The 72,089-nt window shown below is 39.7% G+C and overlaps 4 protein-coding genes and 1 pseudogene across 4 annotated transcripts; 4 read left to right on the plus strand and 1 right to left on the minus strand.

Annotated features, from left to right (window-relative positions):
* On the plus strand, window positions 11,903–12,808 carry LOC102171132 (olfactory receptor 10G9-like). Its single transcript, XM_013975819.2, has one exon. It carries the CDS (start codon window positions 11,903–11,905, stop codon window positions 12,806–12,808), a length of 906 nt encoding a protein of 301 aa, XP_013831273.2.
* On the plus strand, window positions 24,362–25,670 carry LOC106503724 (annotated as a pseudogene).
* On the minus strand, window positions 35,936–36,868 carry LOC102171408 (olfactory receptor 10G9-like). Its single transcript, XM_005699552.2, has one exon. It carries the CDS (start codon window positions 36,866–36,868, stop codon window positions 35,936–35,938), a length of 933 nt encoding a protein of 310 aa, XP_005699609.2.
* LOC102171690 (olfactory receptor 10G9-like) lies at window positions 57,923–58,858 on the plus strand. The gene has a single exon (XM_005699553.2). The coding sequence runs from the start codon at window positions 57,923–57,925 to the stop codon at window positions 58,856–58,858; it is 936 nt and encodes a 311-aa protein (XP_005699610.2).
* On the plus strand, window positions 70,831–71,787 carry LOC102171954 (olfactory receptor 10G4-like). Its single transcript, XM_005699554.2, has one exon. It carries the CDS (start codon window positions 70,831–70,833, stop codon window positions 71,785–71,787), a length of 957 nt encoding a protein of 318 aa, XP_005699611.2.

The following is a 72,089-nucleotide window of genomic DNA, read 5'->3' on the forward strand; positions in this document are numbered from 1 at the left end:
CTTTTTGCCATTAAAGTGGTGTCAGTCATGTGCATATCTGAGCTTGTTGATATTTCTCCTGGCAATCTTGATTCCAGCTTGTGATTCATACAGCCCAGCATTTCACATGATGTACTCTACATATAAGTTAAATAAGCAGAGTGAGACAATATACAATCTTGTCCTACTCCTTTCCCAATTTTGAATCAGTCTGTTGTTTCATGTCTGGTTCTAACTGTTGCTTCTTGACCTGCATACAGGTTGTACGTACTATACATGGTGGTATGTATATGTTAATCTCTCAATCTGCCCCACCCTCCCCACTGTGTCCACAAGTCTGTTTTATACATTTGCATCTCTATTCCTGTCTTGCAAATGGATTCTTCTGTACCATTTTTCTAGATTCCACATATGAGTTAATATACAATAATTGTTTCTCTCTTTCTGACATCACTCAATATGACAGATTTTAGGTCCATCCACATCTCTACAATGACAAAAGAGGCAAGATTACACAATGTAGAAAATACAGTCTTTTCAATAGGTGTCTGATTCTTTTGCGGCTCCATGGACTATAACCTACCAGTCTCCTCTTGTCCATGGGATTTCCCAGGAAGGAATACTGGAGTAGCTTGCCATTTCCTGCTCCACTGGATCTCCCTGACCCAGGAATCAAACCCACATCTCCTTCATTAGCAAATAAACTCAAAATGAAATGGCAAGGGTAACAGAATTTTGAAAGTGCTAACAACATATCAGCCATGCTTTAGGAGGTGGGTTTGTGTTTGTAGTACTGGTGGGCCATCTGAGGAGCTGAGCTGCATGGAGACAGCCATGGACCCTCACCAGTTATTCCTTTGGCATTATTTTGCAAACATTCTGCCTGGCTTTCATGTTCCCTGTTTCTTTTATAAATTTGACTCTTTGGCTTTTTGAGTTTCTTTTTACCTGGGTTTGTGCATGTGGGGGTATGTTTTAACTGATAAATACTTTTTATAATTTGCTTTTTCCACTTAAAATATGTATTTTAATCATCCCTACATATCAATATCCAGTTATTTTATTTTCTGGTTTCTTTTTACATATATATGCATGTAATATTAATTAATTAGGTTATATTACCCATGTCATATTATTTTCATCCTTAAAATTAAATTTGCTTGTTTTTATCACTACTCTTCAGCCTATAATTAATAACCTGATTTTATCTTTTTACTCCTCTCTCTATGCTCCTATAATATACACATTGTCAGTTTGTTTTACAAAATTGCACAATGATAGCCACACCCCCCCATTACATAATATCATGAAAATCCCTCAAGGTTAATTGATGTGGTTATAAATAAGTCTTTTATTAGCTGCTACATATTTCATGACGTAGCAGTACCATGATTTATTCAACCATTCCTTTTAGGAATTTTCACTCTTTTTAGTTGTTTTGCAGATATAAGCTATCTATTAACACATATTTGAAAAAATACTTAGCACTGGTGCTTTTATTTTTATGATGTAGCTTCCTGGACCGGAATTACTGGATTAAATTATATACATATATAAATAAATTCAGTAACAATTACCAAATTGCTTTCTTATAACTATTTATATTTACAATATATAAGATAAAGCTTTTACATTCATCCAGGCCACGAACAGATGTTTTCACTATTTGTCCATCTAATGAGTATGAGTTAGTAACCTGTTCTGTTATTTGACATTTTACTGACTAGTAATGAGTTTACTCTATGAAAGAAAGTCAAAGTGAAGTCGCTCAGTCGTGTCCAACTCCTTGCAACCCCATGGACTGTAACCCACCAGGCTCCTCCGTCCCTGGGATTTTCCAGGCAAGAATACTGGAGTAGGTTGCCATTTCCTTCTCCAGGGGATATTCCCCACCCATGGATTGAAATGGGGTCTCGGTGGCTCAGAGGGTAAAGCATCTGCCTGCAATGCAGGAGACCCGGGTTTGATCCCTTGGTTGGGAAGATCCCCTGGAGAAGGAAATGGCAACCCACTCCAGTGTTCTTGCCTGGAGAATCCCATGGACAGAGGAGCCTGGTGGGCTACAGTCCATGGGCTTGCAAAGAGTCCGACATGACTGAGTGACTTCACTTTCACTTTCTTTTCAATGAGTTTACTCATCTTTCCAAGGTCATTTTAATCATCAACTGTGAATTGCTGATCTGTATTCTTTGCTCAGTTTTCCAATTTGAGAGGGGGCTCTCTATTTTTTTGTTGTTGATTTGCGAATACAATTTATTTTGGATCTAAGTTCTTTGTGGAAAATATGTATTACAATTACTATCTCCCACTCTGCAGTTTGCCTTTCACCCTCTTAATGTGACTTGGTAATAAAAGAAACAATAAATTTAAGAATGAAAGATAGTAGTGAAATTTCAAAAAGATAACATTCACAATATCATCCAAAAATCAAATAACTAAAAGATACTCAACTTCATTTTTCATCTGGAAGAGAAAAATTCTACCGCAATAAAATATCACTTCATACCCATTAGCTGCCGAAGTGGAGAAGACCAATGATGCCAAATGATGGTCATATGTGAAACAACTTGAAATTTCATGCACTGACACTTGGAGAATAAACTGGTAAAACTCTGGCAGAATCTACTAAAACAATGAGAAACATTCTCTGTGACTCAGCAATTCCATTCCTAGGTATATATCTGGTAGAAATACATGTGTGTGCTTATACAAATCTGAATGTGGCTCCAAAAGGAAGACTGTTTTTGTTTAGTCGCTCAGTCATGTCCAACTCTTTTGCAACCCCATGGACTGTAGCCCATCAGGCTCCTCTGGTCATGGGGTTTCCCAGGCAAGAATACTAGAGTGTGTTGTCATTTCCATCTCCATTGGATCTTCTTGACACATAAGGATCAAACCCATGTCTTCTGCATTGGCAGGCAGATTCTTTACTACTGAGCCACCAGGGAAGTCTCAAAAGGAAGACATATAACATATAACCTACAATGTATAACATATATAAGATTATATATGTTGCTGCTGCTGCTACTGCTGCTAAGTCGCTTCAGTCATGTCTGACTCTGTGCGACCCCACAGACGGCAGCCCACCAGGCTCCCCCATCCCTGGGATTCTCCAGGCAAGAATACTGGAGTGGGTTGCCATTTCCTTCTCCAATGCGTGAAAGTTATATATAATATATTTTATATAGATTTGCCAAAGAAAATTTCATATGTATCCTCTTGAGAAATCTGTATGCAGGCCAGGAAGCAACAGTTAGAACTAGACATGGAACAACAAACTGGTTCCAAATAGGAAAAGGATTACGTCAAGGCTGTATATTGTCACCCTGCTTATTTAACTTATATGCAGAGTACATCATGAGAAATGCTGGACTGGAAGAAACACAAACTGGAATCAAGATTGCCGGGAGAAATATCAGTAACCTCAGATATGCAGATGACACCACCCTTATGGCAGAAAGTGAAGAGGAACTAAAAAGCCTCTTGATGAAAGTGAAAGAGGAGAGTGAAAAAGTTGGCTTAAAGCTCAACATTCAGAAAATGAATATCATGGCATCCAGTCCCATTACTCCATGGGAAATAGATGGAGAAACAGTGGAAACAGTGTCAGACTTTATTTTTTTGGGCTCCAAAATCACTGCAGATAGTGATTGCAGCCATGAAATTAAAAGATGCTTACTCCTTGGAAGGAAAGTTATGACCAACCTAGATAGCATATTCAAAAGCAGAGGCATTACTTTGCTGACTAAGGTCCGTCTAGTCAAGGCTATGGTTTTTCCAGCAGTCATGTATGGATGTGAGAGTTGGACTGTGAAGAAGGCTGAGCACCGAATAATTGATGCTTTTGAACTGTGGTGTTGGAGAAGACTCTTGAGAGTCCCTTGGACTGCAAGGAAATCCAACAAGTCCATTCTGAAGGAGATCAACTCTGGGATTTCTTTGGAAGGAAAGATACTAAAGCTGAAACTCCAGTACTTTGGCCACCTCATGCGAAGAGTTGACTCATTGGAAAAGACTCTGATGGTGGGAGGGATTGGGGGCGGGAGGAAAAGGGGACTACTGAGGATGAGATGGCTGGATGGCATCATGGACTCGATGGCTGCGAGTCTGAGTGAACTCCAGGAGTTGGTGATGGACAGGGAGGCCTGGTGTGCTGCGATTCATGGGGTCGCAAAGAGTCGGACACGACTGAGCGACTGAACTGAACTGAACTGATACACATGAAACATATATTTTAATTTTTTGTAGCACTATTTTTAGCTAAATTGGAAGCTATTCAACAGCCTATGTACTGTTGAGTTAAAGATAAATTGTGGTAAAGCCACACATTGGATTATAGCAAAGAGAATCTGTGCTGTATAACACATGTGAAAATTGTTTATGCACTTATAATTTGTGCCCAGCTGTTTTGGTTCAAAATAAAAAGCAAATGTTTGTTAAATATCTAGATCAGTGGCTCTCAACTGTGATTTGAAAATGTCTGTAGAAGTTGTTGATTGTCTCAGAGGCTGGCATCTAGTGGCTAGAAATCATGGATGCTGCTGAACATCTTGTGATGCATGGGACAGACCCTCACAAGACTCGTCAGCTCCAAATGTCAATAGTGCTGAGGTTGAAAAAATCTTGATATGGATAAAAATATAAGTAATGATGTATAAGATCACAAGAATAGAAGCTTAAAAATGTTTTTTTGAGAGATATATAAAAGTTGCTGAAGAAATGATGGATCATAAATTGCTCATGGCTTGAAAGACAAGATTTTAAAGATTCTTATTCTCCTCAAATTGCTTACAGATTCAATGAAATTATAGATATAATCTCATCACTTTATTCTGTAGATATGTGGACCCTATAATGTGTTTTCAAATGGAGAGGGACTCACAAAATGGCATAGATAATCTAGAGAAGGAAAAGCTTTAAGATTTGAAAGACCAGATATCAAAATTCATTATGAAGGTTTTCCCTAGATTTTCTGGTTTTGTTTATATATTGTCTTGATGCTTTGTTTTTTCCTTCTTTATTTAAATCTTTACTTCATCTGGAATTAATTTCATTTTAGATATGGCATACTGTCAGTATTTTCTGCAAAATAAGGAGCTATAATTGTAATTATCTTATTAACTAAAGTGCTGTTTAGAAAACTGGTTTAAGTTCTCAACTCTTTTCTCAACCTGTAGTATGGTTATTAAGCTCTAGCTGTATTGCATAAGATAAAAGAAAATTAGCTGCATAATTTTTATTTTATTTTTTAATTTGTTTTGTTTTTAAATAATTCTTCAAAGATTCATTTACTTACATCACAAGTGTTCTTTCTTATTAAAATATATTTGACGTATAACACTGTGTAAACTTAAGGCTTACAGCATGTTGACCTGATATACTTATATACTATAATTGCCATTGTATCAATAGTTAGCACCTCTATCATGTCACATCTAAATTTGTACTCTAAAATGAAATCACCCCCCCACACAGTGTTCTTGAGCTTGATATATTTTTTTCTCATTAAAGTTTCAAAACCAAATAAAGTGCAATCAATATAGTTCAATGTATTTTTTATGGTCAGCCTTCTTTGTTTTCTTTAAAATATCTTTACCTAAACAACTATAATAAAAAATGCCATAGTTATGTATAAATTCAGCTTTTAAAAATGTTTAGAAATTCAGCAGTTTTAAATCACCTTAAAATAGGGTGCAAGAGACAGTGAGATATAAGATGGGAGTACAAAAGGAGATGATCACTTTCGGGTTCTGTGTGATTTTATGTTGAGAATAAACCATTGTGAGTTTATCTGCAACACTGATGAGGGAATAGGATAACTGAATCCTTCTTTCCTCTTAGGTAAAACTGCAAGCTCCAGAAATACATGAACTTTTCTCAGGATTGCGTGACTTTTAAAAACCTTTAATTAGTCCCTTTCAATTGTTTTTCTGATCATCCGGGAAACTCAAGAGTAATCCTATTCCCTAAGAAAGTAAATCAAGTTATGCTTCTGCCTGTCTAGCTGTGTGAGTTTCCATTCTCTGCCCTTCAACTAGTGGGGTCCTAGAACAGAAATGAGCCACTCCACAAACAACCACAGGTACACCAGCTCTTTGAGTATTAACTTGCAAACAAGTGCCTCGACATAGCATGTAGAAAGTTAAAAATTTTGGCAGGGTGAGGGATAAACACAAATGAGTTTTGTATTGAAAGGAGTCACATAGTGGTGGTGAGTTCTTAGAAAAGTAGATTTCTCTCATTTCTTCTTGCTCTTGCTTTCCTTCCTAAGCTTCCATTCAGAGATAAGATACTTGGGGATTGTTAGACTTCCTTCTAAACGTGGTTATCAAATCTTTGTCTCTCTTTCACTCTCTTTTTCTCTTTCTCTCACTCTCTCTCTCTCTATATATACACATACACACACAGACACACTCACTGCATACATATGTATGTATATGTTTATACACACAGATATACATATCTGTATATATACAGTTAGTAATGTGCTGTGCTGTGCTTAGTCGCTCAGTCATATCTGACTCTTTGCGACCCCGTGGACTGTAGCCTGTCAGGCTCTTCTGTCCATGAGATTCTCCAAGCAAGAATATTGGAGTGGGTTGCCATACTTCTCCTCCAGGGGATCTTCCCTAGTAATAAGGACCTACAAATAGCGACTAAGTTGCTATGGCATGAACATACAAGTTGAACATTGATACCTCTCACTGATACTCCTGCCTTAGGTTTCAGGGTGCCTTGCAATTCACCTACTGAAAAATTTCATACTTAATATAAATGTAATTTATCCTGATGATGGGACCCACTGGTGCAGTAGAAATTTAAGAGACATATTTGTTCTTTTTTTGAGTTCTGATATTCACATAGGTGATTAGCATAATTGTCTCTGTTATTTACTCTTTTATTTGGACAGTATACCTTTAATGTATATTTTTTAATATATTATATAATATATGCTGAGAAAGATTGAAGGCAGGAGGAGAAGGGAATGACAGAGGATGAGATGGTTGGATGGCATCACTGATGCGATGGACATGAGTTTGAGTAGCCTCTGGGAGTTGGTGATGGACAGGGAAGCCTGACGTGTTGCAGTCCATGGGGTCGCAGAGTCAGACACAACTGAGTGACTGAACTGAACTGACCTTTAATGTAGCTTAAGGCACTTTGTGTGATGATAGGATCCACTGTGTTTGAGTTTTGCTAAGAGCAGAGAAACTCATTTCTTTCATATTGGTGAGTCCTTTCTTGAAAAACAGTAACAATCTTGAAATCAACTATATTTTGGGTTAAATTAAGAACATCTACCTCACTTTTCACTGTACACAATTCCAACTTTTCTTGACATTCATGTGACATAGGTTCCTTTCTCTTATGTTGGTTCTGTATTTCTTGTCACAAGGAGTAGATTTTAAACAAGAATCAGATACTTAATGGAATTGTCTTCTCTTATGATGGCATCACTGTATTTTATGAGTATGAGAAGTGGAACATGGGGGAGGGATATCATCACTAACAAAGCCAATACTGGAAAATGCTTAGATATTTAAGATAGAAATATGCATCAAAATATTAGATGCCAGCCTGTACCCAGTGGATTGTGGTTGTGAGAACACATACGAAGTTTATGTTCTTAGAGCCTCCTAAAGGTTAGTCTTCAGGAAACAGTGAAGGACAGGGAAGCCTGGTGTGCTGCAGTCCATGGGGTCACAAAGAGACATGACTGAGTGACTGAACAACAACAACAGAGGTTAGTCTAGTCTAAAATTTTAAAGACAAGCATGCAGCCAGCAGTGTTATGAGGGCTGGCATTTTCTGGATCATATGGGAGGTTATAGGGATTCTCAGTGGAGTTTAGATTCTTAAACTGCACTGAGAGTATTTCCTACATAAGCAGGTGGTGTGTGTTAATGAAACAGCAGAACTAATCAATATTAGTGATGAAATTTTCCCTGAAGCTGTAGCTTTGAAACTGCAAAGTCTCTATAGCACAGGATAATTTGTTTATTTTGTCTCCCTCCTTCTCTCTCTTACAGTCTCTCTTATGGATCTCTACGAGATCCATATTATCTATACCTATATGGCTTTTTAAAGCAGGACAACAGTTTCACATAATTTGCTATCTATTATTGAGAACTTACAAAGCATTGGGTACTTTGCTAACTACTTTACATTATTTGTCTTACTTATCTATTGTGTATGGGTTTTACTAAGATCACCGAGGTAGGTGATCTTGTGCCCCATATGAGATTACAGATGAAGCTGACACATTGATTTTCAACTTTGTGATATCTGAGGCAGAGAACTCAGGTGACCTGACCCATAGAAAGAATCAAACAGAAAATTTGAATTGTTTTATGGTGCTAAGTAATATATATATTGGGTGTTAGTTCTAGAAGGTCTTGCAGGTCTTCATAGAACTATTCAACTTCAGCTTCTTCAGCATTACTGGTCAGGGCATATACTTGGATTACTGTGATATTGAATGGTTTGCCTTGGGAATGAACAGAGATCATTCTGTCATTTTTGAGATTGCATCCAAGTACTGCATTTTGGATTCTTCTGTTGACTAGGATGGCTACTTCATTTCTTCTAAGGGGTTCTTGCCCACAGTAGTAGATATAATGGTCATCTGAGTTAAATTCATCCACTCCAGTCCATTTTAGTTCACTGATTCTGAAAATGTCAATGTTCACTCTTACAATCTCCTGTTCGACCACTTCCAATTTGCCTTGATTCATGGACCTAACATTCCAGGTTCCTATGCAATATTGTTCTTTACAGCATCATACTTTACTTTCATCACCAGTCACATTTATAACTAGGTGTTGTTTTTGCTTTGGCTCCATCTCTTCATTCTTTCTGGGTTTATTTCTCCATTGTTCTCCAGTAGCATATTGGGCATCTACCAACATTTTCATTATAGGGAACTGGAATAAAAAGTAGGAGGTCAAGAAACACCTGGAGTAAGAGGAAAATTTGGCCTTGGAGTATAAAATAAAGGAGGGAAAAGGCTAACAGAGTTTCACCAAGAGAATGCATTGGTCATGGCAAACACCCTCTTCCAACAACACAAGAGAAGACTCTACACATGGACATCGCCAGAGGGTCAATACTGAAATCAGATTGATTATATTCTTTGCAGTCAAAGATTCTTTGCAGATCAAATTGCCAACATCCATTGGATCTACACAGTCAGCAAAAATAAGACTGGGAGCTGACTGTGGCTCAGATCATGAACTCCTTATTGCCAAATTCAGACTTAAATTGAAGAAAGTAGGGAAAACCACTAAACCATTCAGGTATGACCTAAATCAAATCCCTTCCCTTACAGTGGAAATAATCAAATCAGGGATTAGATCTGATAGACAGAGTGCCTGAAGAACTATGGATGGAAGTTCATGACATTATACAGGAGGCAGTAATCAAGACCATCCCCACGAAAAAGAAATGCAAAAAGTCAACATGGTTGCCTGAGGAGGCCTTACAAATAACTGAGAAAACAAGAGAAGCAAAAGGCAACAGAGAAAAGGAAAGATATACCTATTTAAATGAAGAGTTCCAAAGAATAGCATGAAGAGATACCCAATGCAAAGAATAGAGGAAAACAATAGAATGGGAAAGACTAGAGATATCTTCAAGAAAACTAGTGATACCAAGGGAAACTTTCATGCAAAGATGGGCACAATAAAGGACAGAAACGGTATGGACCTAACATAAGCAGAAGATATTAAGAAGAGGTGGTAAGAACAAACAGAAGAACTATACAAGAAAGATCTTCATGACCCAGATAACCACGATGGCATAATCACTCACCTAAAGTCAGACATCCTGGAATGTGAAGTCAAGTGGGCCTTAGGAAGCATCACTATGAACAAAGCTAGTGGAGGTGATGGAATTCCAGATGAGCTATTTCAAATCCTAAAAGATAATGCTGTCAAAGTTCTGCCCTCAATATGCCAGCGAATTTGGAAAACTCAGCAGGGGCCACAGGACTGGGAAAGGTCAGTTTTCATTCCAAACCCAAAGAAAGGCAATGTCAAAGAATGTTCAAACTACCACACAACTGCACTCAGCTCAGATGCTAGCAAACTGAAAGTCGCTCAGTTGTGTCTGACTCTTTGTAACCCCATGGACTGTATAGTCCATGGAATTCTCCAAGCCAGAATACTGTAATGGGTAGCCTTTCCCTTCTCCAGGGCAATTTTCCCAATCCAGTGATCAAACCCAGGTCTCCACATTGTAGGCAGATTCATTACCAGTTGAGCCAAAGGGAAGCCCGTTTGTAGCCTATTCCTTCTCCAGCGTATCTTCCCCACCCAGGAATCGAACCGGGGTCTCTTGAACTGTAGGTGGATTCTTTACCAACGGTAGCTAAGTAATGCTCAAAATTCTTCAAGTCAGGCTTCAACAGTATGTGAACTGTGAACTTCCAGATGTTCAAGATGGATTTAGAAAAGGCAGAAGAACCAGAGATCAAATTGCCAACATCCATTGGATCATAGAAAAAGCAAGAAAGTTCCAGAAAAACTTCTACTTCTTCCTTATTGACTATGCCAAAGCCTTTGACTGTGTGGATCACAAGAAATTGTGGAAAATACTTAAAGATATGGGAATACCAGACCATCTTACATGCCGCCTGAGATATCTGTGTGCAGGTCAAGAAGCAACAGTTAGAACTGAACACGGAACAACAGACTAGATCCAAATAGGGAAAGGAGTATGTCAAGGCTGCATATTGTCACCCTGCTTATTTAACTAACATGCAGAATACATCATGTGAAATGCCGGGCTGGATGAAGCATAAGCTGGAATCAAGTTTTCAGGGAGAAATATCAAAAACCTCAGATATGCAGATGACAGCACCCCTATGGCAGAAAGTGAAGAAGAACTAAAGAGCCTCTTGATGAAAGTGAAAGAGGAAAGTCAAAAAGTTAGCTTATAACTCAACATTTAGAATACTAAGATCATGGCATCTGGTCCCATCACTTCATGGTAAATAGATGGGTAAACAACGGAAACAGTGACAGACTTTTTTTTTTTTTTGGCTCCAAAATCACTGCAGATGGTGACTGCAGCCATGAAATTAAAAGACAGTTGCTCCTTGGAAGAAGAGCTATGACCAACCTAGACAGCATATTAAAAAGCAGAGACATTACTTTGCCAGCAAAGGTCCGTTTAGTTAAGGCTATGGTTTTTCCAGCAGTCATGTATGGATGTGAGTGTTGACTATAAAGCTGAGTCCTGAAGAATTGATGCTTTTGAACTGTGGTGTTGGAGAAGACTCTTGAGAGTCCCTTGGACTTCAAGGAGATCAAACCAGCCAATCCGAAAGGAAATCAGTCCTGAATATTCACTAGAAGGACTGATGCTGAAGCTGAAACTCCAATACTTTGGCCACCTGATGAAAAGAGCTAACTCATTGGAAAAGACCCTGATGCCAGGAAAGATTGCAGGCGGGAGGAGAAGGGGACTACAGAGGATGAGATGGTTGGATGGCATCACTGTCGTGAGGACATGAGTTTGAGCAAGTTTCAGGAGTTAGTGATGGACAGGGAAGCCTGGCGTGCTGCAGTCGATGGGGTCACAAAGATTCAGACATGACTGAGCAACTGAACTGAACTAGCAATATTTATGATACAACAGTGGGAATTTAAAATTGATTTCTCCTATTTTTTTTACATGTATCTGTGTGTGTTTCTGTCTCTATGTGTGAGAAAGAGTAAGAGAGATAAGAGAGGGAGAAGACAGAATCATTCTATCCTTTTTTTCAAAGGTGACTTGTTAGAAACAAAGTTGGTATGATCCTAGAACTATGTAGCATATATGATGCAATTTTTGTATAGAAAATGTGTTCTCAGTTCTTGATTAAATGCTGGGTGCTCTTGATATTCCCATAGGGAGAAAGAGAGATCAAAAGCCTGGAGAAATGACAAACATGAGCCTAGTAACAACGTTCATCCTCTTGGGCCTTCCCCGTGCACCAGAGCTGGACACGCTCCTCTTTGGAATCTTTCTGGTGATTTATGTCCTCACTGTGGTGGGGAACCTACTCATCCTGCTGGTGATTATAGTGAATCCCCATCTGCACTCCCCCATGTACTACTTCCTAACCAACCTGTCCTTCATTGACATGTGGTTCTCCACAGTCACTGTGCCCAAAATGCTGATGACCCCGGTGTCCCCAGAAGGCAGTCCTATCTCCTTTCCCAGCTGTGTGGCCCAGCTCTACTCCTTCCACTTCCTGGGCAGCACTGAGTGCTTCCTCTACACCGTCATGGCCTATGACCGCTTCCTGGCCATCAGTTACCCACTCAGGTATGCCAGCATGATGAATGAGAGGATGTGTGCCATCCTGGCCACAACCACGTGGCTCAGTGGCTCTCTGCACTCTGCTGCCCAGACCGCACTGACGTTCCATTTGCCCTTCTGCAGGCCCAACCAGATCCAGCATTACATCTGTGATGCACCAGCCATCCTCAAACTGGCCTGTGCAGACACGTCCACTGTGGAGATGGTGATCTTTGTCAGCATTGGGGTGGTGGCCTCAGGCTGCTTTCTTCTTATTGTGCTGTCCTACACGTCCATCGTCCATTCCATCCTGAAGATCTGCACGTCAGAGGGAAGATGGAGAGCCTTCCAGACCTGTGTCTCCCACTGCATTGTGGTCCTTTGCTTCTTTGGCCCTGGTGTTTTCATTTACCTGAGACCAGGCTCCAAGGAGGTTGTGGACAGAATTGTGGCTGTTTTCTACACTGTTATGACACCTTCTGAACCCTATGATCTACACCCTGCGGAACAAGGAAGTGGGGAAGAAAGCTCTGTTGAAGTTTAAAGACAAAGTAGTGTACTCACAAAGCAAATAAGCTATATTATGTAGATACACATATTTAAAAAACTTGGTAATATAATTTAATCATTAACAAGAAATGTATTATATTTATAGTTCTCATTATGAAATTTTATCTAAATCAGCTACTCAGGGATATTTGCTTGACTAATTTTTCTGAGGAATTTTAAAGGTGATATTAGGTTTTTTAAACATGAGATTTCAGTTTATTGGGCTTTCTTGGTGGCTCAGATGGCAAAGAGCCTGCCTACAATGCAGGAGACCGGGGTTTGATCCCTGGGTCAGGAAGAACCCCTGGAGAAGAGAATGACTACCCACTCCAGTATTCTTGCCTGGAGAATTCCTGGACAGAGGAGTCTGTCAGGCTACAGTCTATGAGATCAAAAAGAGTCAGACACAACAGACCAACTAACATGCTAACACACTTTCACACTTTCGGTTTATTAATTTAGTGAAACCAAGGCACATATCATATTATCTTAAACTGCATAGTTCCTTGCAATGAAATTTGGTTTGACCTTTTCTATTGAATATCATTTAAAAAATGTGTTGTAGTGTAGTTAATTTCTAATATGTTAATTTAAGGCATAGAGCATAGCGATTCAGTTATACATATACATATATTCACCCTTTTTCAGATTCTTTTCCTATGTAGGTTATTACAGGATACTGAGTGGAGTTCCTTATGCTGTATCATAGGTCCTTATTCATTATCTATTTTATATATAGTTGTATATGAATGGACAAGTTCCCAATTGGGACAGAAGTACATCAAGGCTGTATATTGTCGCCCTGCTTATTTAAATTATATGTTGAGTACATCATGCGAAATGACAGGCTGGATGAAGCACAAGCTGGAATCAAGATTGGCAGGAGAATTATCAGTAACCTCAGACATGCAGATGACACCACCCTTATGGCAGAAAGCAAATAGGAACTGAAGAGCCTCTTGATGGAAGTGAAAGAGGAGAGTGAAAAAGCTGGCTTAAACCTCAACATTAAAAAAACTAGGATCAAGGCATCCAGTCCAATCGCTTCATGGTAAATAGATAGGGAAACAATGGAAACAGTGACAGAACTTTATTTTCTTGGGCTCCAAATCATTGCAGATGGTGACTGCAGCCATGAAATTAAAAGACGCTTGCTCCTTGGAAGAAAAGCTATGACCTTTCTAGACAGCATATTAAAAAGAAGAGACATTACTTTGCCAACAAAGGTCCATCTAATCAAAGCTATGGTTCTTCCAATAGTCATGTATGGATGTGAGAGTTAGACCATAAAGAAAGCTGAGTGCTATTGAATTGATGCTTTTAAACTGTGGTGTTGGAGTAGACTCTTGAGAGTCCCTTGGACTTCAAGAAAATCTAACCAGCCAATCCTAAAGGAAACAGTCCTGAATATTCATTGAAAGGACTGATGCTGAAGCTGAAACTCCGATACTTTGGCTACCTGATGCAAAGAACTGACTCATTGGAAAAGACCCTGATGCTGGGAACAATTGAAGGCTGGAGGAGAAGGGGATGACAGAGGGTGAGATGGTTGGATAGCATCACTGACCTGATGGGTGTGAGTTTGAGTAGGCTCTGGGAGTTGGTGAAGGACAGGGAAGCCTGGTGTGCAGCAGTCCATGGGGTTGCAAAGAGCTGGACATGACTGAGTGACTGAACTGAACTGATATGAATGTTAATCCCAGGCTACTAACTATTATCTCTCACCCCACCTTGTTTCCTCTTTGGTAACTATAAGTTTGTTTTTGGAATCTGTGAGTCTATTTCTGTTTTGTAAATAAGTTCATTTATATCATTAAAATACAGTATACTAACACATATATATGGAATTTAGAAAGATGGCAATGACGACCCTGTATGCAAGACAGCAAAAAAGACACAGATGTGTATAACGGACTTTTGGACTCAGAGGGAGAGGGAGAGGGTGGGATGATTTGGGAGAATGGCATTCTAACATGTATACTATCATGTAAGAATCGAATCGCCAGTCTATGTCTGATGCAGGATACAGCATGCTTGGGGCTGGTGCATGGGGATGACCCAGAGAGATGTTATGGTGAGGGAGGTGGGAGGGGGGTTCACGTTTGGGAACGCATGTAAGAATAAGATTTAAAAATTAAAAAAAAAAGTCAAAAAAATATATAAAAATACCACTTTCTCTATCCATGTGTCCGTGGACATTTAGGTTGGTTCTATGTCTTGGTTATTCTAAAATAGTGTTGATATGAACATTGTAGTGCCTGTATCTTTTCAATGATGGTTTTTCTCTGGATATATGCACAGGAGTGGGATTACTAATCATATGATATTTCTATTTTTACTATTTTAAGGAGTTCCATACTGTTCTCCCTAGAGGTTGTGGCAATTCACATTCTCACCTTCTCCACACTCTCTCCAGCATTTATTATTTGTAGATTTTTTGAGGATGGCTGTTCTGATCAGTGGGAGGTGATACTTCATTGTAGTTTCCATTTGCAATTCTCTAATTACTAGTGATGTTGAGCATCTTTTTATGTGCTTTTGGCACTCTGTATGCCTTCCTTTTGGAGAAGGCAATGGCAGCCCACTCCAGTACTCTTGCCTGGAAAATCCCATAGACAGGGGAGCCTGGTGGGCTGCAGTCCATGGGGTCGCTAAGAGTCGGACATGACTGAGCAACTTCACTTTCACTTTTCACTTTTATGCATTGGAGAAGGAAATGGCAACCCACTCCAGTGTTCTTGCTTGGAGAATCCCAGGGATGGGGGAGCCTGGTGGGCTGCCGTCTATGGGGTTGCACAGAGTTGGACACGACTGAAGCGACTTAGCAGTAGCAGCAGCATGCCTTCCTTTGGACTTCCCAAGTGGCTAAGTGGTTAAGAATCTGCCTGCCAAAGCAGGAGATGCAGGAGATGTGGGTTCAGTCCTTGGGCCTGAAAGATCCCTTGGAGGAGGAAGTGGCAACTCTCTCCAGTATTCTTGCCTGGATAATCCCATGGACAGAAGAGCCTGGCAGGCTACAGTTCATGAGGCTGCAAAGAGTTGGATACAACTGAATGGCTGAAATGCAGCATGCAGGCCTTCCTTTGAGAAATGTGTATTTAGATTTTTGCCCATTTTTTTGATTGAGTTGCTATTGTTTTTTTGACATAGAGTTGCTTGCATATTTTAGATATGAATCCTTTGACAATCACTTCATTGGCAAGTATTTTCTCCCATTCCATGGCTTGTCTTTTTGTTTTGTTTATAGTTTTCTCTGCTGTGCAAATGATTTTAGTTAAATTAGGTCCTATTTGTTTGTTTTTGCTTTTATTTTCATTACTCTAGTGGTGGATAGGAAAGCTACCTCTGTGATTTATGTCTGAGTGTTCTGCCTTTATTTTCCTCTAAGAGTTTTGTAGTGTCCAGCCTTATATTTGGGTTTTTGAACCATGTTGACTTTATTTTTGTGTTAGAGAGTGTTCCAAACTAATTCTTTTACATGTAGCTTTCCAGTATTCCCAGAACCACTTATGAAGAGACTGTCTTTTCTCTACTGTATATTCTTGCCTCCTTTGTCATAGATTACTTGGCCATACATGTGTGGATTTATTTCTGGGCTTTCTATCTGGTTCCATTGGTCTAAATTTAAGTTTTTGTATAGTACTGTACTGTTTTGATTACTGTAGCTTTGTATTATAGTCTGAAGTCAGGGAGCCTGATACCTCCATCTTCATTTATCTTTGTCAGGATTGGTTTGGTTCTTCAGAGTCTTTTCTCTTTCCTTATAACTTAAATATTTTTTTACTCTAGTTTTGTGAAAAATGTCATTGGTCATTTGATAGGGATTGCTAAGAATCTGTAGATTGCCTTTTGACGTATAACACTAGTAGTGGGTATACAAAATAATATTTCAATATTGGTATATATTGCAAAATACCACAGTAAGCTTAGTTAACATTTGTCAAAATTCAGTGACAATTTTTTTTATTTTGTAAGAACTTTTAAGATCTGTTATTTAGCAACTTTCAAATATAAAATAGAATGTTATTAAGTATGATCACCACATTGTTTGTGCTGTCCCATGACTTATTTATTTAATAACTCGAAGTTTTCACCTTTTGACCCCCTTCATTCATTTTGCTCACTCTCCATCACCTGCCACTACCACATTAGCAATTACTATTCTGTTTTTTATATCTATAAACTTGACTATTTGTTGTTGTTGCTGATTCCACATACATGTGTGATCATAATATATTTATCCTTGACTTAGTTCACTTAGTTTAATGTCCTCAAGGTCTGTTCATGTTGTCACAAATGGCAGGATTGCCTTCTTTCTCATTGCTAACTTATATTAAATATCCCATTATATATATATGTGTGCATGTGTGTGTGTGTGTGTACACATATATACACACACATATATATATAATGTGGTGAAATATATCTGTATCTATCTATCACAGTCAAGAATGAAAGATAAGGCATTCCCTACAGTAACAACATAAGCATTGTACTCTGAACATTTTTCCTAGCCTTCCTCAAATGGATCCATGTTCTTTCCATAGAGTAATTAGGAAAGGAAAATACCACACCATTTTAAATTTCTTAAGTTTTGACTTTGCCAGCTGATAAATGGAGCGCTGAACCAAGTCCACCTTGGAAGAATACTTAACCCTGCAATTAATTCCTAGTTCATAAGTGTGGAGTAGGAATTGATATCTCAGCATCTGAGAGAGTCTTCTTGTTGGCTTTCTGACCCTGGAGTAAGTAGGAGCTGTTCTAGGCCATGTGGAAGTCCTTGGTCTTCCCACTTTCAAGAAGAGTCATAAAAACTTTTGGTTTTTGAGGAGACTCACAGAGATTAATACTACTATCAAAAATTAGAAAGATTCAGGATGAAAATTTTGATTACATTCCTATTTAACTCTATAGGTGCAGAATGATACAGAATCATAGATTTAATGGTGTAGTGACTAAAGTCACAGCTCCTGATCTAGATGTGGTCTGATTAGTGTGTGTTAGGGCAGCCATGAGCAAGGTGATCTCCAGCTGTTAATCACTTCTAATTTGTGAAAATTTCCAAAACACAATCTCATGCATAAAAAATTTTCATATACATAATAGTTACATGCATAACACACATATTTCATAATGCTAAAATGAGATATGTGTGAACATGATCCAGTTTGAAAATAAAATGTTGCTTGAACCCCTGGAGCATCCTTTGCGATTTTCTCCCATAGTAATCTCTTCTCTTGGTATGAGAGATAATAACTACCCTGACATTACTGTTAGCACTCCCACTGATTTTCTTTTACCAATAAGTTTACCAACTATGTTTCATTCCTGTTTTGAACTAATAGAAATGGAACCATGCAGCAGCATTTTAACCTAAAAATTATGTTTAAAATATTTGACTTTGGTGTCTGTAGTTACTTAAAAATTTTAAAAAAATTCTGTAGTATCTGTTATATGAATAAAACTTTTTTTCCTCTGCTTTTATGTACTTCCTCTCTCTTCACACTGAACAACAATGTGAAAAAATCAGATAATATCTTCTGAACAATAGTTTTTTCGCCTAAAGAAGTTCTCTTGGTAATTTTTGCAAGGCAGGTCTGTTGGCAACAAATTTGTTTGTCTGAGAAAGTCATTATTTTACTTTCAAGTTGGAGGATAATAATATTGGGTTTAGAAGCCCCAGGTGATAATTTTTTTCAACACTTTAAATATTTCACTCCACTCTTTTCTTGATTGCATGGTTTCTAATCATATTTCCTCTGAAATTCAGAGTGGTTTATGCATTTTGAATCCTAGGTCCTTATCAAATAGATATTTTGAGATTATTTCTCTCATTCTATGTGCTGTTTTTTACCTTCTTCATGATGTCTTTTGGAGGATGTCTTATTTTGAGCAGTGTGGAAGGTTGAGGAGCCTGATATTTTCTGACTAATAAGGAAATCTTCTCTATTAAGTATAGCATCTTACTTGACTTAACATTTTTTTAAAAAAACCTAAAACAATCATAGTTTTATTACAGTGTTGCAATGTATTTTTATTACAAAATTTCAATTGCCCATTGGGTAACTGAAGATCAGCTATTAGTATACATATATCCCCTCCTTCTTGAGCCTCTATCCCACCAGCCCCCCATACCACTCCTCTAGGTCATCACAGAGCACTGAGCTGAGCTCCCTGTGTTATAAAGCAGGTTCCCACTAGCTATCTGTTTCATACACGGCGGAGAACCAATGCTTCTTTCTCGATTCTTCCCACCCTCCCCCCGTCCCCCACTGTGTCCACATGTCCATTCTCTACATCTGAGCCTCTATTCTTACCCTGAAAATAGTCACATCTGCACCATCTTTCCAGATTTCATGTGTTAGTCGCTCAGTCATGTCCAACTCTTTACAACCCTATGGACTATATATATGCATTAATATATAATATTCGTATTTCTCTTTCTGACTTACTTCACTGTGTATGACAGCTTCTAGGTCCATCCACATCACTACAAATGATGCATTTTTTTTCTCCTTTGCATGGATGAATAATATTCCATTGTATATATGCATCACATCTTCTTCATCCATTCATCTGTCAATGGACATTTAGGTTACTTCTGTATCCTGGCTATTGTAAATAGTGCTACAATGGACATTGGAGTACATTTTTTTTTTGAATTATGGTTTTCTCAGTATATATGCCCAGTAGTGGAATTTCTTGTAATACCTACCATCTCACTTGGGTTTCTTGGACGTGGGGTATCTCTTCATGGCTGCCCCAGCAAAGCACAGCCGCTTCTCCTTACCTTGGACTAGGTTGCCCCTCCTGACATTGAACGTGGAGTAGCTCCTCTTGGCCCTCCTGCACTGGCTCAGCTGCCGGTAAGAGTAACCCAAGTGAGATGGTAGGTATTGCAAGAGGGCATCAGAAGGCAGACACACTGAAACCATAATCACAGAAAACTAGTCAATCTGATCACATGGACCATAGCCTTGTCTAACTCAATGAAACTAAGCCATGCCATGTGGGGCCACCCAAGACAGACAGATCATGGAGGAGAGGTCTGACAGAATGTGGTCCACTGGAGAAGGGAATGGCACACCAGTTCAGTATTCTTGCCTTGAGAACCCCATGAACAGTATGAAAAGGCAAAATGATAGAATACTGAAAGAGGAACCCCCCAGGTCAGTAGGTGCCCAATATGCTACAGGACAGCAGTGGAGAAATAACTTCAGAAAGAATGAAAGGATGAAGCCAAAGCAAAACAATGCCCAGTTGTGGATGTGACTAGTGATAGAAGCAAGATCCAATGCTATAAAGAGCAATATTGCATAGGAACCTGGAATGTCAGGTCCATGAATCAAGGCAAATTGGAAGTGGTCAAACAGGAGATGGCAAGAGTGAATGTCAACATTCTAGGAATCAGCGAACTAAAATGGACTGGAGGGGTGAATTTAACTCAGATGACCATTATATCTACTACTGTGGGCAGGAATCCCTTAGAAGAAATGGAGTAGCCATCATGGTCAACAAAAGAGTCTGAAATGCAGTACTTGGATGCAATCTCAAAAACGACAGAATGATCTCTGTTCATTTCCAAGACAAACCATTCAGTATCACAGTAATCCAAGCCTATGCCCCAACCAATAAAGATGAAGAAGCTGAAGTTGAATGGTTCTATGAAGACCTACAAGACCTTTTAGAACTAACACCCAAAAAAGATGTCCTTTTCATTATAGGGGACTGGAATGCAAAAGTAGGAGGTCAAGAAACATCTGGGGTAACAGGCAAATTTGGCCTTGGAATATGGAATGAAGCAGGGCAAAGGCTAAAAGAGCTTTGCCAAGAAAATGCACTGGTCATAACGAACACCCTCTCTCAAAAACACAAGAGAAGACTCTACACATGGCCATCACCAGATGGTCAACATCGGAATCAGACTGATTATATTCCTTGCAGCCAAAGATGGAGAAGCTCTATACAGTCAACAAAAACAAGACCAGGAGCTGACTGTGGCTCAGATCATGAAATCCTTATTGCCAAATTCAGACTTAGATTGAAGAAAGTAGGGAAAACCACTAGACCATTCAGATATTACCTAAATCAAATCCCTTATGATTATACAGTGGAAGTGACAAATAGACTTAAGGGACTAGATCTGATAGACAGAGTACCTGATGAACTATGGACGGAGGTTCGTGACATTGTACAGGAGACAGGGATCAAGACCATCCCCATGGAAAAGAAATGCAAAAAGCAAAATGGCTGTCTGGGGAGGCCTTACAAATAGCTGCGAAATGAATAGAAGTGAAAAGCAAAGGAGAAAAGGAAAGATATAAGCATCTGAATGCAGAGTTCCAAAGAATAGCAAGGAGAGATAAGAAAGCCTTCCTCAGTGATCAATACAAAGAAATAGAGGAAAACAACAGAATGGGAAAGACTAGAAATCTCTTCAAGAAAATTAGAGATACCAAGGGAATGTTTCATGCAAAAATGGGCTCAATAAAAGACAGAAATTGTATGGACCTAACAAAAGCAGAAGATAATAAGAAGAGGTAGCAAGAATACACAGAAGAACTGTACAAAAAAGATCTTCACAACCCAGATAATCACGATGGTGTGATCACTTACCTAGAACCAGACATCTTGGAATGTGAAGTCAAGTGGGACTTAGAAAGCATCACTATGAACAAAGCTAGTGGAGGTGATGGAATTCCAGTTGAGCTATTTCAAATCCTGGAAGATGATGCTGTGAAAGTGCTGCACTCAATATGCCAGCAAATTTGGAAAACTCAGCAGTGGCCACAGGACTGGAAAAGGCCAGTTTTCACTCCAATCTCAATGGAAGGCAATGCCAAAGAATGCTCAAACTACCAGACAATTGCACTCATCTCACACGCTAGTAAGGTAATGCTCAAAATTCTCCAAGCCAGGCTTCAGCAATACGTGAACTGTGAACTTCCAGATGTTCAAGCTGGTTTTAGAAAAGGCAGAGGAACCAGAGATCAAATTGCCAACATCCACTGGATCATGGAAAAAGCAAGAGAGTTCCAGAAAAACATCTATTTCTGCTTTATTGACTATGCCAAAGCTTTTGACTGTGTGGATCACAATAAATTGTGGAAAATTCTGAGAGATGGGAATCCCAGACCACCTGACCTGCCTCTTGAGAAATCTGTATGCAGGCCAGGAAGCAACAGTTAGAACTGGACATGGAACAACAGACTGGTTCCAAATAGGAAAAGGAGTACATCAAGGCTGTATATTTTCACCCTGCTTATTTAATTTATATGCAGAGTACATCATGAGAAACGCTGGACTGGAAGAAACACAAGCTGGAATCAAGATTGCCAGGAGAAATATCAATAACCTCAGATATGCAGATGACACCACCCTTATGGCAGAAAGTGAAGAGGAACTGAAAAGCCTCTTGATGAAAGTGAAAGAGGAGAGTGAAAAAGTTGGCTTAAATCTCAACATTCAGAAAACGAAGATCATGGCATCCGGTCCCATCACTTCATGGGAAATAGATGGGGAAACAGTGGAAACAGTGTTAGACTTTATTTTTTTTTTTGGCTCCAAAGTCACTGCAGATGGTGATTGCAGCCATGAAATAAAAGATGTTTGCTCCTAGGAAGAAAAGTTATGACCAATCTAAGTAGCATATTCAAAAGCAGAGACATTACTTCGCCAACAAAGGCCCATCTAGTCAGGGCTATGGTTTTTCCTGTGGTCATGTATGGATGCCTATATTCCTCATGTCTCCTGCATTGGCAGGCAGTTTCTTTACCACTAGAGCCACCTGGGAAGCAATGTTAGCCCTATTTGTTTTTTAAAGCAACCTCCATACTGTTCTTCATAGTGACTTTATCAGTTTTCAGGATAGATCACATCTTGTGTCACAAATGCAGAAGAGATTCTATTATTATCATCAGTATTTTAAAAATTATGAATCTGAGGCATGAGTCCCTGTCAGTAAGTAAGCGGGTAGGATTCAAACTCATACCCTCTAATTGTATAGCCTAAACTCTTTTCTGTGATGAGACGAAATTGGTGACCTCTGTTAATGAAATATTACATTTAAGGAACCACCTGGATCCTCAGGTATAAATTTCCAGTAGATGTTTAAACATAAAACCTTCAAAAAGGAGAAAGCTATTGCAATTTTTTTGAGATGACAATGAGTTATTAGAAATGAAATGAGTCATTAAATTTTACAAAAATTTCAGGGGAGGATATGAAGAAACCTGCAGTCATACTCTGGAAAATTTTAATGTAGGAGGTAGGAAGACAGAGAACCTGTACAATACATTTTTCTTAAGAGAGGAAGATGATAGGAAGATGCAAGTTTATTTTTGCCTCTACCTTGGGGATGTACAGTCCCTGTAGTGACATGTAAACTGGATTAAAATATTGAATCCCTAAGCACCTAAATAGAGAACATGGTCTGGAGTGTAAACCCACCTTCTTTATTTCTTTTCTTATGAATAGAATCTATTCCCTGGGGGAGAGACTTAGCAAGCTTCTAGTCTTGATAATCATGTGCACCACATCATTAAACTCACATTCAAACTTCTAGGTCTCATCAAGTGGCAAACTTGATCACAGTGCTCTTTATTTTCCTCTGCTGCTTGAGAAGACTCAAAGTCATAATCTGAACTTAATATTTGTAGGTTAAAAAGATTTCCAGGTCATGCCTGAAATTAAGTCTGGGTTGCATCCTTTTAGAATAAAAGGAACTAAAGCCTAAAACCAGAAACTGCCTTTCTGGGACCACAGGGTTAAACACCAAGGGAGAACTCTAAGGTTTCTGGCCAAAGGAGGGTGAGTTTCAGAATTCTGTTAATATTAATTTCCTTCCTATTTTGAGAAAGAAGTTCAGGGATGTAATATCTGCCATTCCTCTGGGCCTCCATTTTGTGCAGTCCTGAGATTCAAGTGAAAGTCTTAGAAGAATGTATTCAAGGGGGATCTGAGAGTGTTCAGAGATTAAGAAGCTCAGAAAGTGAAATATCTCAGTCAGTAAGTTCCCCCTCCATGGACAGACTCTCACTTTTCTACTTGGAGCAGTAACTTAACCTCTCCTAGCCTTTGGTACCTTTGTTTTTGGTTAGAGACAACCTTCTTGGTTCCGACTCACACCAGATCTAATCTGCTTTAGAGGGCAGCACCATTGAGCTAGGGTCTCTGTCTCCAATGATACTGATCAGGGGGAAGACTCAAGTGAATGAATAAATAAGAAGGAAGATTCTGTCTTACTGCATCCCTCTCTCCTCCCTTGATTTTTCCAGCAGTCATGTTTTCATATGGCAGCACTGCCTTCCTTCTGTAGGCAAGTTTGTGATGCTCTTTGCCTTCTTTAGCTTAACAAGACTCCACTAATGAAAAGTCCATGTCACTCACAATCATGATAATGGTAAAGGCAGATTATATGGGTCCAGTTTGGGCTAGTCTCAGACACTCTCAGTATATACACTCTTGTAGGATGAGACATTGTCAGAAGAGCTGAGTTGTTCTCTAATGGAACTCTTTCTACTGTTTCCACAGATTCCCTTAGAGAAGAATGGCTCCTGGAATTGGTTCTTTTGTGACTGAATTCATTCTGGTGGGATTAACAGATTGACCAGATGTCCAACTTTCCTTGTTTTTTCTTTTTATAGGAATGTATATGGTCACTGTGATGGGAAATTTGGGCTTGATCACTCTAATTTGGTTGAATTCATACCTACACACCCTGATGTACTTTTTAGTCTTTAGTTTGTCTTTGATAGACATCTGTTATTCTTCTGTATTTACACCCAACATGCTGATTAACTGTATATCAAAGAAAAGTATTATTTCTTACGTGTAATGCATGACCCAACTGTACTTTTTCTCTCTTTTTAAAAAATTTCTGAATGCTGTGTGCTAACTGTGGTGTTGGAGAAGACTCTTGAGAGTCCCTTGGACTGCAAGGAGATCCAACCAGTCCATCCTAAAGGAGATCAGTCCTGGGTGTTCTTTGGAAGGAATGATGCTAAAGCTGAAACTCCAGTATTTTGGCCACCTCATGCGAAGAGTTGACTCATTGGAAAAGACTCTGATGCTGGGAGGGATTAGGGGCAGGAGGAGAAGGGGATGACCGAGGATGAGATGGCTGGAAGGCATCACTGACTCGATGGACGTGAGTCTGAGTGAACTCCGGGAGTTGGTGATGGACGGGGAGGCCTGCCGTGCTGCGATTCATGGGGTTGCAAAGAGTTGGACATGACTGAGCAACTGAACTGAACTGAACTGAACTGAACTGAACTGAACATCAATGGTCTATGACCGCTATGTGGCCATCTGTAAGCCACTCTTGTATAATACTACCATGTCCCCTGAAGTGTGTTCCAGTCTTATACTTGGTTCCTACTTGATGGCATTTTCTGCTGCCATGGCTCACACTGGATGCATGCTGAGACTGACCTTGTGCAATGCAAACACCAGCAACCATTATTTGTGTGACATCCTCCCTGTGCTCCAGCTCTCCTGCACAAGTCCCTACATCAATGAGTGGAAGTGTTCTTTGTGGTGGGCATCAACATCACTGTGCTCAGTCTCACCATCTTTGTTTCTTATGGTCTCATCCTTTCCGGCATCCTCCACATCATGTCCATGGAGGGCAGACCCAGAGCCCTCAGCACCTGCAGTTACTACATCATTGCTGTTTCTCTGTTTTTTGGATCAGGGGCATTTATGCATCTAAAACCATCTTCTACTGGATCTATGGATGAAGAATCTCTTCTGTCTTTTATACCAATGTAGTTCCCATGATGAACCCCTTAATTTTTAGTTTGAGAAACAAAGATGTTCAAATTGCTTTGAGTAAAACCCTGAGAAGAAAGTATTGATTAGCATCACAGTCTCCATGCAGGTAGTCATAGGACAGGAGTGTCTGTGTTTATTTACAATTGTTCTATTGGCATCCTTCTTATCCTATTTCTTCCTCACCATGGGGAAGAAAATTGGAGTCATCTGTCAAAGTAGGTCTTCTATCTTCATCACTTTCAGAATTTACTGTTCTTTTTCTATTTCCTATTTAAGAATAGCATTAAGAAATACATTTATCTCCATCTTTTTCCCATTGTCATTATGGGCTTTGTTTGTTTCCCTTAGAAAAAGATAAATGGTTCTGCTAATGATTAAAAAAGTAACATTGCTGTATCTTTAAAGTCTTTTTAAAGCATTTATTTTTAGTTATCAATAAAGTTAAAATTAATACTATCTGCTTAGGGGCATTAGGGCATTTCTTAAATGCCACTTGTGCCAGCGGAAGTAGGAATTGGACAATCTGTCTTACCCTTTTCTATTGCCCTACAGTGGTCAGGAGTATGATTCCTCCAAAGGCCAGTGTTTCACAATTACCTGTGTGTGTGCTCAGTCACTCCATCATGTCCAACTCTGTGACCCCCTGGATTGTAGCTGGCCTGGCTCCTCTGTCCCTGGAATTTTCCAAGCAAGAATACTGGAGTGGATTGCCATTTCCTTCTCCAGGGGATCTTCTCAACTCGGGGATTGAACTGTGAAACCAGCATCTCCTGCACTGGCAGGCAGATTTTTTACCACGGTGCCAGCAGGGAAGCCTCACAGCAGACTATTAGCCTTTTGATTTCAAGTCTACCACTCTTTCTGGTATTCTTTATATCTCATGACTCATGCTCAGTCATGTCTGACTCTTTGTGATCCCATGGGCTGTAGCCCACCAGTCTCCTCTGTCCACGGGATTTTCCATGCAAGAGTACTGCTGTGGTTTGCTATTTCTTCCTTTAGAGATCTTTCCAACCCAGGGATTGAACCCTTGCCTCCTTTGTCTACTACATTTCAGGAGGATTCTTTACCCGCTGAGCCACTGCTTCATTTTACTTTTATTTTAGTAAAGGCAAAATGTGAGAAAAGATTTGTTTTGAAAGCCGACTTTTTCTACAAAAAAACCAACCAACCAAACAAACGAAACAGAATGTGAAATGAAGTGTTTTCAGGGTATGGAAGAAAAATAATTTCTGAAATGTGTCATTAGTCCATGATCCAAAGAGACACAGGACAATAAATGAGGTCCTCAGTAGCGGATGGTCAATGAGATTTAGAAACCACGCTTCATTGTATATTTTTACTATGATGGTAGAGTACTGTAATTATCCTCATTTTCCATAAAGCTGTGTCTAAAACTCATAATATAGAATGATCACATTAATAGTGGTTTTGGCTAAGATGGCGGAGGAATAGGATGGGGAGACCACTTTCTTCCCCACAAATTCATCAAAAGAACAGCTAAACACTGAGGAAATTCCACGAAACAACTTTGGAATGCCGGCAGAGGACTTCAGGCACCCAGAAAAGCAGCCCATTGTCTTCAAAAGGAGGTAGGAAAAATATAAAAGACAAAAAGAGAGACAAGAGAGGTAGGGATGGAGCTCTGTCCCGCGAAGGGAGTCTTAAAAAGAGAGAACAGTCTTTTGGACTCTGTGGGAGAGGAGGGTGGGATGATTTGGGAGAATGGTATTGAAACATGTGTAATATCATATATGAAATGAATCGCCAGTCCAGGTTCGATGCATGATGCTGGATGCTTGGGGCTGGTGCACTGGAATGACCCAGAGGGATGGTATTGGGAGGGAGGAGGGAGAGGGGTTCAGGATGGGGAACACGTGTATACCTGTGGCAGATTCATGTTGATGTATGGCAAAATCAATACAATATTATAAAGTAATTAACATCCAATTAAAATGAATAAATTTATATTAAAAAAAAAAAAGAGAGAGAAGTTTCCAAACACCAGGAAACACTCCCACTGCTGAGTCTGTGGTGAGCCTTGGAACCACAGAGGGCAACATAACTGGGAGGAAAAATAAATAAATAATTAAAACTCACAGATTACATGACCAGTGGTAACTCCCCCAGTGGAGAAGCAGTGCAGCCGCCTGCATCAGCCACTAGCAAGCGGGGGCTGGGCAGAGAGGCAGGGGCTGCTTTGCTTAGAGTAAGGACCCAGGCCTGAATGCCCCGAGGGCAATCTGAGGGAACTAACTTGAGATTGCAAACCAGACTGTGGGATGGCTACAACACGAAAAGCCCTAACCTAAGACACCATCAGGCCCACTCGCAGAACCAAGGACTGAGCAGAGCTGGCTGGCTGGAGACCATCTCCCTCCGGTGACAGGCAGCCAGAGCTGGAAGGGGCAGTTGCGGCCCCAGAGAGGCATTATCTACCAAACGGCAAGCAGGCTTCGTTGCTAACTAAGATTTCTTGGGATTCTGGACGGCCGACATCCGCCTGAGAAGGCGTGCCGGTTGTACACCCAGAAAACCAAGCGGCAGGGACGGGGGAGGCGATAAGTTGCAGAGACCGTGCTCACCAAACACCTGGTCACCTGAGCTTCTCAGACCTAGGAAGGGCACAAAACGCAAGCCCAACTGAGTCTGCACCTCTGAGGAATACCCCAGTACCTGAACGTGAGCGGCTTAGACCTGGGAAGTGCATACAACCCAGAGCCGGCCTCAGACAGTTCCCAGCAGAGCAACCTAGAGCCTAAGCAGTGTAGACAGGGAAAGCACACATGCCATGAGCGGGGGCAAACCCAGTGTGGCTGAGACACTGCGAGAGCACGCCAGTGTTATTTGTTTGCAGCATTCCTCTCTCTCCACAGCACAACTGAACAAGTGAGCCTAAACAAGTGTCCACTATCGCCCCCTTGTGTCAGGGTGGAAATTAGACACTGAAGAGAACAGCAAACAGAAGAAGCTAAAACAGAGGGAACCGGCTTGGAAGTGACAGGTGCAATAGATTAAAACCCTGTAGTTAGTACCGACTACTTAGGAAGGGGCCTATAGGTCTTGAGAAATATAAGCCAGACCAAGGAACTATCAAAAATGAACTGACCCCACACTGCCCACAACACCACCAGAGAAAGTCCTAGATATATTTTTATTATTTTTACTATCATTCTTTATTTTTTAATTTTAAGTCCTCTATTACTCCTTTAATTTTCATTTTTATGACCTACTATTACTTTGCAAAAAAAAGAGACCCTATTTTTAAAAGCAAACTTCATATTATATATTTTATAATTTTTGTGACTTTTTTTCTTTAATATCATATTTTTGAAAATCCAACCTCTACTCTAGATTTTTAACCTTTGCTTTTTGGTATTTGTTATCAATTTTGTACCTTTAAGAACCCAATCTTCAGTACCCATTTTTACTTGGGAGCAAGATTACTGGCTTGACTGCTCTCTCCCTCTTTGGACTCTCCTTTTTCTCCTCCAGGTCGCCTCTATCTCCTCCCTCCCTCTTCTCTTCTCTACCCAACTCTGTGAATCTCTTTGTGTGTTCCGGACAGTGAAGAACACTTAGGGAACTGATTACTGGCGGATCTGTCTGTCTCCTTTTGATTCCCCCCTTTATCCTCCTGGCCACCTCTGTCTCCTTCCTTCCTCTTTTCTTCTCCATGTAACTCTGTGAACCTCTCTGGGTGTCCCTCACTGTGGAGAAATTTTCATCTTTAACCTAGATGTTTTACCAATAGTGCTGTATAGAAAACTACAGGCCAATATCACTGATGAACATAGATGCAAAAATCCTTGACAAAAAACCTCGAAGAGCCAAACCAATCTTGAGAAAGTAGAATGGAACTGGAGGAATCAACCTGCCTGACTTTAGGCTCTACTACAAAGCCACAGTCATCAAGACAGTATGGTGCTGGCAGAAAGACAGAAATATAGATCAATGTCTTTGCAGATAGTTCAATGGAACAAAATAGAAAGCCCAGACATAATGCATGCACCTATGGACACCTTATTTTTGACAAAGGAGGCAGGAATATTCAATGGAGAAAAGACAATTTCTTTAACAAGTGGTGCTGGGAAAACTGGTCAACCACTTGTAAAAGAATGAAACTAAAACACTTTCTAACACCATACACAAAAATAAACTCAAAATGCATTAAAGATTTAAATGTAAGACCAGAAACTATAAAACTCCTAGAGGAGAACATAGGCAAAACACTTTCCAACATAAATCACAGCAGGATCCTCTATGATCCACCTCCAAGAATATTGGAAATAAAAGCAAAAATAAACAAATGAGACCTAATTAAAATGAAAAGCTTCTGCACAACAAAGGAAACTCTAAGCAAGGTGAAAAGACAGCCTTCAGAATGGGAGAAAATAATAGCAAATGAAGCAACTGACAAAGAACCTCAAAAACATACAAGCAACTCCTGAAGCTCAATTCCAGAAAAATAAATGACCCAATCAAAAAATGGGCCAAAGAATTAAACAGAGATTTCTCCAGAGAAGATATACAGATGGCTAACAAACACATGAAAAGATGCTCAACATCACTCATTATCAGAGAAATACAAATCAAAACCACAATGAAGTACCATTTCATGCCAGTCAGAATGGCTGTCATCCAAAAGTCTATAAGCAATAAATGCTGGAGAAGGTGTGGAGAAAAGGGAATCCTCTTACACTGTTGGTGGGAATGCAAGCTAGTACAGCCACTATGGAGAACAGTGTGGAGATTCCTTAAAAAATTAGAAATAGAACTGCCATATGACCCAGCAAATCCCACTGCTGGGTATACACACCTAGGAAACCAGAATTGAAAGAGATACATGTACCCCAATGTTCATCGCAGCACTGTTTATAATAGCCAGGACACGGCAGCAACTTAGATGTCCCTCAGCAGACGAATGGATAAGAAAGCGGTGGTACATATACACAATAGAGTATTACTCAGCCATGAAAAAGAATACATTTGAATCAGTTCTAATGAGGTGGATGAAACTGGAGCTTATTATACAGAGTGAAGTAAGCCAGAAAGTAAAACACCAACACAGTATACTAACATATATATATGGAATTTAGAATCATGGTAATGATAACCCTGTATGTGAGACAGCAAAAGAGACACAAATGTATAGAACAGCCTTTAGGGGTCTGTGGGAGAGGGCGAGGGTGGGATGATTTGGGAGAATGGTATTGAAACCTGTATAATATCATATATGAAACCAATCGCCAGTCCAGTTTTGATGCATGATACAGGATGCTCGGGGCTGGTGCACTGGGATAACCCAGAGGGATGCTATGGGGAGGGAGGTGGGAGGGGGGTTCAGGATGGGGAACATGTGTACACCCATGGAGGATTCCTGTCAATGTATGGCAAAACCAATACAATATTCTAAAGTAATTAGCTTCCAATTAAAATTAAATAAATTTATATTAAAAAATAAAGATTTTTCCAGATTAAAAAAAAGAACTGGACATGGAAAAATGGACTGGTTCAAAATTGGGAAAGGAGTACATCAAGGCTGTACATTGTCACCCTGCTTATTTAACTTATATACAGAGTACACCATGAGAAATGCCAGATAGCATGAAGCCCAAACTGGAATCAAGATTGCTGGGAGAAATATCAATAACGTCAGATATGCAGATGACACCACCATTATGGCAGAAAGCAAAGAGTAACTAAAGAGCTTCTTGATGAAGGTGAAAGAGCAGAGTGAAAAAGTTGACTTAAAATTCAACATTAAAAACTAAGATCATGGCATCAGGTCCCATCACTTCATGGCAAATTGATGGGGAAACAATGGAAATACTGACAAACTTTATTTTCTTGGGCTCTAAAGTCACTGCAGATGGTGACAGCAGCTGAAATTAAAAGACACTTACTACTTGGAAGAAAAGCTATGACCTACTTAGACAGCATATTCAAAAGCAGAGATATTACTTTGCCAACAAAAGTCTGTCTGGTCAAAGCTATGGTTTTCCCAGTAGTCATGTATGGATGTGAGAGTTGGACTGTAAAGATAGCTGAACACTGAAGAATTGCTTTTGAACTGTGGTGCTGGAGAAGACTCTTGAGAATCCCTTGGACTGCAAGGAGATCGAGCCAGTCAATCCTAAAGGAAATCAGTCCTGAATATTCATTGGAAGGATTGATGCTGAAGCTGAAACTCCAATTTGGCCACCTGATGTGAAGCCTGACTCATTTGAGAAAACCATGATGCTGGGAAAGATTGAAGGCAGGAGAAGGGGATAACAAAGGATAAGATGGTTGGATGGCATCAGCAACTCAATGGACCTTAATTTGAGCAGGCTATGGTAGACGGTGAAGGAAAGGGAGGCCTCGTGTGCTGCAGTCCATGCGGTCATATAGAGTTAGACATGACTGAGCGACTGAACAATAGCATCATTCCCTAAGTGCAATGCGCATACCAATTGTAAATTATTTTATTCTTTCTATTTTCCTGTTTGAAAAACAGCCCTTGTAACTCTTAGGGCATTATAATGACATAAAGAAGTGTTTACAAATAACACTTTTCCGGTTAATATTTGATAATATGGGCATCCTTAATGGCTCAATTGGTAAAGAATCCACCTGCAATGCAGGAGACCCCAGTTCGATTCCTGGGTCGGGAAGATCTGCTGGAGAAGGGATAGGCTACCCACTCCAATATTCTTGAGCTTCCCTTGTGGTTCAGCTGGTGAAGAATCTGCCTGTGATGCGGGAGACCAGGGTTCAATTCCTGGGTTGGGAAGATCCCCTGGAGAAGGGAAAGGCTACCCACTCCAGTATTCTGGCCTAGAGAATTCCAGGGACTATACAGTTCTTGGGGTCACAAAGGATCAGTTATGACTGTGTGACTTTCATTTTCTTTTGATAAAAAGTATTCATTACTGAAATATTTCAATTTTCCATTATTTTACTTTATTCTCCAGAGCTTTTTCATGCTGTCCCGTGTCTCATCACTTTCTATTCATCTCTCTTACTGTTCTTTCAGTTTTAAAAGAAGAAAGATATGAGGAAGGATTATGAGCAGACCCTCTGAGCTTCAGCGTACATTTTGCTGGGACAATCAGCACATAGGCAAATGTTGAATAAGAGGGAAAAAAGTTTAAATACATGAAATTTGATGCCATAACTTTATCTACTAATGGATATATCTGACAAACTGAAGTTATTAGGGACTTGAACAAGGAAGGCAGGAACAGCATGTACAGAAAGAGAAGGCCCCTGTTTAGGATTGATATCTAAAATTATGAGTGTGCAGGGTCCCTCAGAAAGTATAAACATACTGGGAAGTGGAAAGAGTCTGTAGCAGGGAGAGCATCTTAAAGAAACGATACCAACAATTATGAAGGTGGAATACTACAAGAAAAGACAATATTTTTCCTTGAGAACTCTACAACTTAATGTGGAACTCAAAAATATATAGTGTTATAAAGCACTTAGAATCTAAGTCAGGCAGAGTTAAGTTAGGGTAGCTAAGGTGCTTTTCATAGTAAATGGGGGAAATAAGTTTTTTTTTTTAAACCTATATTTGATATATAGACTACACACAACTGTACAAAATTCTGTTCTTTGTTGCTTCAGTGATTATTGATGTTAACCAATGTTTTGTCCTCAAAGAATTAAAAGGTTCCTGAAATTATGTTATACCAATACAGGCTAGAATTTCACTCCATGGATTTTGATGCTGGGTATTTGGGTGCAGGGCTTCCCTGGGGGCTTAGACGGTAAAGCATTTGCCTGCAATGTGGGAGACCTGGGTTCCATCCCTGGGGCGGGAAGATCCCCTGGAGAAGAAAATGGCAACCACTCCAGTATTCTTGCCTGAAAAATCCCATGGACAGAGGAGGCTGGTAGGTTACAGTCTCTGGTGTTGCAAAGAGACACGACTGAGCGACTTAATCCAACCCATTTAGAATTAAGCCTTAACCACATTCCTTACTAACTGTGTGAATTTGAGTAAGGAACCTGATCACCTTCAGTTTTCTACATTATGTATCAATAGTACCTATGGCATAGTGTTCATGTAAAGATAAAGTCTCCAGTAAAGAATAAATAAGGTGTCTAATATATCCCAAGCTCAATAACATTTATGTTTTTGCCTCTGAATTGTTCCAGAATAATTTAATTCCATGTAGCTTTAATGCTTCATGGACTTTATTGCAGTTAAATTACTTGAAAACTAGTAAATACAGAATATCAAATTTATAAAAACATTTGGAATAATTGCATTGTCAATAATGGTGTTAATCATACTAATTTATTATCAGTGATTTAAAGAAAACTATTTTCATGCATCTTCACAAATACAGTATTTTTGAAGATGGATGAATCACTAGTCAATCATGAAAATAGTTTGTAAAAGGATTGATTTTGAGAATCAGGCTATCTAGCTGGTGGTCCCAGGTTTGAATTTTAAAACTTTAATTAATTAAAATAAATTTAAATTAAAAAAAGAAGCCATTGCATATCGGTACTGCTACAGTCCACAGAGTCACAAAAAGTCAGATGAGACTGAATGACCAAAGCTTTCACTTCTCAAAGCACTTTTACTTCTACTAACTCATTGAATCCTCCAAACATTATTGTTAGAGAAGGTCTTTCACAGCTGAAAAACAGAGATACAAAGCATAACCATTTCTAACCTTATTTGAACCAATATTTACTTTTGTTTACATGCAGTTATACCACTTCACCCATTGCACATGGAAGTCCACTTGTATGGGCTGTGTAGCTATGCACTGGGGGTTTTTAGGGTGTTTTGTCTTTACTAGGCCTGATTTTTCTAACTTGTGAAAGAAATATGTTGAAATCCCATGATACCAAGTGATTTAATTACACATTAATTTTTCTACTTTCTTTCTAAATAGGAGGCACCCTTGGCTCCAGCCTACAATGTAGAGTGTCCTTGTCTCAGAGCAGGTTGAGGTTTTGTGAATCTGAATTTCCAAGACTCTGAAATATTGAGAGAAGCTGCTCTCTGAGCAGCATGACCTTCATCACCATCCATAGTGAAATGACCCAGCATAGAATGGTTGTGCTGAATATGAGCATCTGGTCCATTAATATAGCAAGTTAAGGTCAGATTATGCGATGGAGACTGGAGGTGTCTGATGGTAGCTTCCTCCTGATCACACTGACCAAACCTGAGAAACTTCAGGGCTCTATGAAGGTGGTGATGGTTCCCAGTCTCTGAAAAGAGCCTCTCAGATCCATAGCTTGTCCTGAGACCTACCTAGAGAGACAACAAGCCTCTCAGACGTGCGGGACTCTTTCAGTGTGGGAGCACTGAGCAGGGCCAAGATGTCCTGGGAAGTGGGGCAGTTACCTTGGGACCTTCATGCAAAAACACACACAGGTGCACGCACGTGCACACACACACACACACACGGCATGTGTGCACACACACACACATACACACACATGAAGCCATACAAAAAAACTGAGGAGACAGGTGACCTCTGATAATTGTTGCTGTTCTTGAGCAGTGTCCTCAATTTGTGTGCATAGGACATAAACAAAAAAGTATATTATCAACTTCAGTTCAGTTCAGTCGCTCAGTCGTGTCCAACTCTTTGCGACCCCATGAATCGCAGAGCGCCAGGCCTCCCTGTCCATCACCAACTCCCAGAGTTCACTCAGACTCACGTCCATCGAGTCAGTGATGCCATCCAGCCATCTCATCCTCTGTCGTCCCCTTCTCCTCCTACCCCCAATCCCTCCCAGCATCAGAGTCTTTTCCAATGAGTCAACTCTTCGCATGAGGTGGCCAAAGTACTGGAGTTTTGGCTTTAGCATCATTCCTTCCAAAGAAATCCCAGGGCTGATCTCCTTCAGAATGGACTGGTTGGATCTCCTTGCAGTCCAAGGGACTCTCAAGAGTCTTCTCCAACACCACAGTTCAAAAGCATCTATTCTTTGGTGCTCAGCCTTCTTACATATATATGAATAGCTCACTATTCTGCATCCAAGATCCAAGTTGAATATTCACTCTTTAGAAAGGTAAAAATCATATTATATGTCAATTATATATGAATACAATTAGGGGAAAAGGTAAAATAAACATATTACAGAAAAATGACTTCATAGATCAAAATTTAACATGTTTATCATAAATAAAAAATTTGTAATTTTTTCAATTTCAAAAATATCCTTGAAACAAATTTTCCCAAGAAGTTTATATAAAGTTTAATACTGAGAACTATATACATAAAATATTTCACACTGATAAAATATATTGTGCTATACTATATTTCTATGTTTCATTGTACTATTCTATTACTATATTTGTTAAATGAGCGAGTGTACATTACAGAGATTATTAGCTCTGCAAATACACTACTTTGTCTTTATGCTTCAACAGAGCTTTCTTCACTTCCTTGTTCCGCAGGGTGTAGACCACAGGGTTCAGAAGGGGCGTCATCACAGTGTAGAAAACAGCCACAATCCTGTCCACAACCTCCTTGGAGCCTGGTCTCAGGTAAATGAAAACACCAGGGCCAAAGACGCAAAGGACCACAGTGCAGTGGGAGGCACAGGTCTGGAAGGCTCTCCATCTCCCCTCTGAGGTGCGGATCTTCAGGATGGAATGGACGATGGACACGTAGGACAGCACTATCAGGAGAAAGCAGCCTGAGGCCACCACCCCAATGTTGACAAAGATCACCATCTCCACGGTGGACGTGTCTGCACAGGCTAGTTTCAGGATGGGTGGTGCATCACAGATGTAATGCTGGATCTGGTTGGGTCTGCAGAAGGGCAAACGGAATGTCAGTGTGGTCTGGACAGCAGAGTGCAGAGAGCCACTGTGCCACGTGGTTGTGGCCAGGGTGGCACACGTCCTCCCACTCATAATGCTGGCATACCTGAGCGGGTAACTGATGGCCAGGAAGCGGTCATAGGCCATGACGGTGTAGAGGAAGCACTCAGTGCTGCCCAGGAAGTGGAAGGAGTAGAGCTGGGCCACACAGCTGGGAAAGGAGATAGGACTGCCTTCTGGGGACACCAGGGTCATCAGCATTTTGGGCACAGTGACCGTGGAGAACCACATGTCAATGAAGGACAGGTTGGTTAGGAAGTAGTACATGGGGGAGTGCAGGTGAGGATTCACTATAATCACCAGCAGGATGAGTAGGTTCCCCACCACAGTGAGGACATAAATCACTAGGAAGATTCCAAAGAGGAGCGTGTCCAGCTCTGGTGCATGGGGAAGGCCTGTGAGGATGAACGTTGTCACTAGGCTGATATTTGTCATTTCTCCAGGCTTTTGATCTCTCTTTCTCTCTATGGGAATATCAAGATCATCCAGCATTTAATTGAGAACTATTCTCTATATAGAAATTGCATTATACATGGTAGATAATTCTAAAATTATACTCCACTTTATTATAAAACTTCTTTGATTTTTCTCCTTAAATTTTATGTTTAATTGGGGGTTAATTACAATGTTGTGATTGTTTCTGCATGGAATACCTTCATTATCATCCTCTGTGCCTCTCTCTGTCTCTCTCTCTCTGTCTCTCTATTTCTGTCTCTCTCTCTTTCTCTCTCTCACACACAAAAATTGAGATTATATATATACACATATGCAGATGAAAGTACAAGAAATACATTGCATATATTTATTGAGGCATCATTGTTATTGTTGTTCAGTCACTAAGTCGTGTCTGACTCTTTGCGACCCCATGAACTGCAGCACACGAAGCTTCCCTGTCCTTCACCATCTCCCAGAGCGTGCTCAAACTCATGCCCATTGAGTCAATGATGCCATTCAACCATCTCATCTTCTGTCGTCCCCTTCTCCTCCTGCTGCCAATCTTTGTCGGCATCAGGGTCTTTCCAATGAGTTAGCTCTTTGCATCAGGTGGCCAATGTATTGGAGCTTCAACTTCAGCATCATTCCTTCCAGTGAATACCACAAATTTAGTAGCATAAAGCAATTCAAATTACTGTCTTACAGTTTTTTGAGTAAGTTAAGAGCAGGTTAAAAATCTAAACTCCATCCAGAATCCCTACAACCTCCCATATGATCCAGAAAATGGCAACCCTCACAACACTGCTGGCCTCATGCTTGTCTTCTTTAAGACAGTTTTTCATGAGGCTTTGAGAACATAAACTTAATATGTGTTATCCCAACCACAGTCCCTGGGTAGGGACTGTTTTCTAATATACTGATACATATTACTATCTTAAATATATGTGTATTCTTTAGTGTTGGCTTTGTTAGAGATGATATTCCTCCCCCCATCTTCCACTCCTCATAAATCTAGGTGATACTCCCAGAAGAGAAGACAATTCTGTCAAGTATTTGATTCTTATTTAAAACTTACTACCTGTGACAAGAAAGAGAGAGCCAACATAAGAGAAAAGAACATATGCCAGCTTGAAGTCAAGAAAAGTTGGAATTGTGTACAATGGAAAGTGAGGCAGAAATGATGTTTGTAACTTAATGCAATACTGTCGAGGTCAGGGTTATTATGAATTATTTTTTGAGGGAAGACTCACCAAGATAGGAGAATTGAGGATATCTACTCTTAGCAAAGCCTATACAAAATGATTCTGATCTGCAGATAGTGTGATTTAAGCTACATTAAATCTATATTTTTCATATAAAAGAATAAATAACAGAGTCAGAGTTACCCTATATATGTATAGACAGATATCAGAACTCAAAAAATGGAACAAATGTATCTCTAAAGTTTCTACTGTACCAGTGGGATCCCATCACCAGCATAAATCACAGTCATGTTAGATAACATACGAAAATTTTCATCAGGTGAATTGCAAGGTAGCCTGAGACCTAAGTCAGGAATATCATTGAGAGTATGTATTTGACTTCTCTGTCCATGCAATAGCAACTTAGTCCCTATTCGTCGGTCCTTATTACCATTTCATATATTCATCTATGTATTTTATGTTGTGAACAATGCAGGGCTTAGTGGCACCAACTTCTCACCCAGCCCCTGCACAGTCAAAAATCCATATAAAACTTTGACTTCCCAGAAACTTAATGACCAATAATCTACCGCTAACCTTCCCTTACTGATACATAGCAATCAATTAACAAATATTTTGTATGTTATATGTACCATATACTATACTTGTATAATAAACTAAAGAAAAGAAAATATTATAAAGAAAATTATAAGAAAATACTCTTACTGTACTGTATTTATGGATGCTGCAAGTTTATGTCAACTGTTTACAAAAGGAATCACCTGTTTTAGCGCTATATTAATGTCTTTTAGGATGGAAGACACTGTAGGCGTTACTCATATCACTAATATTAGACATCAAAATGAAAAGATAAGTAAAAAAGAAATTCACATTTACTTACAGCAAAACAATTCACGCAGTGATAATGAAGATGTAGCTAAATGATTGCTTCAAGGTAGCCTAGTCCATTCACTAATGAATGAATTGTTAGAAAACTCTTATGTGATACAGTATTACAGCTATATTCATTGTACAATATTAACAACATTGTTATAAAAAAAACACACGTATCTGTGATGATAGGCTAACGTACTTTCTTCCATTATGATGAAGAGAGGCATTCTGTATGGGAATGTAAGTCTTTGAAAGTAAAGTTGTGAAATGGTGCAAAAGCTAACACAATATTAGTTTTATGTTAAATGTCACTCATCTTCACCTCTTTAAGGATATGCTAGTATCTACGTATGTTTTATGTATTCATGACATACCTAACAGTTTCTTAATTTTTTTGATATTTCTAGGCTATAATTTCTAGGTGATTTTTTTCAAATTGTTGCAATCTCCAAAAACTTACCAATATATTTATTGAAAAACTCTAAATGGATGAGTGCTCAAACTTGTTTTATTCAAGGTTTAACCATATGTGTGTGTTGTGTATGTCTTTGTGTGTGTGTGTATACATATATGAGAGAGACTTGATGACTACATTTAGACGGAAGTCTAAGAATCCCCAAGTAACTTAACTCTGAATAAGTTTAAGAAGGGAAACAAGAGGAAATAAGAGAATTACAGCTTTCTAAGAACTCACCTTCTAGTATGTGATTCATTTCAGTATAAGACTGATCTGTGCTTTTGGTGGTTGTTGTTTATACCAAAATCTTACTTCCTACATGCTATGTTGAGATACTTGTTTGCAGGTTACAACTAAAGGAACAGATACTCCTGTGATTGCTCAGTGAGAAAGAGTGCTTGATTTCTGTTCAAGAACCCCACTAGTTTAAATGCAGAGAATGGGAACTAACACAGCTGGATGGGTAGGAGATTATTTTGATTTAGTGTCTCAAGGGATAGGATTACTCTTGAGTCTTCAGGTTCCCTTGATGAGCAGAACAGCAGAAAGATTAATAACAGGTTTTTAATAATCATGCATATTTCTCCTATGTGCTGGTTACTTGAATCATCTTGAGAAGAGTTCATTCTTTCAGAAACTAATATTTGTACCTAAGAAGAAAGAAGGATCCAATTACCCCATCCCCTCAAAGGGGATGCAGGTAGACTCGTAACTGTTTTCTCTCAACTTAAAATGGTCCAGAAATTATAACTCTCATCACCTGCTGCCACTCTTCATCTCACTGTCTCTCTTCCACCATCTTTTTCAGGTGGCTTAAAACATCTACATTTCCAAAGATTTTTTATTATTTAGAATTTTAGAAAGACTTTTCCTATAGATAATTATTTCCAAGTTGATAATTAACAATAATAAGATTCTATTGCTGACACATGGTTTATGATGGCATGACAACTGAAAGCCAACAGAATATCCCCAAGGAGGAATGGGTGAACAAAATATGCTACATTATAAAATACCAAGCAGATGTTTAAAAGATTGTAAAAACAGCAGTTAACTTTGTAGGATTTCCATGAGATATTTTCATGGGGACATATGTGGTGCACAGAGTGTAGATAACATTGTGCCATTTTTGTAAAGAAAACAATGACAGTTTCTATATCATAAAAGTATTGATAAAGGAGCAGAAAAACATAATTATTAAACTAGTCTGGGGTCAAGGGGTGGGAGTGAAGGAAAACTAAAAAAATGCAAAAATGCAAAAATAATAACATAGCATATATGATATAATGTAATTGTATTTAAATTATGTACATTATCATATGCATAAAGAAACCAGAAAATGTAAGAATTAGATATTGATCTACTGATTTCAGAGTGGCCCATAATATAATTTTTAAGTGAAAGAAAGAAGGGTAAACAAAATTTTATGTGTCAGCTAAAGCATACCATTATACTCTTTCTCATATACACTCACACATAACAACCCAGAAAAGCCAAAGAACCAAACTTGTAAAAGGAATAGGAAACTGGTCGAATTATTGCAAGATCATGCCAATGAATATCTGGTGAGGGTCCAATGCTATCTCCATGCAGTTTAGCCCCACAGAGGATCTCCACAAATGTAAACATCCTACAGCATGGTTGGCATGAAGTCAGTCCTGCCTTTCAAAACCAGATGTTGCCAGTGCTGTCACTGCGTCATCCAAATTCATTCTCCCTTATATGTGCTTGTTATTGCTGCTTGCTTCTGATGCAAAGTCAAGGTTGATAAATTTTGCTGTTCAAGGCTAGCTCCCATACCCTTGTTCTGTATTTGCTGTGAAAGTGAAAGTCGCTCAGTCGTGTCTGACTCTTTGCTACCCTATGGACTATACAGTCCATGGAATTCTCAGGCCAGAATACTGGAGTGGGTAGCCAGTCCATTCTCCAGGGGATCTTCCCAACCCAGGGATCGAATCCAGGTCTCCCACATTGCAGGCAGATTCTTTACCAGCTGAGCAACCAGGGAAGCCCAAGAATACTGGAGTGGGGAGCCATTCCCTTCTATAGGGGATCTTCCCAACCCAGAAATCAACCCGGGGTTTCCTGCACTGCAGGCGGATTCTTTACCAGCTGAGCTATGTGAATGGGAAACTATCTGGTATTTTGGCTTCTATAGCAGAAAGCAGTACCACGTACACAGAGAGTATAGAAGATACGCAGCCAAAATATATGAATAAGCAAATACATCTATAACAATCCATGACAGTTCACCACAAAGATCACATACATACTACCCCTTGGATTTATACACACACAATATCAGCATCTAAAACAGTGCAAGTTAATTCCTCATGTCACTCCTTTCAGAGAAAATGTCATGCCCGTATATCACCGTTTATTTCATACAGATCAAATCTGGAGTCTCAAAAAATGTATAGATGCATTTTGCCCATAAATCACAAAATGTGACACATGGATAAAATAATAAAGTTATCATGAACCTGTCTTATATGTGAAAATGGAGTGAATGGAGGGGAGAAAATTAAAACACAAAAGTAAATATACACTGAAACAATGTAGAAAACACATGGAGAAGGTTGGATACTAATTTTCCAAATGATTAGGAAGTAACAGCTTATATTCATGACACTCTCTTCTTCAACACTTAATAATCAGGAAATTCAACATGCCAGTGTTGCCAAAAAGGTGAATCAAACCATTATTTCTACAACACACAAACATGTTTGAGCTTGCTAAATTAGGTTACAGTCATTTGCTATTAATTTTTCCTTCTGGATGTAGTCAAATGCAGAGGCATCCCATGGAGTCACCTAGATCCACTGTCTGGATTGGGCTTACCCAGTGGCTTAGTGGTAAAGAATTCCTCTCTATGCAGGAGATGCGGGAGATACAGGTTCAATCCCTAGGCCAGGAAGATCCCTTGGCAGAGGAATGGAAACCCATTCCAGTATTCTTGCCTGGAGAATTCTATGGACAGAAGAATTCTATGGACAGATCCTGGTGGGCTACAGTCTATAGGGTCGCAAAGAGTTGGACATGACTGAAGCAACTGAGCACAGCACTGCACTGTCTGAGTAAGGAAGAGGGCAAAGTACAAAGTTAGTGCCTATGTGTTAGTACAATATCAGCATGTTGTTCAGTAGAGGGATAAAAGCCAGTCATTCTACAATTTTGTGTTCATATGGAAGGCCAGATAACTCTTATAATACATTATGCCAAGAAAGTCTCTCCATATGAAAATAGGAAGGCATGTTTTCCCTTCTATATCAGGACCTCATTGAGATTATTTGAACTATTTATTTAGTGCTTCAATAATAAAATGAAATAAAAGAAACTTCAGGATAAATTAGAAGTTTGTGGTTAATGTAAACACCCTGCCATATATAAAAGAGATAAATAACAAGGGCCTATTTTATAGAACAGTAACTATATTCAATATCTTATAATAACCTATAATGGAAAAGAATTTAAAAAAATATATATGCATATATACATATATATGAATACACATATATGTATATATGCAACTAAATCACATTTTGTACCCCTGAAACTACCAAAACATTGTAAATTAACTATACTTCAGTATAAAGTGGTTAACAAAAAGAAACAAGTAAATAATAATAAACAAAACAAGCAAAAATAAATAAAAAACAAGATGAAAAATTCTGGCTTCTCCTTACCTAGTTCCCCACAAATGTGGCCACAACCACATATTCAGCCCCAAAACCACTTTTTCTTTTTTTTGAGCATAATTACTTTTATTTTATTTTTAATATAAATTTATTTATTTTAATTGGAGGCTAATTACTTTACAATATTGTATTGATTTTTTCATACATCAACATGAATGCACCACGAGTGTACACGTGTTCCCCATACTGAACCCCCCTCCCTCCCCATACCATCCCTCTGGGTCATCCCAGGGCACCAGCCTCGAGCATCCTATATCATGCATCGAACCTGGACTGGCGATTCGTTTCATGTATAATAGTATACATGTTTTAATGCTATTCTCCCAAATCATCCCACCCCTCTGCCTATCCCACGGAGTCCAAAAGACTATTTTATACATTTGTGTCTCTTTTGCTGTCTTGCATTTCTTTGGAGGGAATGATGCTGAGGCTGAAACTCCAGTACTTTGGCCACCTCATGCGAAGAGTTGACTTATTGGGAAAGACTCTGATGCTGGGAGGGATTGGGGGCAAGAGGAGAAGGGGACAACAGAGGATGAGATGGCTGGAAGGCATCACTGACTCGATGGACGTGAGTCTGGGTGAACTCTGGGAGTTGGTGATGGACAGGGAGGCCTGGCATGCTGCGATTCATGGGGTCGCAAAGAATTGGACATGACTGAGTGACTGAACTGAACTGAACTGAACTGATACAGGGTTATCATTACCGTCTTTCTAAATTCCATATATATGTGTTAGTATACTGTATTGGTGTTTTTCTTTCTGGTTTACTTCACTCTGTATAATAGGCTCCAGTTTCATTCACCTCATTAGAACTGATTCAAATGTATTCTTTTTAATGGCTGAGTAATACACCATTGTGTATATGTACCACAGCTTTCTTATCCATCCATCTGCTGATAGACATCTAGGTTGCTTCCATGTCCTGGCTATTATAAATAGTGCTGCGGTGAACATTGGGGTACACATGTCTCTTTCAATTCTGGTTTCCTCAGTGTGTATGCCCAGAAATGGGATTGCTGGGTCGTATACTCGACGGATATGAGTCTGAGTGAACTCTGGGAGATGGTGATGGACAGGGAGGCCTGGCGTGCTGCAATTCATGGGGTCACAAAGAGTCGGACACAACTGAGTGACTGAACTGAACTGAACTGAACTGATGGCAGTTCTAGTTTCAATTTTTTAAGGAATTCCACACTGTTCTCCATAGTGGCTGTACTAGTTTGCATTCCCACCAACAGTGTAAGAGGATTCCCTTTTCTCCACACCCTCTCCAGCATTTATTGCTTGTAGACTTTTGGATCGCAGCCATTCTGACTGGTGTGAAATGGTACCTCATTGTGGTTTTGATTTGCATTTCTCTGATAATGAGTGATATTGAGCATCTTTTCATGTATATGTTAGCTATCTGTATGTCTTCTTTGGATAAATGTCTGTTTAGTTCTTTGGCCCATTTTTTGATTGAGTCATTTATTTCTCTGGAACTGAGCTGCAGGAGTTGCTTGTATAATTTTGAGATTAGTTCTTTGGCAGTTGCTTCATTTGCTGTTATTTTCTCCCATTCTGAAGGCTGTCTTTTCGCCTTGCTTAGAGTTTCCTTTGTTGTGCAGAAGTTTTTAATTTTAATTAGATCCCATTTGTTTATTTTTGCTTTTATTTCCAATATTCTGGGAGGTGGATCGTAGAGGATCCTGCTGTGATTTATGTCAGAGAGTTTTTTGCCTATGTTCTCCTCTAGGAGTTCTATAGTTTCTGGTCTTACGTTTAGATCTTTAATCCATTCTGAGTTTATTTTTGGAATGGAGAAGGAAATGGCAACCTACTCCAGTACTATTGGCTGGAAAATTCCATGGATGGAGGAGCCTGGTAGGCTACAGTCCATGGGGTAGCAACGAGTTGGACACAACTGAGCGACTTCACTTTCTTTCTTTCTATAGTTCGTTTGGAGAAGGAAATGGCAACCCAATCCAGTGTTCTTGCCTGGAGAATCCCATGGACGGAAGGCTGGTGGGCTACAGTCTATGGGGTTGCAAAGAGTCGGACATGACTAAGCAACTAACACACACACACGGTGTTAGAAAGTGTTCTAGTTTCATTTTTGTACAAGTGGTTGACCAGTTTTCCCAGCAACACTTGTTAAAGAGATTGTCTTTACTCCATTGTATATTCTTGCCTCCTTTGTTGAAGATAAGGTGTCCATATGTGTGTGGATTTATCTCTGGGCTTTCTATTTTGTTCCATTGATCTATATTTCTGTCTTTGTGCCAGTACCATACTGTCTTGATGACTGTGGCTTTGTAGTAAAGCCTGAAGTCAGGCAGGTTGATTCCTCCAGTTCCATTCTTCTTTCTCAACATTGTTTTGGCTATTCGAGGTTTTTTGTATTTCCGTACAAATTGTGAAATTATTTTTTCTAGCTCTGTGAAAAATACCGTTGGTAGCTTGATAGGGATTGCATTGAATCTATAGATTGCTTTGGGTAGTATACTCATTTTCACTATATTGATTCTTCCAACCCATGAACATGATATATTTCTCCATCTATTAGTGTCCTCTTTGATTTCTTTCATCAGTGTTTTATAGTTTTCTATATATAGGTCTTTAGTTTCTTTAGGTAGATATATTCCTAAGTATTTTATTCTTTTCGTTGCAATGGTGAATGGAATTGTTTCCTTAATTTCTTTTTCTACTTTCTCATTATTGTGTATAGGAATGCAAGGGATTTCTGTGTGTTGATTTTATATCCTGCAACTTTACTATATTCATTGATTAGCTCTAGTAATTTTCTGGTGGAGTCTTTAGGGTTTTCCATGTAGAGGATCATGTCATCTGCAAACAGTGAGAGTTTTACTTCTTCTTTTCCAATTTGGATTCCTTTTATTTCTTTTTCTGCTCTGATTGCTGTGGCCAAAACTTCCAGAACTGTGTTGAATAGTAGCGGTGAAAGTGGGCACTCTTGTCTTGTTCCTGACTTTAAGGGAAATGCTTTCAATTTTTCACCATTGAGGATAATGTTTGCTGTGGGTTTGTCATAGATAGCTTTTATTATGTTGAGGTATGTTCCTTCTATTCCTGCTTTCTGGAGAGTTTTTATCATAAATCGATGTTGAATTTTGTCAAAGGCTTTCTCTGCATCTATTGAGATAATCATATGGCTTTTATCTTTCAATTTGTTAATGTGGTGAATTACATTGATTGATTTGTGGATATAGAAGAATCCTTGCATCCTTGGGATAAAGCCCACTTGGTCATGGTGTATGATCTTTTTAATGTGTTGTTGGATTCTGATTGCTAGAATTTTGTTAAGGATTTTTGCATCTATGTTCATCAGTGATATTGGCCTGTAGTTTTCTTTTTTTGTGGCATCTTTGTCAGGTGTTGGTGTTAGGGTGATGGTGGCCTCATAGAATGAGTTTGGAAGTTTACCTTCCTCTGCAATTTTCTGGAAGAGTTTGAGTAGAATAGGTGTTAGGTCTTCTTGAAATTTTTAATAGAATTCAGCTGTGAAGCCACCTGGACCTGGGCTTTTGTTTGTTGGAAGATTTCTGATCACAATTTCAATTTCAGTGCTTGTGATGGGTCTGTTAAGATTTTCTATTTCTTCCTGGTTCAGTTTTGGAAAGTTGTACTTTTCTAAGAATTTGTCCATTTATTCCACATTGTCCATTTTATTGGCATATAATTGCTGACAGTAGTCTCTTATGATCCTTTGTATTTCTGTGTTGTCTGTTGTGATCTCTCGATTTTCATTTCTAATTTTATTGATTTGGTTTTTCTCCCTTTCTTTCTTGATGAGTCTGGCTAATGGTTTGTCAATTTTATTTATCCTCTCAAAGAACCAGCTTTTGGCTTTGTTTATTTTTGCTATGGTCTCTTTTGTTTCTTTTGCATTTATTTCTGCCCTAATTTTTAAGATTTCTTTCCTTCTACTAACCCTGGGGTTCTCCAATTCTTCCTTTTCTAGTTGCTTTAGGTGTAGAGTTAGGTTATTTATTTGACTTTTTTCTTGTTTCTTGAGGTATGCCTGTATTGCTATGAACCTTCCCCTTAGCACTGCTTTTACAGTGTCCCACAGGTTTTGGTTTGTTGTGTTTTCATTTTCATTCATTTCTATGCATATTTTGATTTCTTTTTTGATTTCTTCTGTGATTTGTTGGTTATTCAGCAGTGTGTTGTTCAGCCTCCATATGTTGGATATTTTAATAGTTTTTCTCCTGTAATTTAGATCTAATCTTACTGCACTGTGGTCATAAAAGATGCTTGGAATGATATCAATTTTTTTGAATTACCAAGGCTAGATTTATGGCCCAGGATGTGATCTATCCTGGAGCAGGTTCCGTTGCACTGAGAAAAAGGTGAAATTCATTGTTTTGGGGTGAAATGTCCTATAACTATCAATTAGGTCCAACTGGTGTATTGTATAATTTAAAGTTTGTGTTTCCTTGTTAATTTTCTGTTTAGTTGATTTATCCATAGGTGTGAGTGGAGGTATTAAAGCCTCCCATTATTATGGTGTTATTGTTAATTTCCCCTTTCATACTTGTTAGCATTTGTCTTACATATTGCAGTGCTCCTATGTTGGGTGCATATATATATGTTGGGTGCATAACTGTTATATCTTCTTCTTGGATTGATCCTTTGATCATTATGTAATGACCTTCTTTGTCTCTTTTCATAGCCTTTGTTTAAAAGTCTATTTTATCTGATATGAGTATTGCTACTCCTGCTTTCTTTTGGTCTCTATTTGCGTGAAATATCTTTTTCCAGCCCTTCACTTTCAGTCTGTATGTGTCCCTTGTTTTGAGGTGGGTCTCTTGTAGACAACATATATAGGGGTCTTGTTTTTGTATCTATTCAGCCAGTCTTTGTCTTTTGGTTGGGGCATTCAACCCATTTATGTTTAAGGTAATTATTGATAAGTATGATCCTGTTGCCATTTACTTTATTGTTTTGTGTTCAAGTTTATACACCCTTTCTTTGTTTCCTGTCTAGAGAAGATCTTTTAGCATTTGTTGGAGAGCTGGTTTGGTGGTGCTGAATTCTGTCAGCTTTTGCTTGTCTGTAAAGCTTTTGATTTCTCCTTCATATTTGAATGAGATCCTTGCTGGGTACAGTAATCTGGGCTGTAGGTTATTTTCTTTCATCACTTTACGTATGTCCTGCCATTCCCTCCTGGTCTGAAGAGTTTCTATTGAAAGATCTGCAGTTATCCTTATGGGAATCCCCTTGTGTGTTATTTGTTGTTTTTCCCTTGCTGCTTTTAATATTTGTTCTTTGTGTTTGATATTTGTTAATTTGATTAACATGTGTCTTGGGGTGTTTTGCCTTGGGTTTATCCTGTTTGGGACTCTCTGGGTTTCTTGCACTTGGGTGATAATTTCCATCCCCATTTTAGGGAAGTTTTCAACTATTATCTCCTCCAGTATTTTCTCATGGTCTTTCTTTTTGTCTGCTTCTTCTGGGACTCCTATGATTCGCATGTTGGGGTATTTAACATCGTCCTAGAGGTCTCTGAGATTGTCCTCATTTCTTTTAATTCGTTTTTATTTTTTCCTCTCTGGCTCACTTATTTCTACCTTTCTATCTTCTACCTCACTTATCTTATCTTCTGCCTCCCTTATTCTACTGTTGGTTCCCTTCCAGACTGTTTTTTAATCTCATTTATTGCATTATTCATTATATATTGACTCTTTTTAAATTTCTTCTGCTGCTACTGCTAAGTCGCTTCAGTCGCAACCCCATAGATGGCAGCCCACCAGGTTCCCCCTTCCCTGGGATTCTCCAGGCAAGAACACTGGAGTGGGTTGCCATTTCCTTCTCCAATGCATAAAAGTGAAAAGGGAAAGTGAAGTGGCTCAGTCGTGTCTGACTCCTAGCGATCCCAGGGACTGCAGCCCACCAGGCTCCTCTGTCCATGGGATTTTCCAGGCAAGAGTACTGGAGTGGGGTGCCATTGTCTTCCCTTGCATCTTCTCAATCCTTATCCACAGGCTATTTATCTGTAACTCCATTTTGTTTTCAAGATTTTGGATCATTTTCACTACCATTATTCGGAATTCTTTATCAGGTAGATAAAGAATTCCCTATCTCATTCTCTTTTGTTTGGTTTGGTGTGCACTTATCCTGTTCCTTTACCTGCTGGGTATTCCTCTGTCTCTTCATCTTGTTTATATTGCTGAGTTTGGGGTGGCCTTTCCGTATTCTGGCAGTTTGTGGAGTTCTCTTTATTGTGGAGTTTCCTCACTGTGGGTGGGGTTGTATGGGTGGCTTGTTAAGGTGTCCTGGTTAGGGAAGCTTGTGTCCATGTTCTGGTGGGTGGAGCTGGATTTTTTCTCTCTGGAGTGCAATGAAGTGTTCAGTAATGAGTTATGATATGTCAATGGGGTTGGAGTGACTTTGGGCAGCCTGTATATTGAAGCTCAGGGCTATGTTCCTGTGTTGCTGGAGAATTGGCATGGTATATCTTGCTCTGGAACTTGCTTGCTCTTGGATGGTGCTTGGTTTCAGTGTAGGAATGGAGGTGTTTGATGAGCTCCTATTGATTAATGTTTCCTGGATTCAGGAGTTCTCTGGTGTTCTCAGGATTTGGACTTAAGCCTCCTGCCTCTTGTTTTCAGTCTTATTCTTATAGTAGCTTCAAGACTTCTCCATCTATACAGCACCGATGCTTCTAAAGATCTATAGGCCCCTTCCTATGTAGTCGGTGCTAACTACTGGGTTTTAATCTATTGCACCTGTCACTTCCAAGGTGGTTCCCTCTGTTTGTTTTAGCTTCTTCTGTTTGTTGGTCTTTTTAGTGTCTAATTTTCGTCCTGACACAAGGGGGCGGTGGTGGACACTGTTTTAGGCTGACCTGTTCAGTCGTGCTGTGGGGAGGGAGAAACACTGCAAACAAATAACACTGGCGTGTGCTCGCGGTGTCTCAGCCACATTGGGTTTGCCCCCGCTCACAGCGTGTGTGCTTTCCCTGTCTACACTGCTTAGGCTCTAGTTGCTCTACTGAGAACTGTCTGAGGCTGGCCCTGGGTTGCATGCACTGCCTAGGTCTAAGCAGCTCAGGTTCAGGTACTCGGTACTCCTCAGAGGTGCAGATTCGGTTGGGCCTACGTTTTATACCCTTCCCAGGTCCAGCAGCTCAGATGACCAGGTGTTTGGTGAGAGCGGTCGCTGTGACTCCTGCCGGTCAGTTTTCTGGGTGTACAACTGACGCACCTTCTCAGGCGAATGTCGACCGTGCAGAATACCAAGAAATCTTAGTTAGCAACGAAGCCTGCTTGCAGTTTGGTAGATGATGCCTCTCTGGGGCCGCAATTGCCCCCTTCCAGCTCTGGCTGCTCTCGCCTTCCTGTCTCCAGCATGGAATGTGCTGGTCCGCAGCCGGCTAGCTCTAGTCAGTCCTTTGTTCTGTGAGCGGGCCTAGCAGTGTCTTAGGTTAGGGCTTTTCGCAGGGTAGCTGTCCCACAGTCTGGTTGGCTATCTCAAGTTAGTTCCTTCAGATTGCCCTCGGGGCATTCAGGACTGGTCCTTACTCTGAGCAATGCAGCCTGCGCCTCCCTGCTCAGCTCCCACTTGCTAGTGGCGAATGCAGGCATCTGTGCTGCTTCTCCACTGGGGGGGTTACCATTGGGCACGTAATCTGTGGGTTTTAATTATTTATTTATTTTTCCTCCTGGTTATGTTGCTCTCTGAGGTTCCAAGGCTCGCTACAGACTCACCAGTGAAAGTGTTTCCTGGTGTTTGGAAACTTCTCTCTTTTTAAAGACTCCCTTCCTGGGACAGATCTCCGTCCCTGTCTCTTTTGTCTCTCTTTTTCTTTTTTATGTTTTTTCCTACCTCCTTTTGAAGACAATGGGCTGTTTTTCTGGGTTGGAAAAAAGTTATGACCAACCTAGATAGCATATTCAAAAGCAGAGACATTACTTTGCCAACTAAGGTCCGTCTAGTCAAGGCTATGGTTTTTCCAGTAGTCATGTATGGATGTGAGAGTTGGACTGTGAAGAAGGCTGAGCACCGAAGAATTGATGCTTTTGAACTGTGGTGTTGGAGAAGACTCCTGAGAGTCCCTTGGACTGCAAGGAGATCCAACCAGTCCATTCTGAAGGAGATTAGCCCTGGGATTTCTTTGGAAGGAATGATGCTAAAGCTGAAACTCCAGTACTTTGGCCACCTCATGCGAAGAGTTGACTCATTGGAAAAGACTTTGATGCTGGGAGGGATTAGGGGCAGGAGGAGAAGGGGACGACAGAGGATGAGATGGCTGGATGGCATCACTGACTCGATGGCTGCGAGTCTGAGTGAACTCCGGGAGTTGGTGATGGACAGAGAGGCCTGGCGTGCTGCGATTCATGGGGTTGCAAAGAGTCGGACATGACTGAGTGACTGAACTGAACTGAACTGATGTCCTCTGCTGGCATTCAGAAGTTGTTTTGTGGAATTTATTCAGCTTTCAAGGGTTCTTCTGATGAATTTCTGGGGGCGAAAGTGGTCTCACTGTCCTATTCCTATGCCATCTTAGGACCACACCCCATGTCCAGTTCTAACTGTTGCTTCTTGACCTGCATGCAGGTTTCTCAGGAATGATGAAAGCTGAGTGAAACTTTCAACACATTGTGCTGTATTTTGATGTTTTCTCTTGAGACTCTACTTGAAACAACTGAAATAACTGAAATAACTTCTGTGGAGCCCTGAACTTGTTCTTGGAGACATTATTATGGTGTTGTTCCTCTGTTAACCTGAATTTTAAAATATTGTTTGTAGTAACATGATGTGTATGATTGATTCCTTGAAGCTGTTTTCTGAGTTAATTAGTACTTGAAAAGGATCCTAAATTATAGAAGTAAATAGTTAAATTATAAGAAGTAAATAGTTAACATAGAATCTGGGTCAACTCCATAATGAATAGGGATAACTGAGAGTGGAAAAGCTGGTTTAAAACTCAACATTCAAGACACCAAGATCAATGTATCTGGTCCCATCACTTCACGGCAAATAAAAGGGGAAAAAGTGCGATGACCATATATGGGTTCTGGGCAATTTTATGTTTAGAATAAACAGTTGTGAGTTTATTATCACTGATAAGGAAGTAGGGTAACTGAGTCCTTCTTTCCTCTTAGGCATAAGTACTAGCTCCAGAAAGTCATGAACTCCTCTCAGAAGTGTTCAGATAACAAACGCATAGGAAAATATGTAGGTAATTATTAAAAATCTTTCATTAGTCCCTTTCTGTTGTTTTTCTGTTCATCTAGGGAGCCTGAACACCCAAGAGTAATCCTATTCCCTAAGAACGCAAATCAAGTTACATTCCACTTTTCTACCTATATGAGTTTCCATTCTCTGCCTTTAGGTTAACTGGGTCCTTGAACAGAAATGAACCACTCTTTCTCAACAAGCAATCACAGATACACCATCTCTTTGAGTAGTAACTTGCAAATAAGTGCCTTGACTTAGCATGCTGAGTGTTCATTCTTCAGGGTGAAGGGTAAACACAAATGAGTTTTATATTTTAATAAATTTAAATTGTTATAATTTTATAAATTTAAATATATTAAATTTAAAATTTCAATATATTTATATTTATATATTCATAAATTTATAAAATATATATACATAATCATGCAGTGAAGGTGAGTTCTTAGAAAGGTAAATTTCTCTCATTTCCTCTTGCTTTCCCTCTTAAGCTTTCATTCAGAGATAAGATATTGTTATCTAATATTGTTAGCTAAGTTATTGATAATCACTCGTGGTTATCAAGTCTTGACTGTCTTTCACTCCTGCCTCTGTTTCTATACTTATTCTTTCTCTCTGTATGTGTCATACATAACACAAACTGCATATATATATACACGCATATATGTACATACACACAACATATACATATCTGTATGTGTACAATTAGTAATAGGGACACACGAAAAGGGATAAAGTTGCTACAGCATAAACAGACAAGTAAAAACCCCTGTTATCTCTCACTGATAATGCTAGCCTTAGGTCTCAGGCTACCTTGTAATTCACCTGATGAAAAATTTCATACTTTATCTAATCTATGGGATTTATCCTGGTAATGGGATACCACTGGTACAGTAGAAATTTTAGAGATATGTTCGTTTCATTTTTTTGGTTCTGATACTCACATAGGATATTAGAGTAATTGTTACTGCTATTTACTCTTTCATTTGAAGAATATAGCTTTAATGTAGCTTCAGCTAGATTGTCTGGTGAGAGTATCCACTCTATGTGGGCTTTATTAAGAGCAGAGAACCTAGCAAAATAGACACAGATGTATAGAACAGTCTTAGGACTCTGTGGGAGAGGGAGAGGGTGGGATGATTTGGGAGAATGGCATTGAAACATGTATAATATCATATATGAAATGAATTGCCAGTCCAGGTTTGATGCATGATACTGGATGCTTGGGGCTGGTGCACTGAGATGACCCAGAGGGATGGTATGGGGAGGGAGGGGGCTTCAGGATGGGGAACACATGTATACCTGTGGTGGAATCATGTTGATGTATGGCAAAACCAATACAATATTGTAAAGTAATTAACCTCCAATTAAAATAAATTTATATTAAAAAAAGAGCAGAGAACCTCAATTCTCTCACATTGTTGAATCTTTCCTTGAAAAATAGCAACAATCTTGAGTTCAACAATATTTTGGATTAAACTAAAAACATCATTTCTGCCCCACTTTCCATTGTACACAATTTCAGCTTTTCTTGATATTCAGTTCAGTTCAGATCAGTCACTCAGTTGTGTCCGACTCTTTGCAACCCCACATACTGCAGCATGCCAGGCTTCCCTGTCCATCACCAGCTCCCGAATCTTATTTAAATTCATGTCATCGCGTCAGTGATATCATCCAACCATTTCATCCTCTGTCATCCCTTTCTCCTCCTGCCTTCAATCTTTCTCAGGATCAGGGTCTTTGCAATGAGTCAGTTGTTTGCATCAGGAGGCCAAAGTATTGGCGTTTCAGCTTCAGCATCAGTTAGGATGAATATTCAGGGCTGCTTTCCTTTAGGATGGACTGGTGGGATCTCCTTGCAGTCCAAGGGACTCTCAAGAGTCTTCTCCAATACCACAGTTTAAAAGCATCAATTCTTTGGCACTCAGCTTTCTTTATAGTCCAAGTCTCACATCCATAAATGACTATTGGAAAAATCATAGCCTTGACTAGGTAGAATTTTGTTGGCAAAGTAATGTCTCTGCTTTTTAATACGCTGTCTAGTTTGGTTATAACTTTTCTTCCAAGGAGCCAGTGTCTTTTAATTTCATGGCTGCATTCACCATCTGCAGTGATTGTGGGCCCCCCCCCCAAATAAAGTCTGTCACTGTTTCCATTGCTTCCCTATCTATTTGCCATAAAGTGATGGGACCAGATGTCATGATCTTAGTTTTTTAATGTTGAGTTTTAAGCCAGCTTTTTCACTCTTTCTCACTTTCATCAAGAGGCTCTTTAGTTCTTCACTTTCTGCTATAAGTGCGGTGTAATCTGCATATCTGAGGTTATTGATATTTTCCCCAGAAATATTGATTCCAGCTTGTGCTTTGTCTAGCCTGGCATTTCGCATGATTTACTCTGCATATAAGTTAAATAAGTGGATTGTCAATATAAAACCATGACATACTCTTTTGCCTCTTTGGAACCATTCTGTTGTTTCATGTACAGTTTTAACTGTTGCTTTTTGACTGGCATACAGATTTCCCAGAAGGCAGGTAAGGTGGTCTGGTATTCCCATCTCTTTCAGAATTTTCCATAGTTTGTTGTTATCTACAGAGTCAAAGGCTTTGGGGTAGTCATTAAAGCAAAAGAAGATGTATTTCTAGAATGCTCTTGCTTTTTCCATGATCCAGCGGATGTTGACAATTTGATCTCTCATTCTTCTGCCTTTTCTAAAACCAGATTGAACATCTGGAAGTTCACGATTCATGTATTGCTGAAGCTTGGCTTGGAGAATTTTGAACATTACTTTGCTAGTGTGAGAGATGAGTGTAATTGTGCAGTAGTTTGAACATTTTTGGCATTGTCTTTCTTTGGAATTGGAATGAAAACTGACATTTTACAACCCTTTGGCTACTGCTGAGTTTTCCAAATTTGCTGTCATATCGAGTGCAGCACTTTCACAGTATCATCTTTCAGGATTTGAAATAGCTCAACTGAAATTCCATCAAGTCCACTAGCTTTGTTTGTAATGATGCTTCCTAAGGTGCACTTGACTTCGCATTCCAGAAAGTTGACACTAGGTGAGTGATCACACCATCGTGGTCATCTGGGTCATGAAGATCTTTTTTGTATACTTTGTATATTCTTGCCACCTCTTCTTAATATCCTCTCCTTCTGTTATGTTCATACCATTTCTGTCCTTTATTGTGCACATCTTTGCATGAAATGTTCCCTTGGTATCACTAATATTCTTGAAGATAACTCTAGTCTTTCCCATTCTATCGTTTTCCTCTATTTCTTTACATTGATCACTGAGGAAGGCTTTCTTGTCTCCATGCTATTCTTTGGAACTCTGCATTTAAATGAGTATATCTTTCCTTTTCTCCTTTGTCTTTAGCTTCTCTTCTTTTCTCAGTTATTTGTAAGGCCTCTTCAGACAACCACTTTTCCTTTTTGCGTTTCTTTTTCTTAGGGATGTCATGATCATTGCCTGCTGTACAATGTCAGGAACCTCTGTCTATAGTTCTTCAGGCCCACTATCTGATCTAATCCCTTGAATCTATTCATCACTTCCACTGTATAATCATAAGGGATTTGATTTAGGTCATATCTGAATCATCTAGTGGTTTTCCCTACTTCCTTCAATTTAAGTCTGAATTTGGCAATAACGAGTTCATGATCTGAGCCACAGTCAGCTCCCAGTTTTGTTTTTGCTGACCATATAGAGCTTCTCCATCTTTGGCTGCAAAGAATATAATCAATGTGGTTTTGGTATTGAGCATCTGGTAATGTCCGTGTGTAGAGTTTTTTCTATGTTGTTGGAAGAGGGTGTTTGTTATGACCAGTGTGTTCCCTTGGCAAAACTGTTAGCTGTTTCCCTGCTTCATTTTGTACTCCAAGGTCAAATTTGCCTATTACTCCAGATATCTCTTGACTTCCTACTTTTACATTCCAGTCCCCTATGATGAATAAGACATCTTTTTTGGGTGTTAGTTCTAGAAGGTCTTGTAGGTCTTGATAGAATTGTTCAACTTCAGCTTCTTCACCTTTAGTGGTTGGGGCATAGAGATGGTACTGTGATATTGAATGGTTTGCCTTGGAAATGAACAGAGATCATTCTGTCGTTTTTGAGACTACACCCAAGTACTGCATTTCAGACTCTTTCATTGACTATGATGGCTATTCCATTTCTTCTAAGGGATTCTTGCCCACAGTAGTAGATATAGTGATCATCTGAGTTAAATTCACCCATTCCAGTCCATTTAGTTCACTGATTCCTACAATGTCTATGTTCACTCTTGCCATTTCCTATTTGACCACTTCCAATTTGCCTTGATCATGGACCTAACTTTCCAGGTTCCTATTCAATATTGTCCTTTACTGCATAAGACTTTGCTTCCATCACCAGTCACATCCACAACTGGGTATTGTTTTCGCTTTGGCTCCATCTCTTTCTTCTTTCTGGTGTTATTTCTCCAATATTTCTTGATATTAAGTTTACATAGACCCTTTTCTCTTATGTTGATTCTTTCTTGTTACAGGTGGTAGATTTTACATAAGCGTCATATGCTTCATAGAATTGTCTTCTCTTTTGAGGTCATTGCCTGGATTTTGAGTATAAGGAATGGAAGATTGGGGGAGAATATAATCTCTTACAAAGCTTTATAAGAGAAAGTATTATATTTAAATGTTTAGGATAGAAATCTATATGTGAGAAACCAGCCACTTCCCAGTGGATTGTGGTTGGGAGAACACATATGAAGTTTATGTTTTCAGAGCTTCCTAAGTGACTGCATAAAATAAGGCAAGTTTGCAGCTAGCTGTGTTGTGATGGTTCTTATTTTCTGGATCACATGAGAGGTTGTCAGGATTCTATATGGAGTTTAGGGATTCGTAACCTGCTCTGAGTTTATTTTCTATATAAATAATTAGTGGTAGTTAGTGAGACACCAGTACCAATACCAGTGATGAAATTTTCCTCAAAATTGTAGCTTTGAATTGAGAAGTCTCTATTGCACAATGAGAATTTATCTTCTCTTTCTACTCCCTCTCTGTCTCTGTCTTTCTCTCCCTCCATAGCTATATCTATACATTTAAAACAACAAGGGAACAGCTCCAAATAATTTGATATCATTTACTGAGTACCTATGAATGTCATTACTTTACTAAGTAGTTTTCATTTATTATCTTACTTCACTCTGACATTGCCATTGAGGCAGGTGATCCTGAACTTCAGATGAGATGAGAGAGCAACCTGAAACTTTGATTTCAACATTGTGAGACCTGGAGCATACAACAAGCTAACATAATCTGGAGAAAGTATAAAATAGAAAATTTGGCTTGTTTTATGGTGCTAAGTTAGTAGTATTAATGATATATCAATAGACTTGTATGGTTTTCTCACCTTTTCACATCTATCTGTGTATACCTGGGTGTTTGGTGTGTGTGTGACACACAGAGAGAATGAAGGGATATAAGAGAGAAAAGATGAAATTGTTGTATCTCCTTTTTCAAGAGAGGTTTGTGGTAAGCAAAGTTGAGTATGACTCTAGAATTACAGACCATGTATAATGAAGTTCTCAGTTCTCAATAAAATGTTCGGTACTCTTGATGTTCCCATAGCGAGAGAGAGAGAGAGAGAGACCAAAAGCCTGGAGATATGACGAACATGAGCCTAGTGACAACGTTCATCCTCATGGGCCTTCCCCATGCGCCAGAGCTGGACACGCTCCTCTGTGGAATCTTCCTGGTGATCTATGTCCTCACTGTGGTGGGGAACCTACTCATCCTGCTGGTGATCACAGTGGATCCCCGTCTGCACACCCCTATGTACTATCTTCTGAGCAACCTGTCCTTCATTGACATGTGGTTCTCCACAGTCACTGTGCCCAAAATGCTGATGACCCTGGTGTCCCCAGAAGGTAGTCCTATCTCCTTTCCCAGCTGTGTGGCCCAGCTCTACTCCTTCCACTTCCTGGGCAGCACCGAGTGCTTCCTCTACACCGTCATGGCCTATGACCGCTTCCTGGCCATCAGTTACCCGCTCAGGTATGCCAGCATGATGAGTGGGAGGACGTGTGCCACCCTGGCCACAACCACGTGGCTCAGTGGCTCTCTGCACTCTGCTGCCCAGACCACCCTGACGTTCCGTTTGCCCTTCTGTGGACCCAACCAGATCCAGCATTACTTCTGCGATGCACCACCCATCCTCAAACTGGCCTGTGCAGACACCTCTGCCAATGAGTTGGTGATCTTTGTCAACATTGGGGTGGTGGCCTCAGGCTGCTTTCTCCTGATAGTGCTGTCCTACGTGTCCATCGTCCATTCCATCCTGAAGATCCGCACCTCAGAGGGGAGATGGAGAGCCTTCCAGACCTGTGCCTCCCACTGCACTGTGGTCCTTTGCTTCTTTGTTCCCTGTATTTTCATTTACCTGAGACCAGGCTCCAAGGAGGCTGTGGACAGGATTGTGGCTGTTTTCTACACTGTGGTGACGCCCCTTCTGAACCCTGTGGTCTACACCCTGCGGAACAAGGAAGTGAAGAAAGCTCTGGTGAAGCTTAAAGACAAAGTAGTGCATTCACAGAGCAAATAATCTCTACAATGTAGACTTGCTCATTTAACAAACGTAGTAATAGAATAGTATAATGAAACATAGAAATATAAGAGTGTATAGTACAATATATCAGAGAAGGCAATGGCACCCCACTCCAGTACTCTTGCCTGGGAAATCCCATGGATGGAGGAGCCTTGTAGGCTGCAGTCCATGGGGTCGCTAAGAGTCGGACACGACTGAGCGACTTCACTTTCACTTTTCACTTTCCTGCACTGGAGAAGGAAATGGCAACCCACTCCAGTGTTCTTGCCTGGAGAATCCCAGGGATGGGGCATCCTAGTGGGCTGCCATCTATGGGGTCACACAGAGTCGGAACGACTGAAGTGACTCAGCAGCAGTACAATATATGATTTTATCAGTGTGAAATATTTTGTATATAAAATTCTCAGTGTTAATCTTTATCCAAACTTCTTAGTCAGAAATATTTGTTCCAAGGATTTTTTTTCAAATTGAAAAAATTGCAAATATTTTATTTATGATAAACATGCTAAATTTTGATCTATGAAGTCTTTTCTCTGCAACATGTTTATTTTACTTTTTCCTCTATTTTTTCATATACAATTGACATATAACATGATTTTTACCTTTTTAAACTGTGAATATTCAACTGGGATCTTGGATGTAGAATAGTGAGCTATTTATATATACCTAAGTTGATAATATGCTTTTTTGCTTTTGTCTTATGCATACAAACCAGGAACACTGCTTAAGAACAGCCAAAATTATCAGAGTCACTTACTGAGGCAGCTGTGAACCTGCCTCCTCAGTTCTTTTTGTGGCTGTGTGTGTGTGTGTGTGTGTGTGCACATGTGTGTGCATGTGTGTGCACGCCTGTGTGTGTGTTTGCATGAAGGTCCCAAGGTAACTGCCCTGCTTCCCAGGACATCTTGACCCTGGTTAGTGCTCCCACACTGAGAGTCCCACATGTCTGAGAGGATTGTTGTCTCTCCAGGTAGGTCTCAGGACAAGCTATGGATCTGAGAGGCACCTTTCAGAGACTGGGAACCATCACCACTTTCATAGAGCCCTGAAGTTCCTCAGGTTTGGTTCCTGTGATCTGGAGGAAGCTACCATCAGACACCTCCAGTCTCCATCACATAATCTGACCTTAAATTGCTGTATTAATGGACCAGATGCTCATATTCAGCACAACCATTCTATGCTGGGTCATTTTACTATGGATGGTGATGAAAGTCATGCTGCTCAGAGAGCACCTTCTCTCAATATTTCAGAGTCTTGGAAATTCAGATTCACCAAACCTCAACCTCCTCTGGGACAGGGACACCCTACATTGTAGGCTGGAGCCAAGGGTGCTTCCTATTTAGAAAGAAAGTAGAAAAATTAATGTGTAATTAAATCACTGGTATCATGGGATTTCAACATATTTCTTTCACAAGTTAGAAAAATCAGGCCTAGTAAAGAAAAAACCCCCTAACCCCCCTCCCCACACCCCAGTGCATAGCTACAGAGCCCATACAAGTGGACTTCCACGTGCAATGGGTGAAGTGCTATAACTGCATGTAAACAAAAGCAAATATTGGTTCAAATAAGGTTAGAAATAGTTTCATGCTCTGTATCTCTGTTTTTCAGCTGTGAAAGACCTCTAGCAATACTGTTTGGAGGATTCAATGAGTTAGTAGAAGTAAAAGTGCTTTGAGAAGTGAAAGTGTTCGTCATTCAGTCTCATCTGACATTTTGTGACTCTGTGGACTCTAGTAGTACTGTACACAATAGTTTCTTAATTCAAGTTTTAAAATTCAAATCTGGGACCACCAGTTAGATAGCCTGATTCTCAGTTCAATGCTTTTACAAACTATTTTCGTGAATGACTGGTGATTCATGCATCTTCAAAAGTACAGTAATTTTGAAGATGCGTGAATGTAATTTTCTTTAAATCACAGGTAATAAATTAGTATCATGATTAACACCATTATTGACAATGCAATTATTCCAAATGTTTTGATAAATTTAATATTCACATATTTACTAGTTTTCAAGTAATTTAACTGCAATGAAGTCCATGAAACATTAAAATTATATGGAATTAAATTATTCTGGAACAATTCAGAGGCAAAACCATAAATGTTATTGAGCTTGGGATATACAAGACACCTTATTTATTCTTTGCTAGAGGCTTTATTATTACCCAAACCCTATGCCATAGGTACTATTGATACATAATATGCAAAAACTGAAGATGATTAGGTTCCTTACTCAAATTCACAGTTAGTATGGAATGTAGTTAAGGCTTAATCCCAAATGGGTTGGGTTACATCATTCAGTCCTGTCTGACTCTTTGTGACCCCAGGGACTGTAAGCTTCCAGGCTCCTCTGTCCACGGATTTTCCAGACAAGAGTACTGGAGTGGGTTGTCATTTTCTTCTCCAAGGGATCTTCCCGACCCAGGGATCAAACCCAGATCTCCCACATTGCAGGCAGATGCTGTACCATCTGAGCCACCAGGGAAGCCCTGCACGCAAATACCCAAATATCCAGCACAAAAACACATGGAGTGAAATTCTAGCCTGTATTGGTATAAGAGAATTTCAGGGACCTTTTAATTCTTTGAGGACAAAACATCAGTTAACATCAATAAGCACTGAAATAACAAATAACTGAATTTTGTACAGTTATGTGTGGTTTATATATCAAATTTAGGCATTTTTTCAAAAGCTAATTTTCCCCCATATACTATGAAAAGCACTTTAGCTACCCTAACTCTGCCTGACTTAGATTCTAAGTGCTTTATAACACTATTTTTGAGCTCCAAATTAAGTTGTGGACTTCTCAAGGAAAAATATTGTCTTTTCTTGTAGTAATCCACTTTCATAAATGTTGGTCTCATTTCTTTAAGATGCTCTCCCTGCTACATACACTTTCCACTTCCCAGTATGTTTATACTTTCTGAGGGACTCAACTTCTGATGCACACTCATAATTTTAGATATCACTCCTAAACATGGGCCTTCTCTTTCTGTCCATGCTGTTTCTGCCTTCTTTGTTCAAGTCCCTAATAACTTTAGTTTGTCAGATATTTCTGTTAGTAGATAAAGCGATTGCATCAAATTTCATGTGTTTAAACATTTTTGCCTCTTATTGAACATTTACCTCTTATGTGCTATGAGTGTCCCAGCAAAATATATGCTGAAGCTCAGAGGGTCTGCCCATAATCCTTCCTTATACCCTTCCTTTAAAATGGAAAGAACAGTAAGAGAGATAAATAGAGAAAAACGAGACAGACGGGACAACATGAAAAACCTCTGGAAAAGAAGTAAAATAATAGATAATTGAAATACTTCATTAATGAATTCTTTACATTATCAAATATTAATTGGAACAGCATTATTTGTAAATTTTTCATTATACCCTAGAGTTACAAATGCTGTTCTCAAAACAGGAAAATAAAAAGAGTAAAATAATTCACAGTTGGTTTGTGCATTGCACTTAAGGAATGATGCTGTTGTTCAGTCACTCAGTCATGTCTGTCTCTATTTGACCACATGGACTGCAGCACACCAGGGCTCCCTGTTCTTCACCATCTCCCAGAGCCTGCTCAAATTCATGTCCATTGAGTTGGTGATGCCATTCAACCATCTTGTCCTCTGTTATTCCCTTCTCTTCCTGCCTTCAATCTTTCCCAGCATCATAGTTTTCTCCAGTGAGTCAGTACTTTGCATGAGGTGGCCAAAGTATTGGAGCTTCAGCTTCAGCATCAGTCCTTCCAATGAATATTCAGGGCTGATTTCCTTTAGGATTGACTGGCTTGATCTTGCAGTCCAAGGGATTCTCAAGAGTCTCCTCCAACACCACAGTTTAAAAGCATCAATTCTTCAGCACTCAGCTTTCTTTATAGTCCGACTCTCACATCCATACATGAGTACTGGAAAAACCATAGCCTTGACTAGACAGACCTTTGTTGACAAAGTAATATCTCTGCTTTTTAATATGCTGTCTAGGTTGGTAATAGCTTTTCTTCCAAGGAGCAAGCATCTTTTAATTTCACAGCTGAAGTCACCCTCTGCAGTGATTTTGGAGCCCAAGAAAATAAAGTCTGTCACTGTTTCCCTTGCTTCCCCATCTATTTGCCATGAAGTGGTGTGACTGGATGCCATGATCTTAGTTTTTTTTTTTTCTTTTTCACACCTTTCATTAATCATTTTGTAAAATATAAATTTATTTATTTTAATTGGAGGTTAATTACTTTACCATATTGTATTGGTTTTGCCATACATCAACATGAACCTGCCACAGGTTTTTTGAATGTTGAGTTTTAAGCCAACTTTTTCACTCTCCTCTTTCACCTTCATCAAGAAGCTCTTTAGTTCCTCTTTGCTTTCTGCCGTAGGGTGGTGTCACCTGTATATCTGAGGTTATTGATATTTCTGCTGCTGCTGCTAAGTCATTTCAGTCATGTCCAACTCTGTGTGACTCCAGAGATGGCAGCCCACCAGGCTCTCCCATCCCTGGGATTCTCCAGGCAAGAACACTGGAGTGGATTGCCATTTACTTCTCCAACGCATGAAAATGGAAAGTGAAAGTGAAAGTGAAGTCACTCAGTCATGTCCTACTCCTAGCGACCCCATGGACTGTAGCCTACCAGGCTCCTCTGTCCATGGGATTTTCCAGGCAAGAGTACTGGAGTGGGGTGCCATTGCCTAGCAATCTTGATTCTAGTTTGGACTTGATGCAGTATGACATTTCTCATGATGTACTCTGCATATAAGTTAAATAAGCAGAGTGACAATGTACAGCCTTGATGAATTCCTTTCCCAATTTTGAACTGGTCCATTTTTTCATGTGCAGTTCTAACTGTTGCTTCTTGATTTGCATACAGGTTTCTCAGGAATGATAAAAGCTGAGTGAAACTTTCAACACATTGTGCTGTATTTTGATGTATTCTCTTGAGACTCTCCAGAGAAGGCAATGGCATCCCACTCCAGTACTTTTGCCTGGAAAATCCATGGACAGAGGAGCCTGGTAGGCTGCAGTCCATGGGGTCACTAGAGTCGTACACGACTGAGCGACTTCTCTTTCACTTTTCACTTTCATGCATTGGAGAAGGAAATGGCAACCCACTCCAGTGTTCTTGCCTGGAGAATCTCAGGGACGGGGAAGCCTGGTGGGCTGCAGTCTATGGGGTCGCACAGAGTTGGACACGACTGAAGTGACTTAGCAGCAGCAGCAGCAGCAGCAGCAGCGAATTCACTTGCACTTTTAACTTTCGTGCATTGGAAAAGGAAATGGCGACCCACTCCAGTGTTCTTGCCTGGAGAATTTCAGGGACGGAGGAGCCTGGTGGGCTGCCGTCTATGGGGTCGCACAGAGTCGGACATCACTGAAGCAACTTAGCAGCAGCAGCAGCTTGAGACTCTCCTTGAAATAACTGAAATAACTTCTGTGGAGCCCTGAGCTTAACCTTGGAGACATTATTATGGTGTTGTTCCTTTGTTAACCTGATATTTAAAAATATTGTTTGTAATAACATGATGTGTATGATTGATTCCTTGAATCTGTTTTCTCTGAGTTTATTAGTACTTGAAAAAGATCCTAAATTATAAGAAGTAAATAGTTAACATAGAATCTGGCTCAACTCCAAAATGAATAGGGATGACTTAGAGTAGAAAAGCTGGCTTAAAACTCAACATTCAAGACACTAAGATCATGGCATCTGGTCCCATCACTTCATGGCAAATTAAAGGGGAAAAAGTGAGATGACCATTTATGGGTTCTGGGCAATTTTATGTTTATCTGTATCACTGATAAGGGTTACTGAGTCCTTCTTTCCTCTTAGGCATAAGTACTAGCTCCAAAAGTCATGAACTCTCAGGACTGTTCAGATAACAAACACATAGGGAAATACGTAGGTAATTATTAAAAATCTTTCATTAGTCCCTTTCTGTTGTTTTTCTGTTCATCTAGGGAGCCTGAACACCCAAGAGTAATCCTATTCCCTGAGGAAGCAAATCAAGTTACATTCCACCTTTCTAGCTACGTGAGTTTCCATTCTCTGCCCTTAAGTTAATTGGGTCCTTGAACAGAAATGAACCACTCTTTCTCAACAAGCAATCACAGATACACCAGCTCTTTGAGTAGTAACTTGCAAGTAAGTGCCTTGACATAGCATGCTGAGTGTTCAACATTCTCCAGGGTAAAGCATAAACACAAATGAATTTTATATTGAAATAATCATGCAGTGAAGGTGAGTTCTTAGAAAGGTAAATTTCTCTAATTGCTTTCCCTCTTAAGCTTTTATTGAGAGATGAGATATTGTTATTTAACATTGTTAGATAAGACATTGATAACCACTCGTGGTTATCAAGTCTTGACTGTCTCTCTTTCACTCTGTTTCTATTCTTTATTCTTTCTCTCCGTATGTGTAATACACACACGCAAACCACACACACATATATATATATACACACACATATATGTATATACACACAACATATACATATCTTTATATGCATGATTAGTAATAGGGACCTAGGAAAAGGGACAAAGTTGCTAGAGTATAAACAGACAAGTCAAACCCTGTTATCTCTCACTGATAACATCAGCTTTAGGTTTCAGGCTGCCTTGCAATTCACCTGATGAAAAATTTCATACTTTATCTGATCTATGTGATTTATCCTGGTGATGGGATCCCACTGGTACAGTAGAAATTTTAGAGATATGTTTGTTTCATTTTTTTGGTTCTGATACCTACATAGGATATTAGAGTAACTGTCACTGCTATTTACTCTTTCATTTGAAGAATATAGCTTTAGTTTAGCTTATGCCAGATATTCTGGAGATAGTATCTATTCTGTATGGACTTTATTAACAGAAGAGAACCTCATTTCTCTCACATTGGTGAATCTTTCCTTGAAAAATAGCAACAATCTTGAATTCAACAATATTTTGGATTAAACTAAAAACATCATTTCTGCCTCACTTTCCATTGTACACAGTTCCAGCTTTTCTTGACATTCAGTTCAGTTCAGATCAGTCTCTGAGTTGTGTCTGACTCTTTGCGACCTCATGTACTGCAGCATGCCAGGCTTCCCTGTCCATCACCAACTTCCTAAGCTTGCTCAACCTCATGTCCATTGAGTTGGTGATACCATTTCATCCTCTGTCGTCCCTTTCTCCTCCTGCCTTCAATCTTTCCCAGGATCAGGGTCTTTTCCATTGAGTCACTTCTTCACATCAGGTGGCCAAAGTATTGGAGTTTCAGCTTCTGCATCAGTCCTTTCAATGAATATTCAGGGCTGCTTTCCTTTAGGACGGACTGGTGGGATCTCCTTGCAGTCCAAGGGACTCTCAAGAGTCTTCTCCAACACCATAGTTCAAAAGCATCAATTTTTTGACACTCAGCTTTCTTTATAGTCCAACTCTCGCATCCATACATGACTACTGGGAAAACCATAGCTTTAATTAGACAGACCTTTGTTGGCAAAGTAGTGTCTCTGTTTTTTAATAGCTTTTCTTCCAAGGAGCAAGCGTCTTTTAATTTCATATCTGCAGTCAGCATCTGCAGTGATTTTGGATCCCAAGAAAATAAAGTCTGTCACTGTTTCCATTGCTTCCCCATCTATTTGCCATGAAGTGATGGGACTGGATGTCATGATCTTAGTTTTTGAATGTTGAGTTTTAAGCCAACTTTTTCATTCTCTGCATTCACTTCCATCGAGTGGCTCTTTAGTTCTTCTGCACTTTCTGCCATAAGGGTGGTGTCATCTTTGTATCTGAGGTTACTGATATTTTTCTCAGCAATCTTGATTTCAGCTTGAGGTTTGTCCAGCCCATCATTTCGGATGATATATTCTGCATGTAAGTTAAATAATAAGGTTGACGGTATACAACCATGACATACACCTTTCCCTATTTGGAACCAGTCTGTTGTTCCATGTTCAGTTCTAATAGTTGCTTCTTGACCTGCATACAGATTTCAGGAGGCAGGTTAGGTGGTATGGTATTCCCATCTCTTTCAGAATTTTCCATAGTTTATTTTGATCCACACAGTCAAAGGCTTTGACACAATTAATAAAGCAGAAGTTTTTCTGGAACTCTCTTGCTTTTTCGATGACCCAACGGATGCTGGTAATTTGATCTCTGGTTCCTTTGCCTTTTCTAAAACCAGCTTGAACATCTGGAAGTTCATGGTTCGTGTACTGCTGAAGCTTGGCTTGGAGAATTTTGAGCATTACTTTGCTTGCATGTGAGATGAGTGCAATTGTCTGGTAGTTTGAGGATTCTTTGACATTGCCTTTCTTTGGGATTGGAATGAAAACTGACCTTTTCCAGTCCTGTGGCCACTGCTGAGTTTTCCAAATTTGCTGGCATATTGAGTGCAGCACTTTTACAGCATCATCTTTTAAGATTTGAAACAGCTCAACTGGAATTCCAGCACCTCCACCAACTTTGTTCATAGTGATGCTTCCTAAGGTCCACTTGACTTCCCATTCCAGAATGTCTGAATCTAGGTGAGTGATCACACCATTGTGATTATCTGGGTCATGAAGACTTTTTTTTGTATAGTTCTTCTTTGTATTCTTGCCACGTCTTCTTAATATCTTCTGTTTATGTTAGGTCCATACCATTTCTGTCCTTTATCATGCCCATCTTTGCATGAAATATTCCCTTGGTATCCCTAATTTTCTTGAAGAGATCTGTAGTCTTTCTCATTCTATTGTTTTCCTCTATTTCTTTGCATTGATCACTGAGGAAGGCTTTCTTATGTCTCCATGATATTCTTTGGAACTCTGCATTTAAATAGGTATATCTTTCCTTTTCTCATTTGCCTTTAGCTTCTCTTCTTTTCTCAACTACTTGTAAGGCCTCCTCAGACAACCATTTTGCTTCTTTGTGTTTCTTTTTCTTGGGGATGGTCATGATCACTGCCTCTTATACAATGTCAGGAACCTCCATCAATAGCTCTTCAGGTACTCTGTCTATCAGATCTAATCCCTTGAATCTATTTGTCACTTCCACTGTATAATTGTAAGGGATTTGATTTAGGTCATACCTGAATGCTCTAGCGGTTTTCCATACTTCTTTCAATTTAAAAGTCTGATTTCTGCAATAAGGAGTTCATGATCTGAGCCACAGTCAGCTCCTCATCTTGTTTTTGCTGGTTGTATAGCCTTCTCCATCTTTAGCTGCAAAGAATATAATCAATGTGATTTCCTTATTGAGCATCTGGTGATGTCCATGTGTAGAGTCTTCTCTTCTGTTTTTGGATGACCAATGCGTTCCCTTGGCAAAACTCTGTTAGCTGTTTCACTACTTCATTTTGTACTCCAAGGCCAAATTTGCCTGTTACTCCAGGTATCTCTTAACTTACTACTTTTGCGTGCCAGTCCCCTATAATGAATGAGACATCTTTATTGGGTGTTAGTTCTAGAAGGTCTTGTAGGTCTTGATAGAACTGTTCAACTTCAGCTTCTTCTGCATTAATATTGAATGGTTTGCCTTGGAAATGAACAGAGATCATACTGTCATTTTTGAGACTGCAGCCAAGTGCTGCATTTCAGATTCTTTTGTTGACTATGATGTCTACTCCATTTCTTCTAAGGGATTCTTGCCCACTGTAGTAGATATAATGATCATCTGAGTTAAATTTGCTGATTCCAGGCTGTATATTTTCACCCTGCTTATTTAACTTATATGCAGAGTACATCATGAGAAACGCTGGACTGGAAGAAACACAAGCTGGAATCAAGACTGCCGGGAGAAATATCAATAACCTCAGATATGAAGATGACACCACCCTTATGGCAGAAAGTGAAGAGGAACTAAAAAGCCTCTTGACGAAAGTAAAAGAGGAGAGTGAAAAAGTTGGCTTAAATCTCAACATTCAGAAAATGAAGATCATGGCATCTGGTCCCATCACTTCATGGGAAATAGATGGGAAAACAGTGAAAACAGTGTCAGACTTTATTTTTGGGGGCTCCAAAATCACTGCAGATGGTGATTGCAGCCATGAAATTAGAAGACGCTTACTCCTTGGAAGAAAAGTTATGACCAAACTAGATAGCATATTCCAAAGCAGAGACATTACTTTGCCGACTAAGGTCCATCTAGTCAAGGCTATGGTTTTTCCAGTAGTCGTGTATGGATGTGAGAGTTGGACTGTGAAGAAGGCTGAGCACTGAAGAATTGATGCTTTTGAACTGTGGTGTTGGAGAAGACTCTTGAGAGTCCCTTGGACTGCAAGGAGATCCAACCAGTCCATTCTGAAGGAGATTAGCCCTGGGATTTCTTTGGAAGGAATGATGCTAAAGCTGAAACGCCAGTACTTTGGCCACCTCATGAGAAGAGTTGACTCATTGGAAAAGACTCTGATGGTGGGAGGGATTGGGGGCAGGAGAAGAAGGGGACGACCGAGGATGAGATGGCTGGATGGCATCACGGACTCGATGGCCGCGAGTCTGAGTGAACTTCAGGAGTTGGTGATGAACAGGGAGGCTTGGCGTGCTGCAATTCATGTGGTCGCAAAGAGTCGGACACAACTGAGCGACTGAACTGAACTGAACTGATTCCTAAAATGTTAATGTTCACTCTTGCCATCTCCTGTTAGACGACTTCCAATTTACCTTCATTCATGGACCTAACATTTCAGGTTCCTACGCAATATTTTTTTTTACAGCATCAGACTTTACTTGCATCACCAGTCACATTCACAACTGGGTGTTGTTCTCATTTTGGCTCCATCTCTTCTTTCTTTCTGGTGTTATTTGTCCAATATTTCTTGATATTAAGTTAACATAGATCCTTTTCTTTTGTTCTTCCTTGTTACAGGTAGTAGATTTTACATAAGAATCATATGCTTCATAGAGTTAATTCTCTTCTCTTTTGAGGTCATTTTCTGGATTTATGAGTATAAGGAATGGAAGTTGGGGGAGAATATAATCTCTAACAAAGCTGATAAGAGAAAATATTATATTTAAATATTTAGGATAGAAATGTATGTGAGAAACCAGCTGCTTGCCACTGGATTGTGGTTGGGAGAACAGATATTAAGTTTATATTTTCAGTGCCTTATCAATGACTGCATAAAAGAAAAGTTTGAGGCTTGCAGTGTTGTGATGGTTGATATTTTCTGGATCATATGAGAGGTTGTCAGGATTCTTTATGAAGTTTATAGTTTCTTAACCTGCTCTAAGATTATTTCCTGTGTAAACAATTAGTGGTAGTTAGTGAGACACCAATACCAATACCAGTGATGAAATTTTCCTCAAAATTGTAGCTTTGAATTGAGAAGTCTCTATTGCACAATGAGAATTTATCTTCTCTCTCTACTCCCTCTCTGTCTCTGTCTTTCTCTCCCTCCATAGCCATATCTATACATTTAAAAAGCAAGGCAACAGCTCCATATAATTTGGTATCATTTACTGAATACCTGTGAATGTCATTACTTTACTAAGTAGTTGTCATTTATTATCTTACTTCACTCTGACATTGTCACTGAGGCAGGTGATCCTGAACTTCAGATGAGGTGAGAGAGCAACCTGAAACTTTGGTTTCAACACTGTGAGACCTGGAGCATACAACAAGCTAACATGATCCAGAGAAAATATAAAATAGAAAATTTGACTTGTTTTATGTTGCTGTTAGTATTCATGATATATCAATAGAAATTTGTGTGGTTTTCTCCCTTTTTCACATCTATCTGTGTGTGCCTGTGTGTGCCTGTGTGTGTGTGTGTGTGTGTGTGTGTGTGACAGGGACAGAAAGAGAGAGAGAGAGAGAGAGAGAGAGAGAGAGAGTGAGAGGGATATAAGAGAGAGAAGATGAAATCGCTTTATCTCCTTTTTCAAGAGAGGTTTGTGGTAAGCAAAGTTGAGTATGACTTGTATAATGCAGTTCTCAGTTCTCAATAAAATGTTGGATGCTCTTGACATTCCCATAGAGAGAGAGAGAGAGAGAGAGAGAGAGAGAGAAAGAGAGAGAGACCAAAAGCCTGGAGAAATGACGAACATGAGCCTAGTGACAACGTTCATCCTCATGGGCCTTCCCCATGCGCCAGAGCTGGACATGCTCCTCTTTGGGATCTTCCTGGTGACCTATGTCCTCACTGTGGTGGGGAACCTACTCATCCTGCTGGTGATCACAGTGGATCCCCGTCTGCACACCCCTATGTACTATCTTCTGAGCAACCTGTCCTTCATTGACATGTGGTTCTCCACAGTCACTGTGCCCAAAATGCTGATGACCCTGGTGTCCCCAGAAGGTAGTCCTATCTCCTTTCCCAGCTGTGTGGCCCAGCTCTACTCCTTCCACTTCCTGGGCAGCACCGAGTGCTTCCTCTACACCGTCATGGCCTATGACCGCTTCCTGGCCATCAGTTACCCGCTCAGGTACGCCAGTATAATGAATGGGAGGATGTGTGCCATCCTGACCACAACCACGTGGCTCAGTGGCTCTGTGCACTCTGCTGCCCAGACCACCCTGACGTTCCATTTGCCCTTCTGTGGACCCAACCAGATCCAGCATTACTTCTGCGATGCACCACCCATCCTCAAACTGGCCTGTGCAGACACCTCTGCCAATGAGTTGGTGATCTTTGTCAACATTGGGGTGATGGCCTCAGGCTGCTTTCTCCTGATAGTGCTGTCCTACGTGTCCATCGTCCATTCCATCCTGAAGATCCGCACCTCAGAGGGGAGATGGAGAGCCTTCCAGACCTGTGCCTCCCACTGCACTGTGGTCCTTTGCTTCTATGGTCCCCTTGTTTTCATTTACCTGAGACCAGGCTCCAAGGAGGCTGTGGACAGGATTGTGGCTGTTTTCTACACTGTGGTGACGCCCCTTCTGAACCCTGTGGTCTACACCCTGCGGAACAAGGAAGTGAAGAAAGCTCTGTTGAACTTAAAGAAGTGCATTCACAGAGCAAATAATCTCTGTAATGAAGATACACTCACTTAACCAAGTTAGTAATATAAATTTGTGATCAATAAGAAGTGTATTACAGTTATATTTCTCCGTGTTTAACTTTATCCAAACCTGCTACTCAGGAATATTATTTTTACAAATGTTTCTGAGGAATTTTATTATAGAAACTATATTATATTTTTGAACATGATTTTCCAGTTTATTAATTTAGTAAAATGAAAACATATATTGTCTTAAACTGCATAGCTCCTTATAATATGATTTGGTTTAATCTTTTTTTTTTAATTGAAGCATTATAATTTTTGTTTTAGGGTATAGTTGATCTAAAATGTGTT

The sequence above is a fragment of the Capra hircus genome, chromosome 29 (genome assembly GCF_001704415.2).
Source record: "Capra hircus breed San Clemente chromosome 29, ASM170441v1, whole genome shotgun sequence".
Lineage (NCBI taxonomy): Eukaryota > Metazoa > Chordata > Mammalia > Artiodactyla > Bovidae > Capra > Capra hircus.

Bases quoted from the DNA above. Each gene is read 5' to 3' on its own strand.
- LOC102171132 (XM_013975819.2), top strand. From the start codon at position 11,903: ATGACAAACATGAGCCTAGTAACAACGTTCATCCTCTTGGGCCTTCCC.
- LOC102171408 (XM_005699552.2), bottom strand. From the start codon at position 36,868: ATGACAAATATCAGCCTAGTGACAACGTTCATCCTCACAGGCCTTCCC.
- LOC102171690 (XM_005699553.2), top strand. From the start codon at position 57,923: ATGACGAACATGAGCCTAGTGACAACGTTCATCCTCATGGGCCTTCCC.
- LOC102171954 (XM_005699554.2), top strand. From the start codon at position 70,831: ATGACGAACATGAGCCTAGTGACAACGTTCATCCTCATGGGCCTTCCC.